This window comes from Polyodon spathula, chromosome 22 (assembly GCF_017654505.1).
Source record: "Polyodon spathula isolate WHYD16114869_AA chromosome 22, ASM1765450v1, whole genome shotgun sequence".
In the NCBI taxonomy this organism is placed as follows: Eukaryota; Metazoa; Chordata; class Actinopteri; order Acipenseriformes; family Polyodontidae; genus Polyodon; species Polyodon spathula.
Window position 1 is genome coordinate 9,961,096 of NC_054555.1, and position 72,089 is coordinate 10,033,184.

The 72,089-nt window shown below is 36.8% G+C and overlaps 1 protein-coding gene across 1 annotated transcript; it reads right to left on the reverse strand.

Annotated features, from left to right (window-relative positions):
• Positions 1 to 2,682: 2,682 nt before the first annotated feature.
• LOC121297516 (protocadherin alpha-C2-like) lies at positions 2,683 to 24,410 on the reverse strand. Its single transcript, XM_041223865.1, has 6 exons — positions 21,219 to 24,410; positions 11,640 to 11,698; positions 9,972 to 10,060; positions 3,745 to 3,848; positions 3,622 to 3,708; positions 2,683 to 2,694 (listed from the first exon to the last, which is right to left on the reverse strand). Exons 1-6 carry the CDS (start codon positions 23,694 to 23,696, stop codon positions 2,683 to 2,685), a joined length of 2,829 nt encoding a protein of 942 aa, XP_041079799.1. The 5' UTR covers positions 23,697 to 24,410.
• Between the last annotated feature and the right edge of the window lie 47,679 nt (positions 24,411 to 72,089).

The following is a 72,089-nucleotide window of genomic DNA, read 5'->3' on the forward strand; positions in this document are numbered from 1 at the left end:
GATCCTGTACAAGACAATTATTACTCTTACTAAAATTAATGTTTAAAGGTTTTGTGTAGCAAATGCAATAATGTTGTGGATTTCTCTACACCTTTCCATTTAGCCATGTGTATGTATTCAAACCTATTTATTTCGAAAAAAATAAAAATAATTACAAAGCAAATGTTTACTGCAAGTATACTTTTCATTTAGTTAAGGTTGAGTGAAATCAATCTTACTTTTACTCTTGCAGAGGGCTGCAAAAATGAGAACAGTCTACCAACTTAACACTGTGACGATGGTTGAGCTTGTTTTGTTATCACAGCTACCAACTAGCTCACTGTGAATCTTAGCAGCAGTCATCTTAAAAAAATAAATAAATAAACTCAATACATCATTGCTCCTGCTGTGATCAGAGAAATCTCACTGCACTAGAAGTGCTTATTAAAAATAAATAAATAAATAAATAACTGTAGCTGGAATGTTTGAATGAACATTTTGAGCAAGACTTGTAAATCTTCAATGCAAGATTGCACTTTTATGTGATTTTATATTATGTTATATATTTGTGAACGAAATCCAGCAGTCTGATAGGGCATGGCAGGCAGGCTGCATTCTTGCATTAAAAACATTTTAAAAAATGATCGTTACCAACCTGCAAACCTCCAATTTGTATTGCTTAGTCGAGCACTAAACAATGAAATTGATCAGATTAAGCAACACTGCTTATTTATTTTCAATCATTCACCTTAACACATACTGTCAGGGTTGATCGATGAATCCAGCTGAAATGCTCAGCTAAATGGGCAAATCAAGGGCAAGGCAGCATACAACTGTGTGTTGATATTTAAGAAAGAAAATTTATTTGTGATTTATAAACAAAACACATTACCAGTTTCAATACAAAAAAAATCACTAAATCACTGTTACACTGATAAGTGTACAAAAAAAGATTATATAATAGCGTTGCACTGTCACAGTCAACAGTTTAGTGCCATCTATGGTTAAATACACCAATAAAGGATGGGCGCATGGGCATTCACATACACTAGCATAGAATACATATATTTCAGGGGTTTATCTTTTCATAGGAACATACATTATTCAATGTCACACAACAGTGTTAGTAAGGTCAGCGTTTACAAGCCTAGCATAAAAAAAGACTGCATTTTAGAGCATACACTATAGATTTACATAGAGCTATAAGGTTAATAGAGTCTGAGAAACACTAACGTTTGTGAATCTTATTAGGGGTATAATTTTGTTAAAGTAGTCCAGCAGAAAAAAAAAAAAAAATGCTTGTATCTCAACTGTGATAATTGAAGGTAAAAGAAACAATATTGAAGTGTACCTATTCTTGTTAATACATGCAACAGCCACTTAGTTATCTGACAGTACTGAGCGGTGATTGGCAAGTGGCTGTGGACTCTGAAAAGCAATCTGCTAGCAGCAATAATACTCTCCCACCAGGTACGGTCATACTGTAGCAGTGGGTTGAAATGGAAAATGATACAAAATAAAAATGTTCTGGGTCCCCTTATTTTCCAGCCATTTCATAAATATAATTTCAAATTTAATAACAACATCTATTACATAACCAAACTCTAGACTAAACTTTTTTCCTGTTTGTTTTTTTGTTTTTTTCTACCTTACGGTTAACAGCCAAAATCTCACCTTAGGAAGATGAAAAAAGCTCATGTTTGTATTTATTTTTTTTTGAGCTGAATATATATTCTCAGCAGATCTATTAACCTATAACTTAGTTACGGGTCTTTTGAGTTAAATCTTTATTACGATAATCATGTACTTAGAATGTAAGGTTTGGAGTTTGGAAAGTGGAAAATAATCTCAATCCTTAAAATGTCAAAGACAGAAATAGGTCCTAACGGTACGGTCATGTTAAAGCTTGGATAAAATTAAGCATTGCAATAATCTGTTTTTGCCAAAATCATATTCCCAAAAACAAATATTGGGATCTTCGAAAAAAATGCTGGGCAATTAAGAAAACCTCATTTAAGCCTACATATTGTACACAGCCAGAAGGCAAAGAGCTGGTAACTCAGGAGATGGATTTATAAAGCCCTATAGGTTGTAGAAACATTCTGAGCAAAGCAAGGGCATCAAGCTTGTCTAGAAAACAGTAAGCAACATTCTTGTATATAACGTGACCCATAGAAAATTATGCATTGAATCATTTTCAACCATGAAAAGCAAATTCATATTTTCTTTCATTTGGGTTCAACTACAAATCTCTTTATATATGTATTTCCATACTTCCCCAAACATTGGTGAAGGGAATGTAGAAACATTAAAGTGGTTACATTAGACACACAAACATTCAAACTGGGTTAGAAATACAATTTATCAGGATTATAGTGTGCTGGAAAAAATAGGTAAAAGCTGTGTTTCCAGGCTTTGCTGTATTCAGTACTGTAGTTTTATACTGCATTTCGCCACATAAAAAAAGTATTCCAAGCATTTGGCCTCTGCAAATATTACAGAAACAGGACATACTTTATGTAAATCATGCACATACATTTACGTCCATCCTGACTACTGCTGTTTTTACTGTCTTAGGCCATCATCAAGCTGAAATAACTGCATAATCTCAGGTTGCAAAATGTATAAGCATTGCACATTTCTTATTGAAATGCAAGCGCACATGAAGTTAAAGCCTGCTCTTTAACTTTTTTTTTTGCCAATCTAATCAGATGCCTTAATGAAACATTGGAACCAATAAGACAGAGATGCCAACCTATTTCTAAGGAGTGCCTCCCTTAAACTCCATGTTCACTGGTAAAACGGGTTGGGTAATGCTGTGTTAACTTCACTCCTCAAGGTTACTATGAACAAATGTAAAAATAAATCTGCAGCCAGTATTTAACTGGGAGTGCAACTGTACTGAAACCAGTATTTCACAGCGATGTTCTTTTCTGAATGTCACTGGCCATGAAAACTGCAATAGTGTGCCAATGTATAATTCTATGCATCATTGTGATATTCTAACATTTGATTTTGGAACTACAGTTCTGTTAATCTAGCCTAAAGACATATCAGCTGACCAAAAAGTAAAATCCACTCCTGTACAGGTCAGTAGAAACCAGTGTTAGGCATTATAAGACTTCAGAAGAAGCACATATTTACAAAGCTTCAGAACATATATATATATATTTTTTTTTTCTCAGAAAATGTTACTGAAACTGAACGCAGTTATACACAAATGTGTTTTGGGAAAGTATCAGGTTAATAAAAGTATATGGCTTTTCCCCAGATGTTAGTAGATTACATAGGTTGACAGTTGCCAAGGGTTATAACATTGGGTTCTGGGGGTTGTGAAAGGTGGGTGGGGTTATGGTTGAATATAATTTCAGTGAAAAGCAGGGAGCTCTCCTTAGATATATATTATATATATATATATATATATATATATATATATATATATCTAGTTATATTATTATATATATATATATATATATATATAAAAATAATAGTATAACCAACTCTTTTAAAGACACCTCTTTTAATGGTCGCTATTGTCATTGTTTCCACTCCCTTTCTCTTTCTTATCAGCTTTCCCCTTCTTCTTCTTCTTTTTAGGGGTCTCCTCCTTCTTTCCAAAGGTGATGAAGAGTCAAGAATTGCCGTCCACAGCCCAGCCTGGTCCTGTCGGATAGAGATAATGGCAGGGGAGCCTGGGATGATGAAGTTTTCTGGGACCTCTCCTGGTTCAGAAGACCTGCTGAGGACCAAAGTCGCGTGCTGCTGCTGCTGCTGCTGCTGCTGCTGGTTTCCGGGTCCATACTTAAAGGTCCAGCTGTTGCTGTTTATTCCGGCTCCAACTGGAGGGGACACCTCTCCAGCATCAGGCTCTAGAAGAATTAACAACAAAACAATGACAAATCATCAAACACAATTTTTTAAAAAAAGACATGAGGTTCTTACCACAACTTCCTAATCACTTTTGATAAAAACCATTTTAACTGTAAAGGGTATCTCAATTATATCCTCAGTGACGATGAAGGTAGTTATCATTGACCAGCAAGAGAGTTGGGAATTGTAACACACATTTGCAGGTAGTGTAAAAAACAAGGTTTTGACTGTTTTTTACTTTTATGTTTCTTTACCCAGACTAGTCAGCTCCTTTACCAGTAGTACTGTGTCATGAACCAGTGCTACAAGTTCTGCTGCCTACTCTAACCAGTGCTGGAGTGTCCAACTGTGATAATATCTAAAAAGGAAGTCTGTGTCTTCAATGGCAATATTCAGTAATAAATAAAGATAACTAGAATGCAATCCTCAGATGACCCTTAACCCAAATCTGTAACCAACTGACTACAATATTATTATATACCTTTTTGACCTATACATAGTCTAACAACACAGCAAAAGCAGCTCTCAGAGTGCAATGTTAACATACTTTAACAGCTCTGACCTACATTTCACTAGACCATGCAAATACAGTAGCCCCAGAAGGAGAAACTGTTATTACAATTATCAGCGTTATTATTGCTATTAATCTATATGACTTTTTGTATCTGTTTGTGGCAGGAAATGGCGTTGTGGTGACCCAGACCAGAAGGAGGAACAACAAAAACAAAGGTATGGTGCAGTGGTGTGTGCGCCGTTTTGTTTAAAACAAAAAAATAAACAAAATATTTAAACAAAAATAAACACTTGCTCGCAGAGCAGAAATAAAACAATTAAACAAAATAAATCTCGAACACAAATAATGAATTAAGGTCCGGATGGGCAGTAGCCTTATATTCTTTTAAATTTAGTTTCTCCCCTCTCACTCCTCGCTCGCTCTCGTTCCTCCACTGAACATTCACCCAGAGTGCAGACAGCTGCAGGTATTTATACAGGTGACCATCTCCCGATTAGCAACAAATTAGTCACTTAACTAATTCGGGAGATGGCCACCTTCTGCACAAGTTTTATAGTGTGGATGGGGCTTCCCATCCACACTGCAAAACAATAACAAAACTAAAGTACAGCTACGCTGTCATACAAAATAATAAACAAACAAAACACATGGCGGTTCGCCGTCATCTATAAACACAAACATAAAACAATAAACAAATACAAAATAACAACACAGGGGCGGAGGGGGAGACCCCGTTCTAAAAATAAACAAACAATACGAATAAACAGCAGGGCTTTCCTACCGCCCTGCTACAGTGTTATACAATTGTAAATCATAGAACAGCTATTTTTGAAAAGTATGTACTACACAGCTATCCTAACTGTAAATTCTTTACAATACCAGGGTTCAACATATTTTCAGAAGCGCGCACCAGTTACATGTCTCCCAGTATACTCTTGCAGTGTCAAGGCAATTGAATTGCAAAGACTGCATAAAGTCTATGATGAAATATGTCTTGAAGTCTATGAGGAAATATAATTGTTTCACTGTGAACTATGTAATTCAGATACACACCAGGGATGTAACTAAGACTCCCATTGCATACCAGTTTGACACATTCCTGATTTCCGTTACAACTAACTACAAACAAATGCCTTTCCAATCGGAGAACTAATTATTTTTGTCTTTAAACATTAATCAATAAATGTTTTCATGACAGTTCAAAATTATATAATTTGGGGTTGTGTAAACTCCCAATATTGATTTCCACTATACTCTTACATCTAATGATATTTTGAGATAACTACTTATTCTGAAGTTCAAAATAATAACCCTATGGAAGACCGAAATCACATTTAAAAATATATACATATACTTACATTTTTCAGCCTGAAAGGCTAAAGGATATGGGAGCAACCACCAGAGGGTGCAGTGTAGGGGTTAAGGGGCTGTATCAAAAATGTAATTTAATAAAAAAGTTATTGTTGATATGTTAGTTAACAGAAAGTTCAAATTGAGATATTTAGCTACATGAGATTGTCCACAGGGAGCAATAACTCCAACGTGGTACATACCACCCTAACAACAGATGCTATCGCTTTAATTGATTATACTGAACATTTGGAATCAAGGTTTTCATAGTTGAAATAAATCCACCATATCATTTAGTGTCTTTTTTATTTTCACTCAAATCATGTTTGGTTAGCTGTTAGATAGCAGTTCAATTTCCCATTTCTCCCTGTTCCACTGTGCAAGAAGAATCTTACATTTAGTGGCATGATTCTAAACCCCTGCTTCTGCTTTCCATGTAAGGAGTGTCCTCTCTCTAGATAATGGAATAGTTCTAAGCAGTGTTTTTCAGTGAAGGGGGATGTGAATACGAGCCCTGTGGTGGGTCTCTTTCTATAAAGACACAGTAATTACATCAAATGCTCTCTGGGGCTTTCCTAGAAGGTCAGACCCACCCCTTTCCTTTTAGCTACCACAGAACTCACATTATCTCAGAAACAAAGGAATCCTTGGACTTCATTTCCTGCCATTTCAGCTTGACGGAAACATGTGTTGAACTTAGCAAATATTCCCTGCAAATGTGCATCATTAACTGATTAATCAATTACTGTATACATTGTATACATCATTAACTGATTAATCAATTCAATGATTAGATTTAATGTTATAATCTATTGATTATTCCTCCAATTTCATTAAACATCATTTCTTGCAAACCACACAAACACATTCATTTTGTGTTCAGCTGCATGATATATGATATAAAGCAGTAGTCAATGATATCTAAATGATAAAGTATTTGATGTCTGAGAGAAGTGTGATTTTAATTTCCTAACATCATTCAGTGATGTGGCTGCATCATTCATGCATTCATTTATTTTTTTTTGTTACTATCTAGTTCAGGCACACCTTGATTTTCAATACAATGGTTTGTTGATGACTAGGAACCAAGCTTAAAGAAAAATAACACTGATGATAGTAATCCTAATAAATATCCAGCACCAATAAGAAATACCAACTTCACAGCACGTGAGTGAGGGGCTCTGTATCTCCCATTAGTGTTCTACTTTTCAAATATGATGCCTGGTTCACAAATGATAGCTGTCTTAATGTGCATTTGTTAAAGCTTACTTTGAATGTAATAATAGGGTAGGTTTCACATGGGAATTTATATGATCCACAGTCCAAAAACAAAAGAAATATAATCTGCTTTCCATGAATCTAAAGAAATTACACACAGAACCCATTTTTAATAATTTTAATTTGTGCCACATACCCATCTGAGGGGGGCATTGTTCCCTGCTACTGTTGATTTAGAAGATGTGAAGTAGGAGCCCAAGACATTGTAAAATAAGAGCAGGATTGTTGCACTGTGATTCTATTTTTATTGTATATTTGAATTACTGTATGTATACTGCTGTTGCAAACAGAAAGTTCTGGTGAAAAGAGATGATGCTTAAAAGGGCTTGCACTGAATATACATGTTGCCCGTTTCTTTGTGCTTCTTCAAAAGAGCTTGGACATCTGGAAACCCCTGTCTGCCTTGAAATTTCTGCCTGGGAGAGACCTTGCTGATGCAGTGTAACTACCTTGTGTCTTGTTGCTGTGCTCAGTCTTGCCATGGTGTATGAGTTTTGACAGTAAACTGTCTTCAGCAACCTCACCTTGTTAACTGAGTTTGGCTGTTCCTTTGTGCAAGTGTACCTAGAAGAATTGATGCTGTTTTGAAGGCAAAGGTTGGTCACACCAAATATGGATTTTATTTAGATTTTTCTTCTGTTCACTCACTTTGCATTTAGTCAATTGATAAATTTAATCTATTCACGTCTATTTTTGAAAGCATTCTTACTTTACAGCATTTTTTCACACCTGCCTAAAACTTTTGCACAGTACTGTGTGTATATATATATATATATATATATATATATATATATATATATATATATATATATATATATATATATAGTATATATATATATATATATATATATAAAAACATATAAATACATATTAACAAGCTATCAGAATACTTGTAGGCTATTCACACTGAATTTAATTAGGCAAATAATTAATTGGATACATAATTTACAATTTGACAGCAATAGACACATAACCTAAAACTGGCAGCATCGGTGCTAAAGCAGCAGAGTGAAGAGAAATATAAATACTATGCTACATGCACTGGTGTTTTTGTGCCTACGTCAGCACAAGATCTGGTGCACCATGCTGTCACGAATATCTACTGGTGGCTGTGTGACAGCTTAATTTTCATTCAGTTCAGAGAGCAAAGCTGCATTGCAGCTATGGTTAGAACTGCAGCCCCATGCATTCATGGACAAGTATTGTTATTTAAAAGGTTTGGCTTGCTATCTTTGAAATGCCAGCAATATCCAGCACTGGTCTATCCTGGTTTGAGTCTGTAGTGTGTACTAGCCATGCAGCTTCACATGTCAAATGACTTAGACTAAAGTGTAATTCAACTAATTGTTGTTAACAGTACTGCTGTAAACATGTACACATAAACAAATGTGTTATTCCATTACAACAACCAGCTATTATAGAAGCCTAACCCTAGTTAGGGTTAAAATAATTCCACTAGGTGATTTACCCTACAAGAGTCCCTGCAACTGCTAAATAAGCTGTTTTTACAAGGCTGTGCCAGAATATTATTTATTTATTTAGCAGGCGCCTTTATCCAAGGTGACTTACAGAGACTAGGGTGTGTGAACTATGCATCAGCTGCAGAGTCACTTATAACAACGTCTCACCCGAAAGACGAAGCACAAGGAGGTAAGTGACTTGCTCAGGGTCACACAACGAGTCAGTGGCTGAGCTGGAATTTGAACCGGGGACCTCCTGGTTACAAGACCTTTTCTTTAACCACTGGACCACACCGCATATGCAGACTACATTAGATTAGCAAATCTAAATGTACTGTATATATGGCTAAAGTATGTATGTATGTTTAATGTCTTAATCAGGTTTAAACAAGGAAACAAAAAAAAAGGAAACAAAAATATTGATGCCTTACACTGTAGGTATTTAGCAGGAAATGTGCTCCAAGATATCTGATCATGGCTTTGTGTTCAGTGACATTTTAATAAAAGATTGCACTTTGGTTGATAGCTGTGCAATAAAGTAACACCACTCATACTTAAAATGTATGGTACTTAAATATTACATTCATATTTAGAAGATACATTTTCTAATTAATGTATGTAATTTGGATTCCCCAATGTCCCAAGACTGAATCTTCTTATGTTTATACTATCAGTATGTGAAGCTACTCACATCTTGCAGTTTAATCAGACGTTAACATTAGCTGTCTTGTTTGACAGGACTGTTTTAAGGATTTAAACATATTCTGTTTGGTTAAGCAGTGCTTCGCAAAACTGAAAATAAATGTATAACCCGCTCTAAAACAACTGAAAAATGTTTCATGATCTCCGTGAGAGAATGTCTTAGTTTCTGTATATCTACATCACTGCAAAATGGATTCTCGTTGGCATATATTTAAATAGCTGGCAGGCTTCCATTTAAAATCTTATGCAATCTAATATGTGCTAAGTAATAATTGTACTCTTTCACTTGCATACAAGGTGTAACCTTCAAGCCAGAATATAAATGACTGTCACCTCTTGCCTTTTACAATAACTAAATCAGTCACTAAAATTATTACATCTCATAATGACCTAAGCACAGGCAATAAACTGACACAGCTTCTCTCAAATGATTATCCCATCTTTAAAACGCCATCAGCGATATTTCAAAAATCATTTGTAAAAACATGTACTTCAGCATCATGAGATTATCTGCTTTAGTTATTCGATTCTGAATAAAACCACAGGCTACACTTCTCAATCCAATTGGTTCAACAATGACACTGTATAAAAGGTACTTCTTGAAACATTTGTTAACTGGGCAGACGTGTTTTAAAGTCTTTTTAAGAGCATTTACCATGATGTTTGTGTCATAAATTCAATTTGACAATTACGGTGAAGGTGTCTTTTTACATCATTTCTCATGCAGTTTTAAACAATGCTTTGTCTTTTAAAGCACAATAGAACATATGAAAAAAATAAGAAAAATTCAATCTATTTTAAAACACAGATAGACTCACCAGGTGTTGCACTGGAGACTGTAGGCCAGTTCTGTACATGTACCACAGGTGCACCTTGCAAAACTGCTGATTCTTCCATAAGCACAGAGCTGAAATAGGAAAACAAAACTATAACACAACTGGTCTTCAGCCCACTATTGTTAAAGCTTACCATGATTTCACTATACTTTTATTGTACTACAAGGATATGTAATTGTAGGGGTGTGAGGATATAAGTGCACTGCAGCAAGGGTGAACAAGAAATTATTACAGACCAATAACAATTAGCTCAGTATTAGAGAAAACCTTAAGATGGATACAGTCCACATTCAACAGAAACCACACTCTTACTAGCTGTCTTGATTAAGATTAATACAAGTTAGGATAAATACAAGTTTATAAATTACAGAGCACTTGAATAAAAGAGGAATTTAGAATTTTGAGTGATGTTTTGCGTATAAGCCTTTAATTAAGTGTTGATATTTGAGTTTTCAGATTTCGTGGTGCAAAGATATTAAAATGTTTTTTTCCTGTCAGTTAAATTCCCATTTAGCTTCTAAAAGACCCACCACTCTACAGGGAGTTCCTGCATGGTTTTTCCTGTGCCCTGATTATATTATAATTGGTTATATAACATTAGTATTAGTTTAGTTTATAGCACAATACCAAAATACATTTAAAAGTAGCTGAGTTGCGTCACATTATGAGTGCAGCTAATCTAAAAATTGGTATTATGCTATCACTGTAGTTACAAGTGAGAAATTGTGGGATAATCCCTCCTTGTTGCCATGGTAACAAACAGGCTCATTATTACATCTGACTTTAGTCAACATATGAAGCCTTTTTTCGTTCAAGTTATGAGGCCACCGAGAAGCAGCATGAGTAATTTAAACTCCAGAAGATATAAAGGACACTGGTGCAAAAGGAAGTTATGTGTCAATTTGGGAGAGATTAGAAAATATCACAGAGAAGTAATTACAGAAAGTACAACGTTCTTTCTGAAATAAGGAAGTCATGTCTGGTGATTGCAGAGCAGTGAGAAACTACACCTCAAAAGTGTTTAAGCTCCTTAGAATTTCCCTTTGTTACAGAGTGGTGTGTAGGAGAACATTGTGAGAGAACACAGGACTTAAGGCTGCGTAATCTGTAAATTTGGGTCATTTACAGCACATACTGCAAAAAACAAATCCATCTGACTTAGTCAACCATGTACATTATCCAAGATCTTTTTCATTTACATTTTCAATCCCTAAAGTCTGTCATTTTTGTCCTCCAAGCTAAGGTCATCAAAGTGCCAACCAGTGACAATGCTGGTTGCAGATTTAATGAGTTTAGACCTTGGTCTATTAGAAGTTGTTTCTGAATATCCCTTGACCTAATTTATATTTACTGATTAATGTGTTTATATCTGTATAATATACATCTTACTTTAGTTCAACTAAATATTTTAGCTCCCTGTAGCTCTGGTTTTTGCAAGCAGCTGACCCAGATTTTAATATCAACACGTTACTGGTAAGAATGATACTGATACACAATGTGCCCTTGAAACAAGCATAACAATACCATAAAGCCCAGGCCTCTCACACAAATCTTCTTGTTCTTAGAGTTATATACTGTGCATGTGCAAGGTGAACAGCAGTACCGCACTACTGTATCTTCTGCTAAAAGCAAAAAATAGAAACTGCTTACCTTTGCATTCCTGCTCTCAAAGATGCAGAATAGCGCCAGTCTGTATTTGGTTGCCTAGGCTGCAAAAGAAACAGAAAACAATTAGCTGTCATGATATAATCTGCCATTATCTCACATATTAACTGACATATTATACAAGTATAATTTAGCATAAAACAAATCATAACACCAGCTACTTCATTATTTGTGATAGCTGATACAATAGTGAAGTAGGCTTTCTGGATCAACTAGATCCTAGATAAACAATGTATACCTGCATGGCCTACCTGGACTAGTGAAAGGCACTGCAAATTGAAAATGTACATTGGACCTGATCAGTAATGATTACTGATATGTGATACCTTGGTGCAATTGTGTGTATACATACATTGTATTTATCATTTAGCTAAAACTAAAGATTTGAAAGCGTTAAATTGAGTTTTACTTGTCAATTGCAATCACTTTATTGGATTCCAATGCAATGCCACTTACCTTTTTTGTGACAACACAAATATAGCCTATCAAATATTACTCTTTATAACAAACAGATTTGTCTCTGAACTGACTGTTGTAGTGTGAATACATGAATATTCTGAACTGAAGCTCCCTTCCAAGCTAACACAACTGAATAGATGATATTGATTTTACATGGTAGACTACAAGGCTAAAGGCATATTGAACTCCTTTATAAACGAACACTAACTTTGCTACTGAATGGTTCTGGATGTGAACAGATGTTTTACATGGCCTTATCTTCAAAACTTTCCTTTTACTTGCTTCAGGGCAATGAACTGACAAGACCTCTAAATGACAGTAAATTACTCCCAAACATCACTTGGCATGACTTCCTCACAAGGGATTTCTTGACACAGAAAATAAACAGTGTATATATAAGGTATTTTTGTTTACTGCTTTTATTACATATTCTGATGTGGAAATAAAATTAGTTTTACCAATAGCCAGTGAGGAAATATTATATAACAAAAAAAAAATAGTCTGTGTCCAATACCACCATTTATAATCTCTTACAAACCTATAAAGATATTGTATAAATATTTTGTAATAATAATCAGCTTTGTCTGAAAACCTGGCATATAGTTTCCTTGTTGCCTCCCTATCAATAGAAACTATTACTGTAGTTGACATAGTTTTAGGAACTTTGTAACCATTCATTCAACAAACTTAACTGAGATACCAAGCCCCATCTTTTCTGGCTATACCAGAAAAGATGGGGCTTGATATCTCAGTTAAGTTTGTTGAATAACATTACTATAACATTTAAATCTGTCAGGCAGCAAGATAAGAAATAAAGCCAAAGTGGTTTATCTCAAGCAATTCCTAAAGTCAGAGACTAACTGTAATATTACACATGGAAAAGATATAAAGCAGTTAGTGATGAAGGAATGGATGGCTAATAAATTCAGATCCATTCCAATACTACAATATATTATTAAAACAAGTTATGCATTGTACAGTTACTGTGGGGTGGGAGATTACTAAATGAAAACAACCAATATTATATATATATATATATATATATATATATATATATATATATATATATATATATATATATATACTGCTGCATGATGTTGATACTGACGGTAACGATGATTATAATACCAAACACGTAAATTTTTAATTTGTTTTTGGTCGAACAAAAAAAAAACTAAAACAAAGTGAACCTCTGCTCTTTAAATAGAATATTTGCACATATATAAATGGACTTTTCATATTTCATAAAGGAGACTGCAACACCTCAGGGATATTGTCATCAAAATGAATAATGTTTCCAATGTACTGCCAAATCCAAAGCACTGTGACTCTTAAATACTGTGAACAGCCTCACCTCCTTTGAAACACTGTTTCGATTTGAAGCAGAACCTGGGCTCTGCCCACTTTGCCCTGTCAGGTATCTGTCAGATGCTGCAGCACTGGGTCCAGCTCTAGCTGGGTATCCAGTATCGTAAAACATAAAAGTGTCACTTCCAGAGCCAGCAGTAAGACATGCCTTGTAGCAGTAAGTCTGAGACAGGGACCCGTTTCCCTTCACTTCTATAAAATGGGGCTGCACCTTCAAGCCCCGCTGAACTACAAGATTATTGTTGGCCTGTTTGTACATTTCAGCACTGTGTCTCTCCCTCGTGCAACCAGGACTTAAACAGCAGGTTCCACTGTACCTGTGGCATCGGATGACAGCCAAAACAATTATGGTCAAAAGAAAAACAAAGCAGACTGCGCTCAGAGCAATGATTAAATAGAGTGTTACATCTGAGTAGATTTTAGAGCTTTTTACATGCCTTCTGGGGTCAGGAATAATTCTTGTAACTCTGTCTACAACAACTACCTGTATGGTAGCTGTGGCTGACAGAGATGGCTGTCCGCTGTCCTTCACTAGGACTGTTAAATTAAATAACGTGGAATTCTCTTCTCCAATTTTGCGAGTGATCCTGATTTCCCCGGTATGCTGGTTAACTTTAAAAAGGGTTGGATCTGTTGCCTGCAGTAAATGGTAAAACAACCATGCATTTTGGCCAGAATCTGCATCAAGAGAAATCACTTTAGTAACCAGGTGGCCTGCATTTGCTGTTCTAGGAACCATCTCTGTTGCATTTCCTGAAGAGGGGTACAAGACCAGAGGTGCATTGTCATTTTGATCCACAACATACACATAAACTGTAGTAATACTGCTAAGTGGTGGAATACCAGCATCTTGTGCTTTAACTTCAAACTGAAACTCCCTCAGCTTTTCATAGTCAAACGAACGCAGAGCATAGATGATACCAGTGTCTGAGCTGATTGAAACATATGAGCTGACAGGTACGTCCTGAATATTAGCACTGAGGATAGAGTACGATACAATAGCATTTTCATTGATGTCTGGATCAATTGCTTTCACAGTACATAAAGGAGACCCTGGGGCATTGTTCTCATCTATATACACTGAAAAGGATGTCTGTTCAAAAAGTGGAGGATTGTCATTGACATCTGAAACTTCCACCAGAACAGTTTTCTGCGATGACAAAGTCGGGGTCCCAGAATCAATAGCTGTGAATGTTATATTGTAGGCAGTTGCCTTCTCTCTGTCTAAAAACCCAGCTGTAACTAAAGTGTAGTAATTCCTGTAAGATTTTATTTTAAATGGAATATCTGCAGGTATTTGAAGGGTGACCTGTTTATTTGCACCAGAATCTTTGTCACTCACACTGACCAGAGCCACCACAGTGTCTGGCCTTACATCCTCAGGAACTGGGGTGGAAAGAGAGGATAACACTATCACAGGGATATTGTCATTAACATCAATAATTTCCACTACTACTTTGCAATGCACTGCTACTGCAGATGCCCCCTTATCCATGGCTTGCACATAAATCTCATAAGAGTTAGTTTCCTCATAATCCACAGTGCCATTAACTCTTATTTCTCCTGTGCTTTGGTCTATGCTGAAAATCTGCCTGACTCTTCCTGGGGTGTAGCTACTGAAAGAATAAAGCAGCTCTCCATTGGTGCCTTCGTCTAAATCGGTCGCATTCAGCTTGATTACCAGCATACCCCTGGGTGCATTTTCTAACAGTTTAACTTTGTAAACAGATTTATCAAATACCGGGACGTTGTCATTTGAGTCTAACACACGAACTGCAATGTTGGTAGTGCCAGTCCTCGCAGGCGTGCCCCCATCAACGGCTGTTAAAATTAACTGGTGAAGAGACTTCTGCTCACGGTCGACTGCTTTCTTAAGTACAAGCTCGATAAGTTTGCTGTTCACCGCAGGGGCGTTTGAGTCCAGGGTGAAATGCTCATTCTGGCTGAGCCTGTACATACGGATTGAATTTGAACCCATGTCTGGATCATGTGCTCCCTCGACTGGGAAACGTGCACCGGGCAAAGCTGATTCAGTGATCTCCAAACGGTATTCGTTTCTGGGGAACAGTGGCGCATTGTCATTCACGTCTAATATTTCCACTTCAACATTGTAAACTTCCAACGGGTTTTCCACGACCACCTCGAAATGTAATAAGCACAGGCTGCGGAGTTCACAGAGAGTTTCTCTGTCTATCCTGTCATTAACAAACAAGTTCCAGTTGCTGAGATTAATGTCCAGATACTGCTTGCTGTTGCTAGAGGTTATCTTAACGCTTCGGGTGAGCAGTCTCCCGAGATCTAGCCCCAGGTCTTTCACAATATCCCCAACATAGGCCCCCTTTTCCAATTCTTCGGGAATAGAATACCTAATCTGCCCCGTCGCTACGCCCCATAAAAACAACAATATAAAAGAAGCTGGCACATGCTTCGGTATGCTGCTACATATCCCTGCAAGAGACATTGCTTCGTAAATCAAGTGCAGACGGATTATAAAAAATAATAAATAAAAATAAAAAAAAGCTTTCCGTCTTTTTATATCTATCCTCGTTCCGGAACATGAAACGTGCTGCAGTACGTTACCACACTACATCCTTGTTGACAAAAATATCCTCCCCGAAATGCCATTATGATGGTATTTAGTGAATCGTCCATGATGTGTTTTCTCTCTCATTCGGGTGTGTTTAAATCCACTGATGCTGCCTATCGTTCTCTAACTCTGAGTTTCAACTAGCCTTCCTGCTACCGAGTCTGTGTGTGTGTGCGGGGGATGGGCGGTGCAGATTGCTGGCTGCTTTTCAGCACCTAAAAGAAAAAAAACAGCGACTGCACAAGACACTGAAGAGAATGAAGATGCAATTCATATTTGCAATAAACGACAGCTGCAAATTACTATTTGTAATCTGAGTTTTAGTTTTACATTTCAAAATCGCATGTTAACAACATTTAATTCAAATATAACAAGTGTTACAATCACGCTTGAATCAATTAAGTTCAAATATCCCACAAGTTTACGAATCACGCTAAATTCTTTGTTGTGTGTGGCCGGGGGGGGGGGGGGGGGGGGGGGGGGGGGTATGTATGTATGTATGTATGTATGTATGTATATGTGTCACAATACTGACATTAAAATGCACAAGTCTACTTTTTTTTTTTTTTTTTTTTTTTCTTTTTCATTAGGATGAGTAATACCTGAATGAATGAAGTATTCCTGGATGCTGACAGCAAGGAAAGTTGTGATAAAGTGCATGGTTCGTTAATGGGTGTGTGCTAACTGTTATAAATCAATAAATGCATTGTAGAAAGCCACTGCATTCTATGTCAAATACTACCTAATACTGGTTTTAAAGGTACGGTATTAAGTATCCATTAAGATCATGGCTCCTTTTGCTGTCTTAAAAGCAGACTAAAAAAAAAAAAAAAAAAAAAAACCCTAGAAAATTAAATATGTACGTATGTAGCCATTCATTCTGTCAAAATGGGAATTGTAGCGTACAGTTCTCAGTGCATCAAGAAACTATTATTATTATTATTATTATTATTATTATTATTATTATTATTATTATTATTATTATTATTATTATTATTATTATTATTATGTATGGGAATCTGAGGTACACTGAAACACATTTGCGCTTTTGAGGTATTCCTATATACTAAACAAACGCTATTGTGTAATGCTGAGCCCCTAAGATGGATGTCTAGCAGGGGCTGAGCTCTGCAGTGCCACAGAGGAATTAACTATAGCTTTGTTGTCTGTTTTCTAGGTGCAACACCTTGAAAAAGATAAAATGGCTTAATGTGCCTCAATATACTCAAAGTTAACTGAAAACAACATCTCTGTGCATGAACTATATATTCACAGTGGTCCAAAGTAATTATTTAATAACTGTAAGTAAGCATAACGTGTTTGTTGAAATGTTCTCTTTTGCAATGTAATTCAAAGTAAAAAACATTGATCTGGTAAACTATATAAGCTTCTTAACACCAGTTAATTCTGTGTCATAAAAGAACCCTCAAAAACCTTAAGTTTTGACTAAGATAACCACAGACTAAAGAAAACATTACAGGGGATTATAAATCTTGTAAAACAGAAATCAAAATACACAGTCATCTGACACATGTAAGAGAGGAATTGTGTTATTTCTTTACATGAAGTTGGGGATTGGCATAACCTAACATTGCTCTGAACAAAACAACCAATGTAATCATTTAACAATCATAAATAAGCTACTGGCAGCAGTTCATCTTAACTATATTCAAATGAGCATGCATGTAGTCCAAGTAATCAAGGATATATTGCCCCCTGTCTGAATTTCTGCATTTTTGCACATTGAATTTGGTCAGATCTTTTTTGGGTTATAGTCATATATAGAGAAAGTCTGAGAGAGGAAAAAAAAATGACTCGTTGAAATGATTCATTTGTTTGGTGTGCAAGGTAATCAAACATGCAATCTTCAGGTGTGAAAAAGTTATTGCCCCCCCTAGTTAACTCAACCCAATTAAAGGGATAATTAGGGTCAGCTGTTTGAATACTTTGGTTAACAATCAGGCCTGATTTGATTTGATTCTGCCCAATATAAATCTGACTAACTTTGGCCCTTACCATCAGAGTGAAGTTGTCAGCACATCATACCACCATCAAAAGAAATTCCTGAAGACCTCTGGAAAAAAAAGTTGTTGATGCCTTCCAGTCTGGAAAGGATTACAAAGCCATTTATAAGGCTCTGGGGCTCCACTAAACCACAGTCAGAGCCATATTGTCCAAATGGAGAATATGGGACAGTAGTAAATCTTCCCAGGAGTGGCCATCCTGCCAAAATGCTCTCCAAGAGTAAGGTGTAAAATCGTCCAAGAAGTCACAAAGAACCCTAGAACAACATCCAGGCATCTGCAGGCCTCTTGCCTTGGCTAAGGTCAGTGTTCATGACTCCACCATCAGAACACACTGAGCAAAAATGGGATTCATGGCAGAGTAGCAAGGCAGAAACCACTGTTCACTAAGAAGAACATGAATGCTCATTTCAAGTTTGCCAAAAAGCATCTGGATGATCCTCAAGTGTTCTGGAACAATGTTCTATGGACAGATTAGTCAAAAGTGGAACTTTTTGGCCAACATGGGCCCCGTTATGTCTGTCGAAAACCAAACAATGCATTCCACAGTAAGAACCTCAGACCAACGGTCAAGCATGGTGGTGGTAGTGTCATGATTTGGGGATGCTCTGCTGCATCAGGACCTGGACAACTTGCCATCATTGAAGGAACCATGAATTCGGCTCCATATCAGAGAATTCTACAGCAGAATGTCAGGCCATCCGTCCGTGAGCTGAAGCTGAAGCGCAGCTGGGTCATGCCACAAGACAATGGTCCGAAACACACAAGCAAGTCTACATCAGAATGGTTGAAGAACAATAAATTTAAAGTTTTGGAATGGCCTAGTCAAAGTCCAGACCTAAACTCCATTGAGATGTTGTGGCAGGACCTGAAATAAACAGTTTATGCTCAAAAACCCACAAATGTCACCGAGCTGAAGCAGTTCTGCATGAAGGAGTGGGCCAAAATTCCTCCACGGCACTGTGAGAGACTGACCAATAACTACAGGAAGCGTTTGGTTGCAGTTATTGCTGCTAAAGGTGGCGTAACCAGTTATTGAGTCTAAGGGGGGCGATTACTTTTTCACATGGGGGCATTGGGTGTAGCATAAATGTATTTAATAAATAAGGGCGGGGGGGGCTGCAGCTTCTTCTCTGGACTCCCAAGAGTCCCGTCTTGAACTCTATCAAACATGACTGGGAACACCTCGATAAACAATTGTGTAAAACTCAAACACTATGTGAATGAACTGCGGTCAAAACTCATCGAACTTTGGCAAAATCTGTACCGGAGTGTAACACAGAATCCCACTGATTCCATGCCTGCAGCATGGTGCAAAAGGTGACGCTCCCAGATACTAATGTGTTTGTTTCTGCTCAGTTTGGTTTATGTTGTGTTGCAGTTTGGTATAATTAATGTCATCTCTGTTTCAAGACCGCTCCTCTTAATACAGCAGGGCAACCAGTAGGTCATATATATATATATACTATTGATTATATTAATTATATTATCTATCTATCGTAGTATATACTAACTATATATATATATATATATATATATAATATATATACATATATATATACACACACACACACACACACACACACTTTGGAGGTTCTTATTTCCCTATATTTTCACCTGCAGTATAAAAACTTGAAAAGCAGTCTGATTAAGTAGTCTAATATCCAGTGTGGTTAACTCTGCAGTGAATGATGACATTCCTTTATAAATACCACTCAAGATAAAAAAAAAAAAAACTACATAAATACGTCCATGGATTAGTATAGCCACCCAGTGGTAAAATAAGTCGGTCTGATGATGTCTTCCATGCACAAGCTGTTCCTCACACAAGGTCACTACACTCGAGCTGAGATGTGTTGCTCTGCTAACTGATACATTTAAGAGCGTCCATGCTCAAACGTGATTTAAATGGAAAGGGTTTCACTATGCTCTGTTCAATTCAATACATTGACCAGAACCTACTTCTACAATTAGACATGTGAAACAGTATAGTCGACAGAAATGTTATTCTGTTATTGCTTAGATTTATTTTACATTTCTAATATATTTTCTTAACTTTAAACATTTATGAAGGTACAGTATTTCACTCTGGAACAACCACCTCCTCCACATATGTGTGACCCCTGTGGAAATATCAGAGAAAAGATTTGGATATTTTCCCTGTGGTTAAATTACTATAACCTTTACTGACATACAAAGACAGACCTTCACCTATCAGAAAAGGAGAAGATACACGTTTGGGGAAGGTTGAGGGCTGTGTTTGGATTCAGAATGTTGGCCCCCGGGTTACTTTATTTGGTAACCCCATTTCTGGATCACTACAGTATCCATGTATCTCAAATCAAAGAAACCCACAAAAACAAAATAAAAAAATAAAAACAAATTTAAAAAAAAAAAAATGTAAAAATGGCAAAAACCAAACAAATAAATAAATAATAATGTTAAAAAAAGGGAAAGGGGTCCGAGCGCATTGTGCGACCCCCAAGATCAGTAACTTAAAGAAAACAATTAGGCCACCATTCCCCAATTTGTCATGCATTAAATATTGAAATATTGAATTTCCCCAGGCAACGGTGGATACTTCAGTTAGTATTTAATAAATGCACTGCTTAGTTTCAACTTTCTGACTAGTAACTACAAAGTAAGCATGAGCAATTGCATTTAAATCACTTTTTGTATACACGCTGGCTTCATTAAATTAAGATTTTATAGGATGCACACACAAATCTATCCTGTAAGTTCATTCAGATCAGACGTGCACACCATATCAAAGGGAAATGAAACACCTATCAACAACTTAAGTATGTAAAGACTTGCTAAAGATTAGATTAAAAGGATCCATTATTAAAGAAGGTACTGAGTGATGCAGGTACAGTAGTTATGAGGTTGCTGTTGTTTTGTAGTTACAGCATCAACAACACTAATTGCTGGTGCATGCATTTAAATTCCTTTTAATATTGATAATACAGTGTAAATAAAAATTTTAGTTTGCAGATATATATAGATATATATATATATATATATATATATATATATATATATATATATATATATATGCTCAATGCACAATTTTACTTTCAGACACAGACAGATTCACATCTTTGGCATGCATAACATTCCACATACCTCAGCAGTGGCATTCATTGTATTGCCATTGGTATTCTGTACTTGTACCAGCCAGTCTGGCTCTTTTGCAGTAGCAGTTCTTGTAATACTCCCATGTCCTGGAGGGCTGCACCCTCTCAAAACCAGCAAGGTGCCATTTCTGGAATGAGCAACCATAGGAGTCCTACATTGGTAAATCTGGGAACGTGTGCCTGTGCCAGTAAAGTCTATAAAGTCTGGAGGTAAGGCACAATTTGAAGGAAGCTGGTAGTTCAACTTGTAATCCCCAAAGTCATTGTCACAACAAGTTCCAAAACAACAACTGTAACTGTAGTGATTTCTATATCTGTAACATCTGTAAGCAATGAGGAGAACGAGGAGTCCAAAAAACACAAAGCAAAGGGAACCTAAAGTAATGATTAAATACAAGTTTAAATCGGTAAGTGTCTCCTGATTCTCCAGCTTGTCACTGAAGTCAGGCAGCACTTGCGGAAGAGAGTCTGTTAGCAGCAAACCGATAGTAACTGTAGCACTGAGTGATGGCTTCCCATCGTCTCTCACTTGGACGACCAGTTTCTGTTTGGCAGAGTCTGTGTTTTTAATAGGCCTTGCTGTCCTGATTTCACCTGTGTGTGGTGACAAACTGATAAGACTGGGATCTGTAGCCTGAATTAACTGGTAGGATAACCAAGCATTTTGTCCAGTGTCTGCATCAGCAGTAATAACCTTTGTCACTAAGTATCCAGCAGCTGCAGAGCGAGGGATCATTTCTACAGCTAAAGAGCCTCCCTTTGTCTGAGGATGCAAAAACACAGGGGAGTTATCATTCTGATCCACAATGACAATGTTCACAGTGACATTTGCAGTCAGTGATGGAAAACCTCTGTCTTCGGCTTGTACATAAACCTTAAAGTCTTTCAGCTCTTCAAAATCAAATGCAGTTTGGGAAAAAATAACTCCACTGTCCCTGTCAATGGATACATACATGGAAACAGGCTGGTCCTTAACCTGAGACTCCAGAACAGAATAGGAGACTTCCCCATTTAAACCTACATCATTATCAGATGCCGCCACCTGGTAGATTGGATCTCCTGGGTTATTATTTTCAGACACAAAGACTGTATACACTTCCTGTGTGAACTGTGGGGGATTGTCATTTACATCGGATATCTGAACACTAATAGTCTTCTCACTGGAAAGGGCAGGGGATCCTAAATCAGTGGCAGTAATGGTAATATTATATTCAGATACAGTTTCCCTGTTTAGAACGCCATCAGTTACTATGGTGTAGTAGTTTCCTAAAGATCTGATTCTGAAGGGTATATTTCTGGTGATCTCACACTGAACCTGCCCATTCACTCCGGAGTCACGGTCTGTTACAGTTACCAAGGCAACCACTGTTCCTGGCACTACATCCTCCTGTATTGGACTATTTAAGGAACTTATTATTACCTCAGGCACATTGTTGTTAACATCTATTACATCAACAAGCACCTTACAGTGGCTTGTTAATGGAATGACACCTCCATCTTTTGCTTGAACAACAATTTCATAAATAGTGTTTTCCTTGAATTCTAACTGTTTCTTTACACTTATCTCTCCGGTTCTAGAATCAATATTAAACATGCTTAATACTTTGCTGGGAGTGCGGCTACTAAACGAATATAAAATCTCACCGTTTGGGCCTTCATCGAGATCAGTAGCATTGAGCTTAATTACTAATGTGCCAACTGGTGTGTCTTCGAGAAAACGTACTTTGTAGACAGACTGTTCAAAGTTTGGAGCATTGTCGTTTGCATCCAAAACTGTGATAATAATAGCGGCAGTGTCAGATTTCTCTGGCACGCCCCCATCAAAAGCAGTGACTAGTAGATTTATTAAAGACAGCTTTTCTCTATCCAGCTGCTTTTCTAGTACTAATTCTGCCACCTTACTCCCGTCACTGTGAGTCTGTGTAGCAAGACTAAAATAATCATTGGCACTTAAAGAGTACGACTTTAAAGAATTGATTCCTACATCTATATCCTGAGCACTCTCTAATTGATAACGGGACCCTAACAATGCTGTCTCGATTACATTAAAACGAATCTCTTTAACAGAAAAAAGAGGTGAATTGTCATTTATATCTTGAATTTCTACCTTTATATTGTGCAACTCGAGCGGATTTTCCATAATTGCCTCCAGATTCAAATAACAGGTGGGTTGTTCGCCGCACAGTTCTTCCCTGTCTATCCGTTTGTTAACGAGTAAATCCCCATTTTGTACATTTGCAAAAAAATACTGTTCACTGTCGGTTGACGCTATTCTTAATTTGCGAGAGGACATTTTTCCAGCGCCCAGCCCTAAATCCTTAGCGATGTTTCCAACAAAGGCCCCATACTGCAGCTCCTCGGGAATAGCATAAAACATTTCCCCGGAAACCAGATTCCAAAAGCAAGCAGAAAATACAGAGCAGAGCAGTTGTTTTATAAATCCCCGAGTCCTCTGCACACAGATCATGATGACACAACGCAGATAGTTTCTGATATGAAAGGGGATACTTTATTCTTTCTTTTTTTTTTTTTTTCCTTTACAAACATATACTTGATTCTACAGTACTCCTGGCGTGTCGTTTTTGTAGTGCGAAATCCAATATCCCGTTTACTAAAAGCTTCAGTGCTAGAAAGCAAAAAAATGACGACTAGTTCTATATAAGGGAAAGTGGGTGGAGTGACAGAGCTCCGATTTCACAGTGAGAAGCTTATTGGTCGACAACGACACTTGACGTCTCAACCAATAATGCACCAGAGGCTCTGGCTGAAAGTTTTGCCGAGCTGAATTAATCGCTTTTGCTTCATAAAATCAAAAGAAACCTGCTGAATAATGTTACGTTAACATATTGAATTACGTACTGCTTTGTAGTGTTCCATATACTTAACGAAAAACAAAAATGTGACGTTTCGAAATCAAGCATGAACTACTGCAATACCATTATGGCTTCCGGTAGACTTCTCTTTTAACTATGTGTCAATCCTAAAATTATACTTGATGCAAAACGTTTGGCCATAGCTGTAGATCCTATAAAATCCCACCCGATATTCTTATTGTAGTACTCATAAACCAAGTTTCTAAACACGCATGCATGTTATCCAAAAATATAGCATGATACAAAATAAATGTTAAAGCTAAGGAGCAGACTGCTTAAAAATTAAACACAATCAATCATGTGCAAGATTGAAGTAGTTTTTTTTTTTTTTTTCCAAAATTAATAAGAAAGCCCAACTCCAATGCATGTAGAGATCCTATAAATGACTGACTGACTGACTGACTGACTGACAGATAGATAGATAGATAGATAGATAGATAGATAGATAGATAGATAGATAGATTTAAAAAAATAATAATAATTAAGCCTTTTATTTATTTTTCACAGATAATGGATTAGTACCATATAAATAGCCCAATATTTTAAAATATGTTAAACCATGTGTATTGAGAGCAAGAATACTTTGTTTTTCAGCTTTTGCACCAAGTATATTATAAATATAATCATTCCAGAATGAAAGTTATTGATAAATAAAAAAAAAAAACTCTAACATAGTGATTATTTCTTTATCTCACTTTCAATATAGTTATGTTTCTGTGTTTTTTTTTTTCGATAGCTAAATCGATCGATATATATAGATTGATAGATTAGCTATAAATGCATTGTAATGCTAGCAATATTGTTTAAAGCCTGTCATTTTTATTAGGATTCTGGACATACCAGCTGGGCATGTAATGGCACTGGACATACTTCCAGTTCCTTCTGAGTTACATCTAGGAACAGTGGCTTGCAAAAGTATTCAGACCCCTGACCAATTCTCTCATATTACCGAATTACAAATGGTACATTGAAATTTCATTCTGTTTGATATTTTATTTTTAAACACTGAAACTCAGAATCAATTATTGTAAGGTGACATTGGTTTTATGTTGGGAAATATTTTTAAGAAAAATTAAAAAAATGAAATATCTTGCTTGCATAAGTATTGAACCGTTGTGCTGTGGAGGCTCCCAGTTTGCACCGATGAAAGAAATTGCCGAAACGAGGACACAATTATCTTACCATTGGCCTCCACCTGTGAACCATTAAAGTTGCTGTCACATTTTCTGGATAAAAAAAAAACCCACTGTTGAAGAATCATTGGTAAGGCTGTGAATCTGAAGGAAAATGAAGACCAAAGACCATTCTACAGAAGTTAGAAATAAAGTAATACAAATGCATAGATTATGGAAAGGGTACAAATTAATATCCAAGTGTTTGGATATCCCAGTGAGCACAGTTGGATCAATAATTAGGAAGTGGAAGCTGCATCACACCACCCAGGCACTGCCAAGAAAAGGCCGTCCCTCAAAACTCAGCGCTCAAACAAGGAGACTTGTGAGAGAAGCCACAGAGAGGCCAACAATCACTTTGAAGGAGCTACAGAGTTCAGTGGCTGGGAGTGGAGTAATGGTGCACCAGTCAATCATATCGGGAGCTCTGCATAACACTGGCCTGTATGGGAGGGTGGCAAGAAAGAAGCCGTTACTCAAAAAGTACCATCTGAAAGCACATCTGGTGTTTGACAGGAAGCATGAGAGTGACCCAGCTGCGATGTGGGAAAAGGTTTTGTGGTCAGATGAGACCAAGATAGAGCTTTTTGGCCAAAACTCAAAGCGCTATGTGTGGCACAAACCTAACACTGCCCATGCCTCAAGACACACCATCCCTACAGTGAAGTATGGTGGTGGCAGCATCATGCTGTGGGGATGCTTCTCATCAGCAGGGACTGGGCATCTTGTTACAACTGAAGGAAGAATGGATGGAGCAAAATACAGGAAAATACTGCAAGAGAATCTGCTTCAGTCCGCTAAAAAACTGAAGCTTGGGAGGAAATTTACCTTTCAGCAGGACAATGATCCCAAGCACAAGGCCAAAGCAACATTGGAATGGCTCAAGAACAAAAAGGTGAATGTCCTACAGTGGCCCAGTCAAAGTCCTGATCTCAATCCCATTGAGAATCTGTGGCACTATTTGAAAATTGCGGTCCACAAGCGTTGTCCAACCAATCTGAACAACCTGGAGCAAATCTGCCAAGAATGGGCCAAAATCACTCCGACACTGTGTGCAAAGCTGGTACATACTTACCCCAAAAGACTTAAAGCTGTTATTGCAGCGAAAGGTGGCTCTACCAAATATTAATGTGTGGGGGTTGAATACTTATGCAAGCAAGATATTTCAGTTTTTTATTTTTCTTAAAAATATTTCCCAACATAAAACCAATGTCACCTTACAATAATTGATTTTGAGTTTAAGTGTTTTAAAATAAAATATCGAACAGAATGAAATTTCAATGTACCATTTGTAATTCAGTAATATGAGAGAATTGGTCAGGGGTCTGAATACTTTTGCAAGCCACTGTGTATGTGTGTGTATATATATATATATATATATATATATATATATATATATATATATATATATATATATATATATATATATATATATATATATATACACACAGCAGTAGATCCAGTCCTTAAGGAGGCTGCGTATTCATATGTCTGCATGAACTGAGGGGATATATTAACTTCAAATGTGAAACTTAACATGTAGTTTTCAAATTAATTAAAACAGTAACTGTGTTGGTACAGCTTCATGGCACTAAGAAAGATAACAAACCCCAGAAAGAAATATGGAAACTGAACCTAAACAAATTATCAAATATATTTAAACATTTAAACACAAATTTTCCTGATTGTCACATTCAGCAGCCTCGTCTGCAAAATCTGGAAGAACTTAACCACTGGCTACCTATCTCTGCTCGCATTCAAGACCCTTGTTCTTGCCTACTTTTCTCTTCACCACATCGCCCCCTCCTACCTTCAATCCCTTATGGCTCCCTTCTCCTTCTCTCAACCTTTCTGCTCCTCTACTGGCCTAATGATCATGCCTTCCCTCCATTCTCCATCCTCCCATGCCTTCTCTTCCCTAGTCCCTCTGTAGTGGAACCACCTATCAGAGAAATTCTGGACTGCTCCATCTCTCACTTGTTTAGACTGCTCTTGCAGATCTATCGATCCACCCATCCTACTATATAATATATTCTCCTGACCTAAGCATCAGATTACTGGATCCTCAGCTGATGTATTATCCTTGCACTAATGCACTACTACTATGTCATTGTAGATATAAATTCTTATAATCTTAACTTGTTGCATCTTATTTAATGTTGTACCTTAATACTGTTGTATAATTTTCACTTTAAACTATTATTTAAATATTGATCTTGCACTGTAACCCTGTAATGCCCTGTAACACTTGTAAAATGCCTTGGATAAAGTAGTTTGCCAAATAAATAAATAACAATAATATATAACAATAACAACAAACCAATTGTTACATAGATGAGAGTGAAGGCAGCCCATTATCCTTTACCAAAATGAACAACTTTTTTTGGTGACATCACTGCTTTTAACAGAATGCAATGTCCTGTTTTCACCAGTATGCATCGCAACGCTCACGAGACTCAATCTGTACCCTGTAGTAGTTAACCACACATTCTGTCTATCATCAGCTATAACCTTGGTTAACAGGAAACAGAATTCCCCAAGAAGCTCACTAGTAAGGAGAAAGCGGCTTGGAACAGCTTTGTCACAGTGGTTCGGGGCTTCCTGGGCAATCACAAGGCCGAAAACTATGTGGAGCTGGTTGAGACTCTGGTGAAGAACTACTGCACAATGGGCTGTAGGATGTCCCTCAAAGTTCATATCCTTAATGCTCATCTTGATAAATTCAAGGAGAACATGGGAGCGTACTCGGAGGAGCAAGGCGAGCGCTTCCACTAGGATATACTGGACTTTGAACGTCGCTACCAAGGACAGTATAAAGAGAACATGATGGGAGACTACATTTGGGGGCTGATTCATGAAAGTGATTTACAGTATAATCATAAATCCCGAAAAACTACTCACTTCTAAATCTTTTGTAGTCATTTTTTTATTACTTTAGTATGAATACATGTTCATTTGGATTCATATGTTGTTTTTTTCTGACTTTATGTGAACGAAAAGACCGTTTTCTCATTGGAAATAGGTACATTTCAAAATTTCACTGAACTGGTCACAAAAGCAAAGTTTGTGGGGAATAATAGCCATTTTCTTTACTTTTGAGGCATAAGCAATTAGGAAATATCACTTACTACCCAGGAACAAAAATTGCGTTACATAGTGTAATCTGCAATACGATTTTTGCATTACCAAATACACCAGAAACATTTCTTATTGACAGCTTCCACATACATTTCTACACCACTTTCTTCAAAGTCAAATGCATCCTTTAACCTGATTTCAGGTTTCCCTTCACTGCAGTATTGCTACTGAAAGAGTAAACTATGCCACCATTTTACCTTGGTATAAATCAGTGGCATCTATCTTAACAATCAACATCCCCTTGGGCGCGTTTTCCACAAGTGAAACCCTGTATACAACTTGCTCAAACACTATAGTACTGTCGTTGGCACCTAAAACATGTGATCTTAACTGTGCCAGTCTTTTCTAGAACTCCACCATCAGCTGCTATAATGAATATGAGTTTGCTGGAAATTTGCGGTCTCATTTTACATCTAATTTCAAGTGTGCACAGTCTATATAGCTTTGTTGAGTTTCTTTCCCACATCTGGATCCTCATGAGCCGGGGGTTTAAATCATGCTCCGGGTACTGCTAACTGGTTGTAGTCCACATATTTGTCTATTCTTTCATTTACATACATATTTCCATTATTCAAATGAATATTGAAAAAAAAGAGCTTACTTAAGCCAGAGACCATCTTGAAATTCTTGGATGATAATGATGCAACATCTAAACCCAGATCAACAGGAACATTCCCAATAATTGTGCCTTTGTCCACTTTCTCTGGAAAGACACAGCTTATCTCTCCACCAAAAGCATAACCAGAGAAAAGTTCAAACAAAAGTATTATCTCCAATCTCCACTTTTGAATTATATTGATCATAATAAATCAGATTCAAAGGCACACAACAATCATTAACCAGACATCCTTTTATAACTATGGTCCAAGATAACAATTACAAAATTCAACCCAAGTTCCAAAAAGCCTTAAAGGTTAAAAGCACACCAGTGTCCAAGCGTTGTGTAGTGAGCCTGTGAGTTCAGTCGACTGCAAGAGGTTGCACAATACAAGGAAGTGTAGGTGGAGTACTGGATCCTTGTTAAGATTAACCATCATTATTGAAGAACAGCGACACTCACAGTCTCAAACACAGCTTGTATTTACCTTGCCTTTTTGCTAATAAATATAGTGAAGCAATTAACCAAACTCTACCATAACAAAGTAGTATTTTATTCAATTGATATTTATATATGATATTGTAGTATTGAATACCTTATTGACAATGAAACATTATTATTATTATATATTATTATTATTATTATTATTATTATTATTATTATTATTATTATTTATTGACAATTTAATTTGAAACGTAAATAATGAACTCATTTTTAAACAGTATGGTGATACAATGTATTATTCTATATACCTAAATAAGTGTAACACATAAGCCATATGGTATAATAAAATTGTTTTATCAAAAAGAAGCATAAAATATTTTACTTATAAAGATTTTTTAAGATTATTTTCATATCTTCCCCTCACGTTTAGGCTGTCGCTCCCTTCTGGCTGGCTGTCTGGCTTGCACTCTTTGTGTAGCACTATGTGGTCTGCCACCTGTTAAAGGGTTAAGGATAACTTCCATTCATCACTGCAAGTATATATAGGCCTGCTCAATCCTAAATTCTCAAAGAAAGAAAGAAATACATAAGTGAAGCTATGCAGTTATATTTCCATTTGTAATATATGGACATAAACACACATGATCATAATTAGTCTTCAAGGGCAATGAACAACCAATGAAAGGAGAAAGCAGAAGAAAGAAACTAGCCTTGTGTGTTTCAGCACCACAGTGCCGGACAGCAACCTCCAGCATAACAAGGACCTAAGAATACTTAAACTGGGCTATTTAGAATCTTTGTTTTAGTTATTATTTATATCTGATTTATATATACACTTTTGCTTTGATTGTTATTTTCTAAATTAAACCTAAGTTGTTTTAAAAAATAATCACAGATATACCAGCGATTTGTAAGCATGAAATTTTAGTAACGCCGGTTTACAATATTACAAGAAATGTGTGTGCACATTTGTATGCAGTTGGAATACATCTCCTATTTGTATAATGCAATGGAGACATACTGATAATCATACAAGGAGAAACAAATACATTTTTTGGTGCTCTAAAACTGCAGATGACTTATAAACTGATAACTAATAATGAGATTAAATCCAAGGTTCATGTCACTGTTTCCCCTGAACGTGTAAATGATCAGAAATCTTCTGTTTCCAGGACATTCATTACTTGTACTACTTCAGGACCCCACTGACATGTATCATCAGCTCAAGCAAATCAAATCGCTGTTGTTACATGTGTTGCCCAGTAGCAAACCGACAGTAACTGTAGTTGATCTCTGTAGGGGTTGACCATTATCCTTCACTACCTCAACGAGTTTTTGCTTACTTGCATCCTTGATTGCATGCAAAGTTCTGATTTCACCCTTAGAGACACAAAACTGAAGAGACTTGGTTTGGTCCATTGTTTCAAACTGTATATTAATCAAGAATTCTGCCCAGAGTCTACATTATCAGAAACAACTTCAGTCATTAGGTATCCTACTCCTGATGAGCAAAGCACCATCTCCACAGGGATTGGCCCTTCACTGTTTGAAAGACAGAGTATAGCAGGGAACATTATCAATCTCATCAACAATAAACACATTAACAATCACGCTATTAAAGAGGAGGTGACCCGTTATCTGTAGCTTGCACGAGGAAGTGAAACTGCTTAAGGGTCTCATAGTCCAATGTAGACTGTGCGTAAAGGCTGTAGCTGAATATATATTGAAAATCAGTCATTATGACTAAGTAGGTAAGTGCATATAGAATTATTACCAACATCGGAATCTTGCATGCTCTCCAAAGGGAAATGAGATCCTGGGGTGGCAAATTCTGTAACTTTGAATTGGTATTCTGTTTCCGGAAATGCAGGAGAGTTGTCATTGATATCTAGTATTTCTATTTTTAGTTTAAACAGTTACAACTTCTACACCTATAAAGCAGGATATTTGGAATTCAAATATCCCTTATCTGTGTATTCCATCATTCACCACTAGAAACCTATTGCCTGTATCAACATTGAAACATTTCTTACTGCTGTCAGCGATGATTCTGACTCTGTGGTTTACAAATCTAGATGTGCTTGTACAACTTTAACAATTGTTACATCTCCCAGTAAGCAACATAGATACTGAAGGTAGAGTGAGATCCTGGGTCCAAGAATGAGCACTGCTTCCACATATGAATATCTGTTCTTTGAAAGACCAATTCTCACAGGGCTGAATGTTATGTTCTGCTGTCTGCTCATGGTGGATGTTTGTATTTCAACTTACATTCAAATGCAGAGTGGTGAACAGTGACATTCACAGTAATTCTAATGTCTCTGAACAAAATTCCATCAAAAATCTAAAATAAAGTACCAAAGCTGTGTTAACACTTTGAATGGGTGAATAAAGGTATCAAAGTGTAGGATACATAAAGTCATAGGCAAACAGGCATTGTGCATAATTATATTAAATACTGTACATATATAGGCATGCATATACTGATTGTCCACAATGTTGCCACACAAATCAACCAGTGGATAGAGGGAATAACCCACTGTAACCTAAATCTAGCACTCAGGAAAAACTTTAGATTTATACACTGATACAGATAATTACAGACAACATTCCAGTTTCCTCATTGTTGTTTAATGCTTTTTTAAAGTATGATTTAAATGTTTAGGACACTCTTGTCTAATTTTAATTATTTCTACTGTTAAATGCAAATAAAATCAAGAAAGAAAACTTTACATGCTATACTCTGGTTGTTCAGTCTAACGTGCCTTAAAGTTATATTATTATTATTATTATTATTATTATTATTATTATTATTATTATTATTATTATTATTATTATTATTATTATTATTATTATACAGTGCAAAATGTGAGTCCTCTGAAGGTTAGACTTTTTTTTTTGTTGTTTGGGTTGAAAGGCACAAGCAAAATGTTAATGTGTAGAAAGTAAACACATGTTACATTGATCAAATTGAGAGGAATATTATTATTTCTTATTCTTTACAATACTGCCACCAGCAGACTGTTTGACACATTCTAAATTTCCATTCTAGAGCTCCCTCTAAGATTAAACAATACTATTTTTCATAAACTGCAGAGTGTCGAAAGTGCACATCTAAATGTCCTATTAAAATTTTAAAAAGGCACCGTAATGTAGTTATTATACTGTAGCTATTGATACTGAGTAATGAAATAAGAACTATAATTATAACAGTAAACCCATATTTGCTTACCTCTATATTTGAAATGATTGCTTGGTTTCCAATGAGCTCAGCCCGTTTAGTTGAATTTGTCCCGTTGATATATATAATCTCCCCCTTTTGATTCCCAAACTGGGTGTTACAGACCATGAACTCGCTCTTTGATGTCTCTGAGCTTAGACGCACGTCACAACGCTGGGTTTTACAATAACCCCAGGTGCCATCAGGGTAAGAGGAAATCATAGGTGTGCTATACCTGTTCAAACTGTTCTGTGTCCTCTGGCATTTAATGAATATGAAAGTAAGAAGAGTCAATAAAAAAATAATTGATATAGAGACAATTGATATCAGTAAATATGTATTTAAATCCGAGAAATCATTGTCCTTTGTTGGCATTTGTTTGAATTCTGAATGCTGTTCTTGAGTGCTGTCGCTAATCAATATAGTCAGGGTCACAGTGGCTGATAACGGTGGCTCTCCATTGTCCTGAACCAAAATGACTAAATTATGCTCTTTGGGGTCATTATCCCTCAAAATTTGTCTTGTTCTAATTTCCCCAGAGTAAAGACTTACACTGAAAAGATTGGTTCTTTTGGGTTCCACAATGTGATAAGAAAGCCATGCATTGTATCCAGAATCTGCATCAAAAGCCCGTATCTTGGCAACAAAATATCCAGCATTAGCAGAGTAAGGGATATTTTCAGTATTAGTGAGGCCGAGGTTAGAATATGGCGGGAGAATCTCAGGGGTATTGTCATTGTCATCAAGAATAAACAGGTTCACAGTCATGTTGCTGCTTTGTGAAGGGGTTCCAGAATCCTTAGCTTCAATATGAAACTGGAACATTTTACATTCCTCATAATCAAAAGATTTCATTCCATAGATTTCCCCACTCACAGAGTTCACCTTAATTAAAGTAGAAACTGGTACTCCCTGGATTACAGATTCTAATAAAGAGTATGTCACTTGAGCATTCTCATTTACATCAGTGTCAGTCGCAGACACAGTAAATATAAGAGATCCAATTGGACGGTTTTCCTTTAAATAAACCACAAGAGGAGACTGTGGGAAAAGTGGTGCATTGTCGTTTACATCTGAAACATGGACCCTGATAACCTTGGAGCTGGAAAGTGGAGGAGTTCCTTCATCTGTTGCTGTAATAGTGATATTGTAGTCAGATACACTTTCTCGATCCAGAGCTCCCTCTAGGGTTAAAGAATAATCATTTTCATAAGAGGATTGTAGTTTAAATGGAGGAGTTCCAGAGAGGTGACATTTAACCTTCCCGTTGTTGCCACCATCTTTGTCTGAAACCGTAATGAGAGCAATCACTGTGCCCCTCTTAGAGTCCTCCTCAATGGTACTCACAAGAGATGTTACAGTTATATCAGGAGCGTTATCATTGAGATCAATCACTTCAACCAAAACTTTACAATGTGTGCCCATTGGGTTCTGTCCTTTGTCCTGAGCTAACACGCGAATTTCATAAAGATGACTTTGTTCAAAATCCAGGTCCCCTTTAACTGTAATTTCACCCATTCTAGAATCAATGTCAAACATATTTGAAATGTTTTTTAACCCAAGGTTACTGAAAGAATAAACAATTTCTCCATTTAAACCTTCATCCAGGTCAGTTGCATTAAGCTTGATTATTGCACTTCCATATGGTATATTTTCAAACACAATAACCTTGTAGACTGAGCTGTTGAAAACAGGAGCATTGTCATTGGCATCCAACACTTTCACAATAACCAGTGAGGTTCCAGATTTAGGTGGGTTTCCTCCATCAATAGCTGTCAGCACAAGCTGAATCAGAGGCTGTGTTTCTCGATCTAAAGCTTTCTGTAGAATCAACTCAGCAGATCTACTTTGATCACTATCAGTATGTAAATCTAGAATAAAGTATTCATTAGGACTGAGTTCATATGTATTTACAGAGTTAGTGCCTACATCTGGATCATGAGCAATCTCCAGTGGAAATCGTGCTCCTGGAAATGTTAACTCAGCCATGTTTAAATATAATGATTTAACAGGGAAAGTGGGTGAATTGTCATTGATATCTAAAATATTTATTTTTACCCGGTATAAAATCAATGGATTGTCAGCAATAACTTCTACGTTTACAGAGCAGGTGGGAGTATTGGGGCACAGATCCTCTCTGTCAATTCTTTCATTAACAAACAGAATGCCAGTATTTAAATTTACCTCAAAATACCGCTGCTTGGATCCAGAAACAATCCGAAACATTCGAGATTCTAATTCTTGGACACTGAGATGCAAATCCTTAGCTATATTTCCCACAAAGGTCCCCTGTTCTGATTCTTCTGCAATAGAGTAGATGATTTGTCCAGAAACTAGATTCCAAAGGCAAGGCAGCAGCAGAAAAATACAATAAATCCCCATTGATTATCTTTGGTGTGACAAAGTTATATTTGCAGAAGTATTCACAGATATTTACAATCCAGTGTATTCCTATGCCAGGGACAGCTCACCTCAGAATAACTACACGAAGAAAAAAAAAGCATGTCAATCGTCTCTCCCACACATCAATGTTCTGTTTCAGCAAAGTCTCAATGATGTTGCATTTTTATTCAGTAGGGAGGAGGAGCTCTAAACAGCTTGTTTTAGTTTTTCAAGTTGGTGAACAGCAGCACCATGTGGCTCAATGGATAACTTCTCTGAAGGTCTTAAAAAGATATATTTATCAGAATTGGGTTTCTTTGAAAAATAAAGTGTTGCTGTAAACACTGTCAGACTTATAATGCTTCTTGAGGAGTGGGCCTAACAGATGTATTATTATTATTATTATTATTATTATTATTATTATTATTATTATTATTATTATTATTATTATTATTATTAATTACTGTATACCAATTGGGACCATTGCATGTGTGTATTATATAACAGTAGTTTCCATTCTTAGGTATTCGTAGGCATATTTGATTTCAAGGTGTGCATTTTATAAAAAGAGATCAGCATGATACTGACCATTTTCATATTTTTTCAGTTTTACAGATTTAACAAAACTCTCCACACATTGTTTCCCACAAATGTTATCAAAATCCAGACCGACCTGTAGACTTCGTATAGTGTACGAAGTAAATCAGCACATGCTGGTGTGGAAATAGGAATATAATCATATTTTCATTGAACAAATCATGTCATTTAGAATTGAAAATGCTTCTTCTCATTGTATCAGACCACAAGTATAGGCAGAGTGGTGATATGTTGAACCAAATGTGCTTGCATGTCTTTTTCTAAACAATTATTATTATTATTATTATTATTATTATTATTATTATTATTATTATTATTATTATTATTATTATTATTATTATGACAGTGTCATGATTGGTGTTAATAAACCCATATTTTTCATACATAATAACAGTCAGAGCCCATATTTATCAGATGTTGGTAGTAATGATTTGTAACTGACGCTGTTTAAAGAATACTGATGTTACAATGTAAAAGCAAGGCAGAATTGCTTTAAGAAAATCAAACATAATGTTAAAACAACCAGCTAAAAAATCGACTCCTTATAACCCAGGTATTAGAATCCATCATGCAATAGAATCTACCAATTACATGATAACTACTGCTACAGAATAAATGTGGGCATATAGCATGAAATAGAAAATTATCTTTATAAGTTCCCTCCTTACTTAGCAATACCAAAAGAAAAAACGTAGTCATCAATGCATTGCTAAAAGTATCAAATAAGACAAGTAATAATTAACTAGCAGTTACTAATTACTAAATCTATTTTCTTATTTCCATGTTTGAAATGATTGCTTGCTATCCAATCATCTCAGTCCATTTAATCACGTTTCCCCCATTGCCATATATAACCTCCCAATTTTGATTTGCAAACTGTGCATTACAAACCTTGAATTCGCTCTTTCATGTCCATGAACCGGGATGCACATCAGAGCACTAGGCTTTAAGTATCTAAATTAATAAATCTTCTGTTATTACCTTTATCCTTGTATAGTAACAATAAATAGTAAGCAGTCAACCTATGTAATACTATAATAGGTTAAACAATTCCATACAGTTACTAATTATTATCTATTAGCTTACCTCCATGTTAGACATGATGACTTGGTTTCCAATTAGATCAGCCCGTTTAATTGAGTTTGTCCCATTATAACATATAATCTCCCCACTTTGATTCCCAAACTGGGTGTTACAAACGATGAACTCGCTTTTTGAAGTCTCTGAGCTTAGACGCACATCACAGCGCTGGGTTTTACAATAACCCCAGGTGCCATCAGGGTAAGAGGAAATCATAGGTGTGCTATACCTGTTCAGACTGTTCTGTGTCCTCTGGCATTTAATCACAATGAAAGTAAGAAGAGTCAATAAAAATATAATTGATATAGAGACAATTGAGACGAGTAAATATGAATTTAAATCGGAGAAATCGTTGTCCTTTGTTGACATTTGTTTGAATTCTGAATGCTGTTCTTGAGTGCTGTCGCTAATCAATATAGTCAGGGTCACAGTGGCTGATAACGGTGGTTCTCCGTTGTCCTGAACCACAATTACCAAATTCTCTTCTTTTGGGTCATTATCTCCCAAAATTCGTTTTGTTCTAATTTCCCCAGAGTAAAGACTTACACTGAAAAGATCGGTTCTTTTGGGTTCCACAATGTGATAAGAAAGCCATGCATTGTATCCAGAATCTGCATCAAAAGCCCGTATCTTGGCAACAAAATATCCAGCATTAGCAGAGTAAGGGATATTTTCAGTATTAGTGAGGCCGAGGTTAGAATATGGCGGGAGAATCTCGGGAGTATTGTCATTGTCATCAAGAATAAACAGGTTCACAGTCATGTTGCTGCTTTGTGAAGGGGTTCCAGAATCCTTAGCTTCAATATGAAACTGGAACGTTTTACATTCCTCATAATCAAAAGATTTCATTCCATAGATTTCCCCACTCACAGAGTTCAGCTTAATTAAAGTAGAAACTGGTACTCCCTGGATTACAGATTCTAATAAAGAGTATGTCACTTGAGCATTCTCATTTACATCAGTGTCAGACGCAGACGCGGTAAATATAAGAGAGCCAATTGGACGGTTTTCCTTTAAATAAACCGCAAGAGGAGACTGTGGGAAAAGTGGTGCATTGTCGTTTACATCTGAAACATGGACCCTGATAACCTTGGAGCTGGAAAGTGGAGGAGTTCCTTCATCTGTTGCTGTAATAGTGATATTGTAGTCAGATACACTTTCTCGATCCAGAGCTCCCTCTAGGGTTAAAGAATAATAATTTTGATAGGAGGCTTGGAGCTTAAAGGGGGTGGTTCCAGAGAGGTGACATTTAACCTTTCCGTTGTTGCTACCATCTTTGTCTGAAACAGTAATGAGAGCAATCACTGTGCCCCTCTTAGCGTCCTCCTCAATGGATCTCGGAACAGAGGTTATTGTTATATCTGGGGCATTGTCATTGAGATCAATCACTTCAACCAAAACTTTACAGTGTGTGGCTAACGGCAGTGTACCTTTGTCCTGGGCTAACACACGAATTTCATAAAGCTGATTTTCTTCAAAATCCAGGTCACCTTTAACTGTAATTTCACCCGTGTTGGAATCTATGTCAAACACATTTGAAATGTTTTTAAACCCACGGTTACTAAAAGAATAAACAATTTCTCCATTTAAACCTTCATCCAGGTCAGTTGCATTAAGCTTGATTATTGCACTTCCACATGGTACATTTTCAAACACACTAACCTTGTAGACTGAGTTACTGAAAATGGGAGCATTGTCATTGGCATCCAACACTTTTACAATAACCAGTGAGGTTCCGGATTTAGGCGGGTTTCCTCCATCAATAGCTGTCAGCACAAGTTGAATCAGAGGCTGTGTCTCTCGATCTAAAGCTTTCTGTAAAATTAACTCAGCAGATATACTTTGATCACTATCAGTCTGTAAATCTAGAATAAAGTATTCATTAGGACTGAGTTCATATGTATTTACAGAGTTTGTGCCTACATCTGGATCATGAGCAATCTCCAGTGGAAATCGTGCTCCTGGCAATGTGGACTCAGCAATGTTTAAATATAGTGATTTAACAGGGAAAGATGGTGAATTGTCATTGATATCTAAAACATGAATTTCAACACGGTATAAATTTAATGGCTTGTCAGCAATAGCTTCTAAATTTACAGAGCATGTGGGAGTATTAGAGCACAGTTCCTCTCTGTCGATTCTTTCATTAACAAACAGAATGCCAGTGTTTAAATTTACCTCAAAATGCCGCTGCTTGGATCCAGAAACAATTCGAAACATACGAGATTCTAGTTCTTGGACACTGAGATGCAAATCCTTAGCTATATTTCCAACAAAGGTCCCCTGTTCTGATTCTTCTGCAATAGAGTAGATGATTTGTCCAGAAGCAGGATTCCAAAGGCAACGCAGCAGCAGAAAAATACAATAAATCCCCATTGATTCTCTTTGGTGTGTCAATGTCATATTTGCAGAAATATTCACAGATCTATACAATCCAGTGTATTCCTATGCCAAAGACAGACCACCTCAGAATTACTATTATTATGAAAAAAAAATATCCTGTCACAGATAAGAACCATCTCTCTCACACACCCAGTGTTCTTTTCAACAAAGTCTCAGTGATGTTGCATTTTGATTCAGTAGGGAGGAGGAGCTCTAGACAGCTTGTCTTAGTTTTTCAAGTTGGTGAACAGCAACACCATGTGGCTAAATGGATAACTTCACTTATCAGAATCTATTTTTTTTTTAAAATAAAGTGTTGAGTGGTTGTCTTACAGGACAGGATGTGTATTCATTCGTAAATTAATTCGTAATCTTTCAAATAAGTTCTTATTATTATTATTACTGTTATTATTATTACTAGTATGACAGCATCATGCTTGTTTTTAACAAATTCATATTTTTTCCTACAAAATAACAAGCACGATCCATATTTATCAGTTATTGGTATAATTGATTTGTAACAGCCACCAATTAAAGAGTTTGCAATGTAAAATCAATGTAGAATTGCTTTATGAAAACCAAACATATATTAAAACAAACCAGCTGAAAAGCGGCTCCTTCTAAACTGGCTATTAGTGACTGCTATAGAATCTAGCAATGACATGATAAAGACTGCTACATAATAAAGCGTGGGCATGTACCAAGTGATTGAATATTATCTTTATAAGCTCCCTCCTTACCTACCAACACCAACAATTATGTAGCCACCCATGCAAAGCTAAAATTAACAAAGAAGTCAACTAAAAATTAACTAGCATTTACTAATTACTATATACAGTGTACATACATATATGATATATATATATATATATCATATGAGGGTTGGAACTATAATATAACTAGATCCCATATACTATATTCATACTAATTACTAGATATAAATAGATTTATATCTATATAAAATTTATCTCCAGATATTTAAAATCATTATTTGCTTTTTCTATCAAAATTAGTATTTTATATGAGCTTGAAAATTGATATTTTTATAGATATAAATGGGGGCTTCTAATGTTTTGGTGTTTTTTTGTTTAAAAAAAATGGAAAAATGACAAACAACAAAAAAAAAAATAATTAAATTGTGTATAGACAGCAAAAAAGGAAAAACACTGGAAATGGTTACTCAATTCATGTTGACCACCATTCTCCCATAAAAAAACAAAAACAAACTATATCTCCCAGTGCAGTTGGACAATGTCCCTCCTTCCTGACTTGTTTCTATCATTGATTCATTCTGAATACTTTAAACCTGCCCCAACCACTGAGCGGCAGTAAATTCCTACATTTCTGTTGGAGACTCCGAATGCGAGACTTAAGATGACATTACAATTAGAAATGGAGATTTTCTCATGGCATTTAAGCTATATTATAGTTAGATAGGGAATATTTAAACAGAACTGCAAATTGTGGTGACGTATGAAAAAATGCCTAGACCACAAACCCCAAGAGAAATGTGCCCATGACCAGAAGGATTTCACTGTGAAAGACAGCAAAGGAAAGAACGTGTAACTTTAGTGTGCAACTACTGTTGAGTCACTATACATATTGTGACAGAAAAAAAAATAAAAATACCCAAGCATTTTGAAAAGTAAATGAAAACAATAATTTTAACCAGTATATAAAAAGCAAAAGCCCCCCCCCCCCAAAAAAAAGAAAAAAAATAGGGTATCTACATAAAATTTGAAAAAAGATACAAAAAAAGCACAGAAAAATGTAATTAATAAAAACAGAAAAAAACAGAAAAGCCCTATATATAATCTCATCATTGTAATACACAAACTACGGTTTACAAACCACAAAATCTCTCTTTGAGGTCCTCATACTTAAATGCACATCAGAGCATTGGCCTTTAAATAACTAAATTGCTAAATAGTATGTTGTAACATCTTTCCTTTCATAGTAGCAATAAATAGTAAGCATTCAACCCAGTAATACTAAAATAGGTCAAATAATTACATAGGGTTAGTAATTCATATCTATTAGCTTACCTCCATGTTTGAAATGATGACTTGGTTTCCAATGAGCTCAGCCCGTTTAATTGAGTTTGTCCCATTGTTATATATAATCTCCCCATTTTGATTCCCAAACTGTGCGTTACAAACCGTGAAATCGCTCTTTGAAGTCTCTGAGCTTAGACGCACATCACAGCGCTGGGTTTTACAATAACCCCAGGTGCCACCAGGGTAAGAGGAAATCATAGGTGTGCTATACCTGTTCAAACTGTTCTGTGTCCTCTGGCATTTAATCACAATGAAAGTAAGAAGAGTCAATAAAAATATAATTGATATAGAGACAATTGAGATGAGTAAATATGAATTTAAATCGGAGAAATCGTTGTCCTTTGTTGGCATTTGTTTGAATTCTGAATGCTGTTCTTGAGTGCTGTCGCTAATCAATATAGTCAGGGTCACAGTGGCTGATAACGGTGGTTCTCCATTGTCCTGAACCACAATTACCAAATTATGTTCTTTCAGGTCATTATCTCCCAAAATTCGTTTTGTTCTAATTTCCCCAGAGTAAAGACTTACACTGAAAAGATCGGTTCTTTTGGGTTCCACAATGTGATAAGAAAGCCATGCATTGTATCCAGAATCTGCATCAAAAGCCCGTATCTTGGCAACAAAATATCCAGCATTAGCAGAGTAAGGGATATTTTCAGTATTAGTGAGGCCGAGGTTAGAATATGGCGGGAGAATCTCGGGAGTATTGTCATTGTCATCAAGAATAAACAGGTTCACAGTCATGTTGCTGCTTTGTGAAGGGGTTCCAGAATCCTTAGCTTCAATATGAAACTGGAACGTTTTACATTCCTCATAATCAAAAGATTTCATTCCATAGATTTCCCCACTCACAGAGTTCAGCTTAATTAAAGTAGAAACTGGTACTCCCTGGATTACAGATTCTAATAAAGAGTATGTCACTTGAGCATTCTCATTTACATCAGTGTCAGTCGCAGACGCAGTAAATATAAGAGAGCCAATTGGACGGTTTTCCTTTAAATAAACCTCAAGAGGAGACTGTGGGAAAAGTGGTGCATTGTCGTTTACATCTGAAACATGGACCCTGATAACCTTGGAGCTGGAAAGTGGAGGAGTTCCTTCATCTGTTGCTGTAATAGTGATATTGTAGTCAGATACACTTTCTCGATCCAGAGCTCCCTCTAGGGTTAAAGAATAATAATTTTGATAGGAGGATTGTAGTTTAAAGGGGGTGGTTCCAGAGAGGTGACATTTAACCTTCCCGTTGTCGCCACCATCTTTGTCTGAAACAGTAATGAGAGCAATCACTGTGCCCCTCTTAGCGTCCTCCTCAATGGATCTCAGAAGAGATGTCACAGTTATATCAGGAGCGTTATCATTGAGATCAATCACTTCAACCAACACTTTACAATGTGTGCCCATTGGGGTCTGTCCTTTGTCCTGAGCTAACACGCGAATTTCATAAACATTGTTTTCTTCAAAATCCAAGTCCCCTTTAACTGTAATTTCACCGGTGCTTGAATCTATCTCAAATGTGTCTAAAATGTTTTTAAGTCCACGATTACTAAATGAATAAACAATTTCTCCATTTAAACCTTCATCGGCGTCAGTTGCATTAAGTTTCATTATTGTAGTTCCATAAGATACATTTTCAAAAACACTGACTTTATACACTGAGCTACTGAAAATAGGAGTGTTGTCATTATTATCCAACACTTTCACAATAACCAGTGAGGTTCCAGATTTAGGTGGGTTTCCTCCATCAATAGCTGTCAGCACAAGCTGAATCAGAGGCTGTGTCTCTCGATCTAAAGCTTTCTGTAGAATCAACTCAGCAGATCTACTTTGATCACTATCAGTCTGTAAATCTAGAATAAAGTATTCATTAGAACTGATTTCGTATGTATTTACAGAGTTGATACCTACATCTGGATCATGAGCAATCTCCATTGGAAATCGTGCTCCTGGCAATGTGGACTCAGCAATGTTTAAATATAGTGATTTAACAGGGAAAGATGGTGAATTATCATTGACATCTAAAACATGAATTTCAACACGGTATAAATTTAATGGCTTGTCAACGGTAGCTTCTAAATTCACAATGCAAATGGCAGTGTTACGGCACAGCTCCTCTCTGTCAATTCTTTCATTAACAAACAGAATGCCAGTGTTTAAATTTACCTCAAAATACCGCTGCTTGGATCCAGAAACAATTCGAAACATACGAGATTCTAGTTCTTGGACACTGAGATGCAAATCCTTAGCTATATTTCCAACAAAGGTCCCCTGTTCTGATTCTTCTGCAATAGAGTAGATGATTTGTCCAGAAGCAGGATTCCAAAGGCAACGCAGCAGCAGAAAAATACAATAAATCCCCATTGATTCTCTTTGGTGTGTCAATGTCATATTTGCAGAAATATTCACAGATCTATACAATCCAGTGTATTCCTATGCCAAAGACAGATCACCTCAGAATAACTATTATTATGAAAAAAAAATATCCTGTCACAGATAAGAACCATCTCTCTCACACACCCAGTGTTCTGTTTCAGCAAAGTCTCAGTGATGTTGTGTTTTGATTCAGTAGGGAGGAGGAGCTCTAGACAGCTTGTCTTAGTTTTTCAAGTTGGTGAACAGCAACACCATGTGGCAAAATGGATAACTTCACTTATCAGAATCTATTTTTTTTTTTTAAATAAAGTGTTGAGTTTCAAGGAGTGGGTCTGTTCAATGTATTATTATTATTATTATTATTATTATTATTATTATTATTATTATTTATTATTATTATTATTATTATTATTACTGGATACTGATTGGGTCCATTGCCTGTGTGTACTATATGTCAGTAGTTTCCATTATTAGGTATTCAAAGGCACATTTGATTTCAAGGTGTGCATTTTATCAACAGCGATCAGCATGATACAGAATATGTATATATTTTTTCAAAGTTTTACCGATTTCACAAAATTCTCTACACACTGTTTTCACAGAAATGTTTTTAAAATCCAGATCGACGTGTAAACTTCACATAGTGTAGGAAGTAAATCAGCACATGCTGGTGTGGAAATAGGAACATAATCATATTCCCATTGAACAAATCATTATTACTACTATGAAAGCATCATGGTTGTTTTTAAAAAATTCATATTTTTCCTACAAAATAACAAGCACAATCCATATTTATCAGTTGTTGGTATAATTGATTTGTACCCGCCATCATTTAAAGAGTTTGCAATGTAAAATCAATGTAGAATTGCTTTATGAAAACCAAACATATATTAAAACAAACCAGCTGAAAAGCAGCTCCTTCTAAACCACTATTATTGACTGCTATAGAATCTAGCAATGACATGATAAACACTGCTATATAATGAAGTGTGGGCATGTGTGGGAAAATATGTAGCCACCCATGCAAAGCTAAAAGTAACAAAGAAGTCAACTAAAAATTAACTAGCATTTACTAATTACTATATAACATATATAACTAAATATATATATATATATATATATATATATATATATATATATATATATATATATATATATAATATTGCCTTGGGAGGTACAAACTTTACTCATGAGGTACTTGCTTTCCAATCACCTTAGTCCATATAATTGAGTTTGTCACATTGTTATATATATATATTTAGGGATTCTAATTTGCATTTTTAACTGATAAAAAAATCGATAAAACACCCCTGATCTAAAAAATAAAAAAAATAAAAAATGATATGGTGTATAGCCAATAAACACATGAAAAACACTGGAAATGGTTACTCAATTCATGTGGACTTCACCCCTTTCCCATAAAAAAAAAAAATACTAGTACTACATAAAACAAACTAAAAAAAACTATCCTTCCCAGTGCAGTTGGGCAATGTCTATCAAATCAATATCTATCATTGATTCATTCTGAATACTTTAAACCCACCCCAACTACTGAGTGGCAACAAATTCCTATATTTCTATTGGAGACTCAGATTATGAGATTTAAAACGAGAGTACAAATAGAAATGGAGGCTTGCTCATGGGATGTAAAGCTATATTAGATCGGGAGAATTTAAAACAGAATTGCAAATTGTGGTGAAATGTGAAAAAATGCCTAGACACACAAAAAACGCAAAAGAATGTGCCCATGAACCAGAAAGATTTCACTGTGTAAGACAGCAAAGGAAAGAATGTACAACTTAAGTGTGCACGTACGTCCCTAAACTTAAATGCACATCAGAGCATTGGCCTTTAAATAACTAAATTGCTAAACAGTCTGTTGTTACCTCTTTCCTGCACAGCAATAATAAATAATAAGCAGTCAACCTATGAAATACTAAAATAGGTCAAATAATTCCATAAAGTTACTAATTATTATATATTAACTTACCTCTGTGTTTGAAATGATTGCTTGGTTTCCAATGAGCTCAGCCCGTTTAATTGAGTTTGTCCCGTTGTTATATATAATCGCCCCATCTTGATTCCCTAACTGGGCATTACAGACCATGAACTCGCTCTTTGATGTCTCTGAGCTTAGACGCACATCACAGCGCTGGGTTTTACAATAACCCCAGGTGCCATCAGGGTAAGAGGAAATCATAGGTGTGCTATACCTGTTCAAACTGTTCTGTGTCCTCTGGCATTTAATGATAGTGAAAGTAAGAAGAGTCAATAAAAATATAATTGATATAGAGACAACTGAGATGAGTAAATATGAATTTAAATCGGAGAAATCATTGTCCTTTGTTGGCAATTGTTTGAATTCTGAATGCTGTTCTTGAGTGCTGTCGCTAACCAATAGAGTCAGGGTCACAGTGGCTGATAACGGTGGTTCTCCATTGTCCTGAACCACAATTACCAAATTATGTTCTTTCAGGTCATTATCTCCCAAAATTCGTTTTGTTCTAATTTCCCCAGAGTAAAGACTTACACTGAAAAGATTGGTTCTTTTGGGTTCCACAATGTGATAAGAAAGCCATGCATTGTATCCAGAATCTGCATCAAAAGCCCGTATCTTGGCAACAAAATATCCAGCATTAGCAGAGTAAGGGATATTTTCAGTATTAGTGAGGCCGAGGTTAGAATATGGCGGGAGAATCTCGGGAGTATTGTCATTGTCATCAAGAATAAACAGGTTCACAGTCATGTTGCTGCTTTGTGAAGGGGTTCCAGAATCCTTAGCTTCAATATGAAACTGGAACGTTTTACATTCCTCATAATCAAAAGATTTCATTCCATAGATTTCCCCACTCACAGAGTTCACCTTAATTAAAGTAGAAACTGGTACTCCCTGGATTACAGATTCTAATAAAGAGTACGTCACTTGAGCATTCTCATTTACATCAGTGTCAGTCGCAGACGCAGTAAATATAAGAGAGCCAATTGGACGGTTTTCCTTTAAATAAACCGCAAGAGGAGACTGTGGGAAAAGTGGTGCATTGTCGTTTACATCTGAAACATGGACCCTGATAACCTTGGAGCTGGAAAGTGGAGGAGTTCCTTCATCTGTTGCTGTAATAGTGATATTGTAGTCAGATACACTTTCTCGATCCAGAGCTCCCTCTAGGGTTAAAGAATAATCATTTTCATAGGAGGATTGTAGTTTAAAGGGGGTTGTTCCAGTGAGGTGACATTTAACCTTCCCGTTGTCTCCACCATCTCTGTCTGAAACAGTAATGAGAGCAATCACTGTGCCCATCTTAGAGTCCTCCTTGACGGTGCTCACAAGAGATGTTACAGTTATATCAGGAGCATTATCATTGAGATCAATCACTTCAACCAACACTTTACAGTGTCCAGCCATTTGGCTATGACCTTTGTCCTGAGCTTTAACACGAATTTCATAAACACTATTTTCCTCAAAATCCAGTTTATCTATAACTGTAATTTCACCGGTATTAGAATTTATGTCAAATGTATCTAAAATGTTTTTCAGAACTCGGTTACTGAAAGAATAAGCAATATCTCCATTTATGCCTTCATCCATATCTGTTGCATTGAGTTTCATTATTGTAGAGCCATGTGTTACATTTTCAAATACACTGACCTTATAGACTGAATTTGTAAAAACGGGTGCATTGTCATTGATATCCAACACTTTCACAATAACCAGTGAGGTTCCGGATTTAGGTGGGTTTCCTCCATCAACAGCTGTCATCATAAGCTGAATCAGAGGCTCTGTCTCTCGATCTAAAGCTTTCTGTAGAATCAACTCAGCAGATCTACTTTGATCACTGTCTGTGTGTAAATCTAGAATAAAGTATTCATTAGGACTGAGTTCATATGTATTTACAGAGTTTGTGCCTACATCTGGATCATGAGCAATCTCCAGTGGGAATCGTGCTCCTGGCAATGTGGACTCAGCAATGTCTAACTGCAGTGATTTAACAGGGAACACAGGTGAATTGTCATTGATATCCAAAATACTTATTTTAACACGGTATAAATTTAATGGATTGTCAGCGATAGCTTCTAAATTCACAGAGCAAATGGCAATGTTAAGACACAGCTCCTCTCTGTCGATTCTTTCATTAACAAACAGAATACCAGTGTTTAAATTTACCTCAAAATACCGCTGCTTGGATCCAGAAACAATTCGAAACATACGAGATTCTAGTTCTTGGACACTGAGATGCAAATCCTTAGCTATATTTCCAACAGAGGTCCCCTGTTCTGATTCTTCTGCAATAGAGTAGATGATTTGTCCAGAAACAGGATTCCAAAGGCAAGACAGCAGCAGAAAAACAAAATAAATCCCCATTGATTCTCTCTGGTCTGACATTTTGCAGAAGTATTTAGAGATGTGTACAATCCAGAGTATTCCTATGCCAGGGACAGATACCCTCAGACTCACCATTACTATTAAACAAAATGCCTGTCACAGTTATACATCGTCTCTCCTATGTTCTATTTCAACAAAGACTCAGTGAGGTTGCGTTTTTTGTTCAGTAGGGAGGTGGGGCACTAGATAGCTTGTTCTAGTGTTCTCAGGTTGGTGAACAGTGACACCATGTGGCTTAAGTGAAAATTCCCTTAGAAATGTATGAAAAATAGATTATTTTAAAAATGTATTTTAAGTATAGAACCAGAATAGACCTGTTAGAACAGAATAATGCCAAATTGTTCTCTATGAATTTGACTGTGTGTTTGTTCCCAAAAAGAGGATGCATGTCTTTATTATTATTACTATTATTATTAGTAGTAGTAGTAGTAGTAGTAGTAGTAGTAGTAGTAGTAGTAGTAATAGTAGTATACTGTATAATTTAAAATGTTTATTGATTTTTAGTAGATAAAAATATACATGAAAGGCCAGTTTGAAAACACGACTTTTAAAAGAAAAAAAAACACTTTAGCTTGGTAAAACATTCAGGGTGTAAACAGTACTCAGGCATAATAATATTATATGATATGTTACAGAGAGAATGATTGCATTAACTTACATTTACCACACAATAACAAAAAGATAGTTAAACCAACACCACCACATGTTGAATCACAGCAGAATAAAGAGCACAATAAAATACCACACAGGTTACCAATATAGTGAGAAAGCCTGTTTGAGACCCTGCTCCCTATCGGTTTTGCTGTAATACCTTTTACCAACATCAACATTATGTCTGGTAAAAAAATTTGGAGAAAATTAACTAAACCTGGGTAATTGCATCCCTAAGTACTATCTTACAAAGGACTGCAATCTAGCTTTATTGTTTAATTACTCACTTGCTTACTAGACATTTTCCACTGGCAAGGAATAATTTTCCACGTTTTGTAGTGTATGCTTAATTTAAAGTGTATGTTTATCGACATCCATAAATATTAAGGGAACACTATATCAATTATATTAATTGAACACAATTTTACAGTTACCAGCAATAAAAAGTATTAACTCTGTAATGACCTACACTGCTTATCATAGCATAGACATTTACATTTCTAGCTTGCATTTGAATTGAACCTAACACATAAAATGGACAGCAAAGAAACCTGTGGAAGATGCTAAGGCTGCCCTTCGAATCAGAGATATTATGGGGCAAGTTCAGCATGGAAAAGGAGGTTTTGGTTTCAGTTCAGTTCCTCCTACATGGCACAAGGCAACCCCAGCTCACCGGAGGAAGCTGGTAGTCAATGAGGTACAAAAGCAGAGGAAAGGATCAGGTGTGTAAAGGCCATTTCCCAGGCCAAGCAGGAAGAATGGATGAGATGGAAGAGTGGAAAAACACAAGATTGGCTGGCAAGCCCTGTGGACAATAGAATAGAACAGGATCAGTTTCCTCATCAGATCTGTAGATGATGTTCTCCCATCACCACAGAACCTAAAACTCTGGGTGAGCGAGGATCCCTCGTGTCCTTTGTGTTCATCACCTGCAACACAAAGGCACATTTTGACAGGATGTAAGGCGGGTCTTAGCCAAGGACGGTTTACTTGCTGCCATGACCAGGTGCTGCGATGTTTGGCCTTAACATTGGAAGACAAGCATAACCTGACCAATAAGTTGCCACCAGTTCCATCAAAGCATTACACACAAGAGACAATATTCCTCCACCCAGGAGAGCAAAATTCACGAAAAGGTATTAAAACCAGGCCTCACCAAGCACAACTGGAAACTGCTAGAGACTGGAAGATGCTGGCAGATGTTGGTCAACGGCTTATTTTTCCACCTGAGATTCCCACCACTAACCTTCAACCAGACATTGTCTTGTGGTCTGGATCAGCATGCTTTGTTCATCTGGTAGAGTTAACAGTGCCATGGGAAGATGTTGTGGATGAGGAGTATAAGAGGAAGAAACTTCGGTATGCTCAACTAGCTGCTGAAGCGGAACAGCGAGGATAGAGAGTCCGAGTTTACCCAGTGGAGGTGGGTTCTCTAGGATTTGTGGCACACTCTACAACCCAGTTTCTCAGAGACGTCGGGTTCAGTGGCAAAGAATTGCGTCGCACAGGGAAGAACTTGTCTGAAGCAGAAGAAAGGAGCAGCAACTGGCTGTGGTTGAGAAGGAAGGATTCTGGATGGGAATCTCAGGCACAACAGAAAGAAAGCAAAGCTGATGTAGAGGTAAGTAAGCTGGGCTGAGCTGAGTAGGGGGTGGAGGGGAGTGATGCTGGGATGCCAGAATCACTGTTGAGCCCTCTTGAGGTGTCGTGGGCTAGTCAACGAAACACCGAGGATGGAAGGTGCCCACTTAAAGACCCCAAAGATGTACCCTACTTAGCTCAATCCAGACGGTTCTCATGCTGATGCACTGGGGAGATCGCACTGGGTTGATCCCTGGAGCCAGCATCGCAGCTGTTGTGTGTGCTGATGTGCTGGGGAGGCAAAATGAGCTGATCCCTGGAGCCAGCATTACACTTCAGCAATCAACACCAGACAGAAGGATATCTACATCATCAGATGTAAAACAATGGAAATGGATGGAGATACAGATGGATCAGATTAGTTTACTGCAAAGCTACGTCTTAGTTGGTGCTTATCTTGGCGAGAGCCGAGTTCAAATCACCATGAAGTTCAACAATTACTCTCATGTAATGGAAATCACTAAACCTGGGTCATTACACCCGTAAGTACTATCTTAAAAAAAAGTACAATCTAACTTTATTGTTTAATTACTCACTTGCTTACTAGACATTTTCCACTGGCAAAGAATAATTTTCCACTTTTTGTAGTGTATGCTTAATTTAAATTGTATGTTTATCGACATCCATAAATATTAAGGTAACACTACATCAATTATATTAATTGAACACAATTTTACAGTGACCAGCAATAAAAAAGTAATAACTCTGTAATGATCTACGCTGCTTATCATAGCATAGACATTTACATTTCTAGCTTGCATCTGAATTGTACCTAACATATGTTAAATATAAAACATAAGAGCCAATCAATGCATGCAGAAAAGGTATCACTCCCAGCTCACCTAAATACATACATGTTAAACATACTCATATTTGTTCCATAATAGTGCACACACTCCCCTTTAGAATTCAGAATATTTGATGGATAAACCAAAATGTTATTTTTGGACCTCTCCAATTTAACTGCACATTGGAACACTAGTTCCTTAGGTATGACCATGTGCCATCAGGATTCGAACAAAGTGTAGGTTTTGTATAGCCATTGATATTGCGCCGGTCTCCATGGCATTTTAAGGCAATGAAAGCAATTATGGTAAGTTGAAATACTATCGATACGTAAACTATGGAGATAGTTAAATACAGATTGAGGTCTGTGATGTAATCATCCTTTTTGGCATTTGTCTGTAATCCAGCAGGTGCTCTGGATCACCCTGTGCTACAGATGTGACAGTGTCATACCTGATGACAACTGAGGTTCTCAATGACCTGTCATCTGCTAAAATATGCTTCATTCTAATTTCCTCTGTATAGGCCCCATTGGTGAAAAGATGTCTGTTGACTGCTGGCTGTTGTGACCAGAATCAGTATCAACAGCCCTTATCTTCACCACAAAGAACCCAATACCAGCAGAATGTAGGATGGTTTCCATGTTGGTGGCACCAGTACTAGAATATGGAGGGAGAATGTCAGGAGCATTGTCGTTCTCATCAAGAATAAACATGTTGACAGTCACCGTACTTCTTTGGGATAGGGTGCCTGAACAGTAATCTGGAAAAAAACTAAGTTCTTCATAGTTTAACAATTGCAGTGAATATATGTTACCATTCTCAGAGTTCAAAGAAATGTAACTGGCAACAGGAATACCCTGAATGTTTGATTCCACCAAATGATACGTTATGAATGCATTTTGATTCAAATCTTGGTCAAAAGCAGAAACTGACACAATCGGAGAAGTGGGTTTGTTATATTCTTTTATATATGTAGGGAGGCTGTGTATGGAGACTGTTAAAATATTGGGGGGGTTATCATTGACAATTAACATTTCCATTGCCCCCTTGTCTCTATTGGTTACAGTAATTGGGGCTGCCACAGTCCCAGGTTGAGTATTCGCCTTTATAGGGCTAGACAGAGGTCACGGTAATTTCATATACATTTGTCATTTAGTGCCAATCTGGACTATCACAGTGTCCTTTCATTGGTAAAGGACATTTGTCCTCAGCAAGTACTCAAATTTCATATTTGGGGGTTTCCTCAAAATCCAAGTCTCCTTGAACCCTAATCTCTCCAGTGTTCTGATTGATGCTGTTCCAATGTGTAACATTTGCAGGGAAAATAGGGGAATTGCCACTCACATCTAAAACAAACAGGTTTCCTGTAACATAACTCCTCTCTGTCTATCTTCTCATTAACAAACAGAATGCCATTGTCTACATCTCCCTCAAAATATTGCCTCCTTGATCCAGTAACAACAGGAGGCTTTCAAGAGACCCACTCTCTGATGTGTATTCCCATATCCGATGCTATAGCTCCTACAAAGCTCCATGGTTCAATTCTTCAGGAACAGAGTAGTGGATTTGTCCAAAGCTGAGATACCAAGCATAGGACAGTAGTATAAGAGAAAGCAGCTCACTTTTTAAAGAGCAGATTTGGTGCAAAATATCCATAGCTCCAATAAATGCTTTAGATCTGTATTTCCTCTTGGTTATACTGCAATCCAAGCCCCCAAAGTAGCCATTCTACTTGTATATTAAACTCAGGAATGAAACACTGCAAATACTCTGCTACAATATAACTGGCAAATTGACTTTTCATAAGACGCTGAAAAGTGTCTTAAGAAACAACATACTGAAAGACTATAAGACTGAGTTTTGTCTTTACGCCTAAAAGACATTATTATGCAGCAACACATACTTGCTACCAAAACGTTACATTCCAATCATATGTTGAACTTCATTACTGTAAATATTTCACAAGTCATTGTAAATATAAAAGGTAACATTTACGACAATGCAGTTTTCAAAGAGATGCACCACAAACCTGTTATTAGTTGAATAATTACAGCCCATATTTAATTACATGTTTACCTATAAAAATACAAAAAAATAGTAACTACCTAGTAAAGGAAAATTTACAGTAAAATACAAACCCACCAACAGCCTGCTGTCCATCATAGTTTAGACAGTTGATCCGTAAATCAAGTACATGATGCGATAAATAAACTCTGTTTTTGTATGAATTGAATGAAACTGTTCATAGACTTAAAGAATATTCATAAAATATTCATAAGAACAGACTTTGAATACTTTTGAGTGAGAGCTTTCTGAATTATGTCCAAAAGCAGAAACCGTGAATTATAAACCGTGACAAGGTTTTTAAGTTAAAAGTGTAATTCTATATAGAGGAAACAATAATAATACGCTAAATCGTATACAGCCTTAAAATCGTAGTAGAAATAATACATTATCACAGATAACAATCTGCTTACCTCTATGTTTTGAGATGTTACTTGGTTTCCTGTCCACTGTGTCCGTTTACAGGAATCGGTTCCATTAATAATTAGTTCTCCGTTTGCATGTGGAAAGGGCGCGTTAAAAACCAAGAAGTCACCATTAGATGTATCCGAAGTTAAACACACGTCGTAGTGCTGGGTTTTAGAGTAGGACCAGCTTCCATCGGGGTTCGATGTAATCATAGGCGTGCTATACCTATTGAAATTATTGTCATCAGTTCGGTGGCATTTAATGACAATGAAAACAAGAAGCATCAATAAAAATATAATTGATATAGAGGCAATGGAGATAACTAAATACAGATTTAAATTGGTGAAAACGTCCTCCTTTTGGGGTAATTCCCTCAATTGTGAATGTTCTTCTTGAGCGCTCTCCATAATCAATATGTTGAGCGTCACAGTGGCTGACAACGGTGGTTCTCCATGGTCCTGAACTAAAACGATCACAATTTGGTGTTTGGAATCAGTCTCCTCCACGATTCGCTTTGTCCTAATTTCTCCAGAGTTAGGACTAATCTGAAAAAGATCTGATCCTTTGGGTTCAATTATTTGAAAAGAAAGCCAGGCATTGTAACCAGAATCTGCATCAACTGCCCTTACTTTGGCCACAAAGTATCCCACGACTGCACCATGTGGAATCCTGTCTACGTCGGTTGAGCCGGTATTAGAATATGGCGGAAGGATTAAAGGACTGTTGTCATTTACATCAACTATAAATACGTTCACTGTCACGTTACTGCTGAGCGGCGGGACCCCAGAATCTTTAGCTTGAACATGAAAATGAAATACTTTCAATATTTCATAATTAAAAGATTGCATAGCATAAATTTCACCACTTGAAGAGTCAACAGAAATAAATGTAGAAACACGATCACCCTGGATCATCGAATCTAATAAAGAATAAGATATCTTAGCATTTTCGTTTAAATCAGGGTCAAACGCATTTACAGTAAGTATAGGAGACCCGCGTGCTTTGTTTTCATTGAAGTATGTAGTCAAAGTAGACTCTCGGAAAAATGGCGCATTGTCATTCACGTCAGAAACTTGTATATGGATAGCTTTGGTGCTGGAGAGCGGTGGTGACCCTTCATCTGTCGCTGTAATTGTGATATTGTACTGTGATATTACTTCTCGATCAAGTGGCTCCTCAAGGATTAAAGAATAATAATTCTGAAAAGAAGTATACAGTTTAAAAGGAACAGTTTCAGTGATGTGACAATTTATCTTTCCATTTTTGTCTCCATCCTTATCTGAGACAGTAATAAGAGCGATAGCAGTGCCTGTTTTAGCGTCCTCCTGAACTGGGCTTAGCAGAGATGTCACTGTTATTTCAGGAGCGTTGTCATTGAGATCAGTCACTTCAACCAGTACTGTACAGTGTCCAGCCATCGAAGGCGCACCTTTGTCCTTAGCTTGAGCGTGGATTTCATAAACACTAGCTTCTTCAAAATTGAGGCCTCCTTTAATAGTTATTTTACCTGTGATGGAATCTATTTCAAAAGTTTCTAAAATATTCGTTGGTACACGGTTAGTAAAACTATAAACAATTTCGCCATTTAAGCCAATATCCACGTCTGTTGCATTAAGTTGAATTATTGTGGAACCTCGAGGCTCATTTTCCAAAACACTGACCTTATACATTGAACTATTAAAAACGGGAGCGTTGTCATTGACATCCTGCACTTTAATAATAACCAAGGAGGTTCCGGATTTTGGTGGATTGCCCCCATCAAAAGCTTTAAGAACAAGATTAATTACAGATTGCTCCTCCCGGTCTAAAGATTTCCGTAGTATTAATGCAGGAGTTTTACTTTGAACATTAGTCTGTAGTTCAAGAAGAAAATAATCACTTGCGCTGAGTTCATATGTATTTACAGAGTTTGTACCAACGTCTGGATCATAAGCGCTCTCTAGTGGAAATCGAGCCCCTGCCAATGTTGACTCAGCAATGTCTAAGTGCAGTGATTTGCCAGGAAAAACGGGTGAATTGTCATTAATATCCAGTACATTTATTTTAACACGGTATAATTTTAATGGATTGTTCACAATGGCTTCTAGATTTAATGAGCAAGTGAGAGTGTTTGGACACAGTTCCTCCCTGTCAATTTTCTCATTAACAAACAGAATTCCAGAATCTAAACTTACTTTAAAATAAGGCTTCTGGGGTCCCGAGACAATCTGAAACCTCCGAGCTGCTAGTTCTTGGACACTGAGATTCAGATCTTTGGCTATATTTCCAACATATGTCCCTTGATCTAATTCTTCAAAAACAGAGTAAATAATTTGCCCCCAAACAATATTCCAAAGACAGGATAGCAGCAGGAAACGAAAATAAATCCCCACAGGGTGTCTCCGGTTTAACAAAATCATAATTGCTTAATTAAAAGCTTACAATCCAAATGCACTGTACTGTCAAAAACCAATCACTCCTGAATCACAATTCTTGTACAGGAAGAACGTATGATGTCACAGGTCCTACAAAAGAAGCATGACTCATTTCTTTATAAAGGCTGTAGAGAGTTGGTCCAAAATGGAGATCCCAAGCATAGAACAACAAACCAGAAAGCAGTGTCCTCAAATACTGCAGCATACTCGACATGGAATCCCAATAACTCCTACATCGCTTTTTGATATACTAATGCCAACCACAGTGAAGTAAAGTAGCGAATGTCATTATCCTTGTAGAGCAAGAGCTGTGTTTACAGATATATTCCTTGACGATACATTTACCATATACATATACCTCGTCTTGCAGACTAAAATGAAGATAGAATAGGGGGATACATCAGATTCAACCTGAAAGTAGGAGGGACAATAGCGAGTGTGTGCTGTGTTTCATTCAGTAGGTGAACAGTGACACACAGTGGCCAAACTTAAAATGATCTAAATAAATAAATAAATAAATAAATAAATAAATAAATAAGACAAGAATTAACACGAAAAAAGTATTTCCCTATCAAAATTAATTTTTTAAAAAATCCAGTATGCTTGTATAGTAACTGTCACTACTGTCATAGTATTGGAAAAGTAAGAATAATCCAGACGATTTACAGCAAGAAGTGAAGTAAAATTAAATATGAAACGATATTTATGTATGGTAACATGCGTAACCAAAAATGAAGTTTATTCTATCATGAAAGACAGTTACAACGAGAACCTGGTCACAATTAGTATCGAATAAGATTATTATTATTATTATTATTATTATTATTATTATTATTATTATTATTATTATTATTATTATTATTATTATTATTATTATTATCACGAATCATTTCAAATTGCTTAGCTATTCATTTCTAAACTAGACTGACAATCACACCCACCCCATCCAATCAACTTTTGTATATTGAAATCTTAGTGGCCTAAGTGAAAACCTACATAAGACAGAGGCATATAATACAACTATTCAATGTTATTACTTGGTAGATAGCTTGTGATAAGGTGCTCCTTCTAATTACTTTTAAAATAAAGAAAAAATATATCAAACAGAAAAACAACCACGACATTTTTCAGTTATATTCTCTCTGGCCCCGTGTGGTTCTTCTTGTACTGTAGTTGTCTGTGGCTGATTTGGCAGCAGCAATACTCTGTAAACGGGTTCACTGTAGTTGATTTTGCAGGACAGCAAAAGGTGGCGGTGTTACTTTCATCACACAACAAACGTAAATGACAAGCTATGGCGCCTACTGTATAACAAGAAAAAAATAAAAAAACTTTAAAGTCCATCATAAAAATATATATTAAAATAAGCCAAAATACACAACAACGTGGTATTGCAACGTTATTCATTACACTGCACATATGTGGCTGATCAATAATACCACTGTCAGTAACATTTCATTGTCAACGATCTTCTATTTTAAATGTATGTATACACTACTGCTGTACTTGTAATAGACACGCTATCACTATCTGTGTGACTTTTAGACTTTTCTGCCGAATACTTTGCAGTGTGTGAGTCTGGGAACATGACTACTACAGAATTGAGTTGCTGAATTAGTCATAAAATGTAAAGCTCATATAACGTTGCTTAGGATAATGTGAGAATATGTTGTTTGCATGAAATTTGCATATATATATATATATATATATATATATATATATATATATATATATATATATGTGTGTGTGTGTGTGTGTGTGTGTGTATACACACACACACACACACACACACACACATATATATATATGCAAATTTCATGCAAACAACATTCTCACATTATGCATTTCCCTGCATCCTAAACTCTGCTAGTAAAGATGGAATTGCAGTAACCACAGACCGTACACGACTTTTGCAGAACTGAATGGTTTGCTGACATAAAGGGGTTTAATAGTAGAGTTTTTCGCTAAATACGGGATTTTTTGTCCGGGAGAAGTGTCCAAAAACAGGAGGGTCCCTGCAAACGAAGGTTAGTTGACAGGTCTGGTCCTATCCAGTGCTCTTAACCAGTTTTCTTATTTACACCAAAAGCTACACCTTGTATATATATATATATATATATATATATATATATATATATATATATATATATATATATATATATATATATATATATATATATATATATATATATATATATATATATATATATCATGTGTTGTCGTATAATTGTACCGGTTGCACCAATTATAACGTCAACCTCTAACTTCCCGTAACTGATGGATTATCGTAGGGTATACTTGGTTTTAGAATTGAAGATAAGTAAAATTTCATTGATTAGCGCATGCATGCAAAACCGTGTTTGTAACACCGATGTGTGGCAACTGTGTCTAAAGGGCATTCATTTATTTATTTATTTGTTTATTTTATATTAATGCAGTGGATTTAGTCTGCTAGACAAGGCACATTTAGAGAAAAAGGCAACATACGTTGGAACTCCACTTTAGTTTAAAAAAAAGAAAGAGTGTTAATTTTCAAAAAACAAATGCGTAATAATGACCTATACCACACAATCTGCCTGCCAATTATGATTCCATTATAACTACGCAGAGATCTGGGGAACGTGCATGACTCCATCTGGTAAAACAAAAATCTACTTTTAAAAAAGGACAAATTCCAGCAACCATCCAAGTTGGCACAGCATGCTGGGTAAAACGTGACAACAAATTAATTAATTAATTAATGAAAGTTGTTGTTTTTTTTTGTTTGTTTTTTTAAAATCCCAAACGGCTATCAATGTCCAGGTTGACGACATGGTTGACTTCATCAACTTTCTTACCTCAATTTGGTTCCCAGTCCACTGTGTCCGTTTACAGGAATCGGTTCCATTAATAACGAGTTCTCCGTTTGCATGTGGAAAGGGCGCGTTAAAAACCAAGAAGTCATTCTTAGGTGTCTCCGAAGTTAAACACACGTCGTAGTGCTGGGTTTTAGAGCAGGCCCAGCTTCCATCGGGGTTCGATGTAATCATAGGGGTGCTATACCTATTGAATTGATTGCCATCAGTCGGGTGGCATTTAATAACAATGAAAACAAGAAGAGCCAATACAAATATAATTGATATAGAGGCAATGGAAATAACTAAATACATATTTAAATTTGAAAAAGTATCTTCGTTTTTTTGCATTTGCCTAAATTCCGATTGCACTGCTTGTGTGCTGTCGATAATCAATATTGTAAGGGTGACCGTGGCTGATAACGGTTCTTCTCCGTTGTCTTTAACCAGAATTACCAAACGTTGTTCTTTGGGGTCATCTTCCGCTATCATTCGTTTAGTTCTAATGTCCCCACTATTGTGATTAATACTAAAGAGATCCGTTCTCTTGGGCTCAATTGTGTCGTATGAAAGCCAGGCATTGTATCCAGAATCGTGATCAACTGCTCGTACCTTGGCAACAAAATATCCAATATGAGCAGAATATGGAATCCTTTCAGTGCCCGTGAAGCCATTTTTAGAATATGGCGGGAGAATTAAAGGACTGTTGTCATTTACATCCAGAATAAATACGTTCACAGTCACGTTGCTGCTATGTGGTGGGACCCCGGAATCTGTAGCTTGAACACGGATCTGAAATACTTTCTGATCTTCGTAATCAAAAGATTGTAGACTATAGATATCGCCACTAGCAGAGTTAACAGAAATAAACTTAGAAACAGGTTCTCCCTGCATAACAGAATCTAACAAAGTGTAGGTCACCTGAGCATTTTCGTTTAAATCGGGATCAGAGGCAGATACAGAAAGAATAGGAGACCCAGGTGGTGTGTTTTCCTTCACGTAAACTGAGATTGAAGACTCTGGGAAAACCGGAGCATTGTCATTTACATCAGAAACTGCTACAGAGATTTGCTTGGAGCTGGAGAGCGGTGGGGACCCTTCATCTGTTGCTGTAATGGTTATATTATACTGTGATATTATTTCCCTATCCAGCGGTCCATCCAGTATTAGAGAATAATAATTCCTATAGGACGTTTGCAGTTTAAAGGGGACTGATCCAGCTATATGGCAATTTACTTTTCCGTTGTTTCCTCCATCCTTGTCTGAAACCGTAATAATGGCAACGACTGAGCCTGCTTTAGCGTCCTCTTTAACGGGGCTCAACAGAGATGTCACTGTTATTTCAGGAGCGTTGTCATTGAGATCAATCACTTCAACCAGTACTGTACAGTGTCCAGCCATTGGCAGTGGGCCTTTGTCCTCAGCTTGTACATGGATTTCATAAGCAGCTGTTTCTTCAAAATCTAGTTGCCTTTTAACACTTATTTCACCGGTATTCGAATCTATATCAAAAGTATCTAAAACATTTTTGGGATCACGGTCACTTAATGAATATACAATCTCTCCGTTTAAGCCTTCATCCAAATCGGTTGCATTAAGCTTGATAACAGCAGTTCCAAGCGGTGCGTCTTCAACAATATTGACTTTATATAGTGAGCTACTAAACACTGGAGCGTTGTCGTTGGCATCCAACACTTTCACAATAATCTGTGACGTTCCGAATTTCTGGGGGTTTCCACCATCCACAGCTGTCAGCAATAGTTTAATTACAGACTCTTTCTCCCGGTCTAAAGCTTTCTGTAGTACTAATGCTGTATATCTACTCTGCTCCCCTTTAGTCTGTAAATCCAGAATAAAATACTCATTGGAACTGAGTCTATATGTATCTACAGAGTTTTTGCCCACATCTGGATCAAAGGCGCTCTCAAGAGGAAAACGTGCTCCTGGCAATGTAGACTCGGCAATGTTTAAATATAATGAATTAACCGGGAAAATGGGAGGGTTGTCATTAATATCTAAAATGTTTACTTCAACGTGGTATAAATTTAACGGATTGTTAACAATAGCTTCTAAATTCACAGAGCAAATGGCAGTGTTAGGACACAGCTCCTCTCTGTCGATCTTTTCATTAACAAATAGAATACCAGTGTTTAAATTTACCTGAAAATACTGCTGCTTAGATCCAGAGACAACGCGAAACATACGAGCTTTTAATTCTTGGACATTGAGATGTAAATCCTTAGCTATATTTCCCACAAAGGTCCCCTGTTCTGATTCTTCTGCAATAGAGTAGATGATTTGTCCAGAAACTGGTTTCCAAAGGCAAGGCAGCAGCAGAAAAACACAATAAATCACCACTGATTCTCTTTGGTGTGACAAAACCATCGTTGAAGAAATATTTACAGATGTATAAAATCCAGTGTGATGTATTTCCAAGAAAAGGTCTCCAGTAACAAAGAGCAATGTTACATGAAATCGTGGTTTGTGTTCAGATCCGTCTCTCCTACACAATCACTCTGTGCTTTATGTCAGCAAAGGCTCAGCGGCGTTGCGTCTTTACTCAGAACAGAGGAGGGGCCCTAAGAGACTGTTTTATTTTTTCACCGTGTTGGTGAGCAGCGACACCTTGTGACATATCAGAAAAATGCACCAAATAAAAAACAAAAAGACAGAGCAAGCTGGTGCTTTAATCACAGATATACTGTATAAAATATGAATTCACATATTTATATATAAAATATTTTCAGCTATTCACAACAACAGTCTGCATATTCTGCAGGAACGTAATCTATCATGCAGTACAAAACCTCTTGTACATAAAAATTTAATCCTGAGACGTTGTGCAAACAGAACACACTGTGTATCATTCTGCTGATATTGCTCAAGTGCGTTAGTATATGTTATCGCCCTACAAACCACGATTAAACAATGATGAATCAAACCAAGACACCACCAGTATAATCATTATTGGCTGGCTCTAGATATGTTATATACTACTGATCACTCTGTTATATAGGTGCACTCCACTTGTAACGGATCTTGTTAGAAGGGAATTGCGTTTACAAGGTATTGAGAAGGCATATCCCCGCCAAACAACATGAGCTTTAACGGGAATTACCCTGCTTAAAACGAGCTCTTAATACATACAATTCTAGTGCTCTACATGCAAATCTTTTGCGTTTAATACGTAGTTTAATATACACTGTGCCGTTTTATTAGGTACTGTTTTCCTGTTCCACAGGCAGATGTTTTGCGCAAATACGATACATCCCCGCACAGTAACTGACAGTCCCAGCGGCCATGTTTTTTTATGTGTTTTTTTTTTTGTTTGTTTGTTTGTTTGTTTGTTTTTTTTATGGCACAGCAATTGTACAGTTTCAAACTTATAACGTACACAATTTTATTCACATATAGCGAAAATATAGGCCTACATTCGTAAAATGGTACTACTTAATACACTGTACAGCCCACAGGGGCGTGTTTAGTACAAATAATAAACTATTGTTCTTTGGCAGTTAAGCTTTCTTGTACTGTTGATATTTAAGGTACTTCTGTTCGCAGTTAAATAGAGCATTTTGAATTCTGTTTACAAAGCAATTCGTTTATAAAGCACTGATTTCCACTGTCCCTTGGAATCCATTATAAGTGGAGGACATACGTATAGGTAAGCTAATTACTTCCAGATTGTTAAAAAAAAAGACCCACCCTTCCATCCATCTAAAAATAATTAAATAAATAAGTCGCTTTCCATGTATTTACAAATCGAAATTATACACTCACCACCTACACATTACCAATGGCATATATTCGCAAATACAATATTCACAGAGCCTGAAACTGGCAGTTCATCTTTGTGTTTTATCTAAGCGAACCTGGGCTCCACGTGACTAAGCCTAAGCATTACAAACAAACACCTGAGTTCAGCACCCTGGACTCCTAACTGTGTATATACATTTATAACTTCTTTAAATGTGCTTACCTCGATGTCTTTTCGAGTCGAAAGAGTCCTGTTACACGAGTCTGTTCGGTTATCCATAATAAATTCCCCAATTGTACGTGGAAAAGATGCGTTAAAAACCAAGAAGTCATTCTTAGGTGTCTCCGAAGTTAAACACACGTCGTAGTGCTGGGTTTTAGAGTAGGCCCAGCTTCCATCGGGGTTCGATGTAATCATAGGCGTGTTATACCTATTGAATTGATTGTCATCAGTCCGGTGGCAATTAATGACAATGAAAACAAGAAGAGCCAATACAAATATAATTGATATAGAGGCAATGGAGATAACTAGATACATATTCAAATTAGTGAAATGATCTTTTTTGGGGGGTATTTGCTTCAATTGTGAATGTTCTTCTTGAGTGCTGTCGCTAATCAATATAGTCAGGGTCACAGTGGATGTTAAGGGTGGCTCTCCGTGGTCCTGAACTAAAATGACCACATCTTGTTGATTGGAGTCATTATCCTCGAAGTGTCTTTTTGTTCTAATTTCACCTGTGTTAGGACTAATGCTGAATAGATCGGTTCCTTTTGGTTCCACAATGTGATAAGAAATCCATGCATTGTATCCAGAATCGGTATCGAACGCCCGTACCTTGGCCACAAAATATCCAACATCGGCAGAGTGTGGAATGCCCTCAGTTCTCGTGAGACCGAGATTGAAATGTGGCGTAAGAATGACCGGGCTGTTGTCATTCTCATCAAGAATGAATACGTTCACAGTGACGTTGCTTGTAAGCTGAGGTTCCCCAGAATCATCAGCTTGGACCTGGAACTGGAATACTTTTAGTTCTTCATAATTAAACGATTGCATGATATAGACATTACCACTGACAGAGTCCACGTTAATAAACGTAGAAACGGGTACGCCCTGGATCGCACCTTCTAATAGAGAGTATGTTACTGCAGCGTTTCTGTCTAAATCGGGATCTGATGCATTTACAGTAAGCAGAATAGATCCAATTGGGCTATTTTCCTTTTGGTAGACCGTCACAACAGACTGTGGGAAAAATGGTGCGTTGTCGTTGACATCTGAAACGTGAACAGTGATAATCTGGGTGAGGGAAAGTGGTGGTGACCCTTCATCTGTCGCTGTAATCGTCACATTGTACTCAGATACAATTTCACGGTCCAGAACTCCCTCTAGGATTAAAGAATAATAATTCTGGAACGATTTAAGTAATTTAAAAGGGACTGTCTCAATAATCTGGCAATTTACATTTCCATTTTTGCCACTATCTTTGTCTGAAACACTGATTAGCGCGATCACAGTGCCAATTTTAGCGTCCTCCTGGACTGGGTTTAGCAGAGATGTCATTGTTATTTCAGGAGGGTTGTCATTAAGATCCATAACCTCAACCAAAACTTTACAATGACCGGTCATTGCCACCTGACCTTTGTCCTGCGCTTGTACACGAATTTCAAAAACATTCGTTGCTTCAAAATCTAGGTCACCCTTAATACGAATCTCACCAGTGTTAGAATCTATTTCGAACATATCCGCAATGGTTTTAAGACCACGGTTACCAAACGAATAATGAATGTCGCCATTTACGCCTTCATCCGTGTCTGTTGCATTAAGCTGTATTATTGCAGTCCCATGTGGCACATTTTCAAACACCCTCACTTTATACACTGAGCTGCTGAAAACGGGAGCGTTGTCATTAGCATCTAGCACTTTGACAAAAATCATTGCGGTTCCAGATTTCGGTGGGTTTCCACCATCGACAGCTGTCAGCACGAGTTCGATCAAAGGCTTCGTCTCTCGATCTAAAGCTTTCTGCAGCACTAACTCGACAGATATACTCTGATCATCGTTTGTTTGTACATCTAAAATAAAATAATTGTTAGAACTCAGTTCATATTTATTTAGCGAATTCGTGCCCACATCTGCGTCATAAGCGCTTTCCAAAGGAAACCGAGCCCCTGGAACAGTAAGCTGCTCGACAACATTTAAGTACATAGAACTGAAAGGGAACACCGCCGAATTGTCATTAACATCAAATATATTAATTCCGATATGGTATAATTTTAATGGATTGTTCAGAATAGCTTCTACGTTTACAGAACAAGTGAGAGCGTTAGGACAAAGTTCCTCTCGGTTTATTCGTTCATTAACAAACAGAATTCCATTATTTAAATTTACCTCAAAATACTGTTTCTGGGATCCAGAGACAATCCGAAACCTGCGAGCTGCCAGTTCTGGGACACCGAGGTTCAGATCCTTAGCTAAATTTCCAACAAAGCTCCCCTGTTCTGATTCCTCTGCAATAGAGTAAATAAGTTGCCCCAAAACAGGATTCCAAAGGCAAGACAGCAGTACAAAGGGAAAACAGACTCCCACAGGGTGTCTTCGGTTTGAACAAATCATAGCTGCAGAAGTACCAGGTATGAATGTAATCCAATGCACTGTAGTATCAGCAACCATTCATTCCAGCATTACCATTGCAATTAAAAAACAGCTACATCTCATGTCATTCCTACATCGGTGCCATTATTCCGGTCTTCGCGAAAACGTGTCCAAAATGGAGATCGCAATCCAAGGACAATAGATGAATCTTACACAGGAGGTCCAATCTAAAATCCCGACATATTAGATAAACGCCTTAGATATATTTAATTATTTCTACATGTCTTCTTGTATACGAAACTCTGTATTCAAATGCACACCACATATCTCTTCTATATAATATACCACGTAGAGCTTGCTCGGCTTGCAGGCTGAAGTAAAGGTTTCTACATGGATACATCGGGTTTCATTCCGAATAGAGGAGGAGCAACTGCAAGCCTTGGTTGTGCTTTAACTAGAAGGTCTACAGCGACAAAAAGCGGCTGAATTTTAGAAATGCTACAAGCAAGACCAGAATGCATTTTATTTCCAGAGGGAAAAAAAGAAAATACTGTGTGTGTGTGTGTGTGTGTGTATATATATATATATATATATATATATATATATATATATATATATATATATATATATATATATATATATATATATATATAATTGCAAACATCAAGTTATGTTGGTATAACTAATATATTATTAAAGCATGATCATACATACATACATGCATATGGTTTTATTACATTTATTTATGTATGTACGCATTTATTTATTATATTACAATTTGTATTTAGCTAATTCTGACAAACAATAACAGAGTGTATGTCTCTAGGCGGCCCTCTGTTCAAACTGTGAGCTACATAAGAACTTAGAGGTCCTCAGCTGATCACCAGCATGACGACAATGCGACTTAAAGTATTGGGTACGTATACTATATGAAAGGGAATACTTCTGAATGTAAATATTTTCCTACAATTACCTTGTGTGGTTTACCAACATGACATCACCAGAAATAACTACAATGCAGCTGATGTACTGTATGACTCTGGAAACAATGACATTTACTATGTATTACGCGTCGTGTGATACAGCTGAATACTGCCGCAATAAAGACAATACGTTGCATAAGAATATCAAATAATGACATTGTTAAATATATTTAGTGACTCACCACAGCATAAAATTTCTTTCCGTTTTTGTCAACAATGATTGCCTGCTCGTTGAATCCCGATTCCGTGTGCATGTTTCTGTTGCTTCTCAAAGTATCCCCATGAATCTGTTGAGTGCCAGTCATCGAGTTGTTTCTGGAGCATTCCTGAGACAAATGCATTTGGTAGCGATAAGTGCGAAAGAGTGATCCACTGCCACTGCCATTGCTATAGTTGAGATATGAAGCAAAAGTCTGGTTAGACTTTTGGCATCTGGCTTTGTAACAGTGAACAGTTACAAGGGCGATAACACTGACTAAAAATAGGAAGGAAATAGACCCCAGCGTTATGATTAAATACAGAGTTAGTTGGGAAGCGTCATCTGGACTTCTGAACTGGTCATTGAAAGAAGTTGAAAACAAAGGAACGTTTTCTTCTGTGTTTTCCACAACTTCGATGTCCATGTTTACGGTTGCTGAGAGTGAAGGACTGCCTCCGTCTTTAATTGTAATTGTGAGTTTATGAAGGGCATCATCTGTGTCTACAAAAAGTCTTCGTGTTCTAATTTCTCCTGTGTAAAGCCCCACAGCAAACAAGCTTGGGTCTGTAATGTCACTTAGCTTGAATGAGATCCAGGCATTGTAACCGATGTCAGCATCATTTGCTCTGATCTTGGTTACCAGAAAACCTGTTTTTACAGATCTTGAAACTTTCTCTACAGCCACCAGCGACCCGTTGTTCTCTAAAGGAGACAGTATGACCGGCGCATTGTCATTTTGGTCAAGAATATACACGTGGACGGTAACATTCGAAGTAAGTGGATTGAGTCCGTTATCTTTAGCTTGTACTTCAAAATGAAAATTCTTTAGTTCCTCGCAGTTAAAACTATTCAACGCGTAAAGGTTTCCATTGTTAGAGTTAATGGACAAAATAGCAGACACCGGTCGACCCTCAATCTGTTTTTCGAAAACAAAGTAAGAAACCATTCCATTTTCCATGCTATCTGGATCCAGGGCAGTAATTTGGAAAATTGAAGCTCCTGGTGCATTATTTTCTTGAATATACACGCTGTAAGATGACTGTTCAAAACGGGGCGGATTGTCATTTACATCAGAAATCATAAGTCTAACTGTTTTAATGCCAGAAAGAGGTGGAGAACCAAAATCTGTAGCAGTAATTGTAACATTATACTCTGGTATTGTTTCCCTGTCTAGAAAACCATCAATGACTACAGAATAAAAGTTTGTTTTAAACGAGGGCTTCAATTTAAATGGCACGTTTTGAGACAATGAACAATGAACTTTCGCGTTGTCTCCTGAGTCAGCATCAGTTACACTAATTAGAGCTACTACTGTGTCTATAGGAGTATCTTCCTTTAACGGATTAGAAAGGGAGCTGACTAACCAACGGTGCGTTATCGTTAACATCTATTATTTTAACAATGACACTACATTGAGCTGCCATTGAGGGTTGTCCCTCGTCCTCAGCCACAATTTCTAAATCATAATTATTTGTTTGTTCAAAATCCAACAACCCTTTAACCTCTATCACCCCAGAATTAGAATCTATGCTAAATGTTTCACGAACCTTTTCCTTTGTGTTACCGCTAAGCACAAATCTAATTTTCCCATTGCTACCTTCGTCTGCATCACTGGCGTTAAGTTTAATTACCGGGGTGCCTATGCTTGCGTTTTCCAATACATTAACAGAAAATATTTGTTGGGTAAAGATGGGTGGATTGTCATTAGTGTCCAGAACTGTGATCGATATATCCACCGTCCCTGACCTCACTGGTGAGCCACCATCAATTGCAGTCAAAATTAAATTGTGAACGGACTGAAACTCTCTGTCCAGTTGCTTTCTTAAAACTAGAAATGGTACTTTCTTGTGTTCGTTTCGTGTTTCAATATGCAGTTCAAAATATTCACTTGGACTTAGCTTGTACGAAGCAAGGGAGTTGGTCCCAGCGTCTGGATCGTATGCATTCTCTAGAAGAAAACGCGTTCCTGCTAATAGCTGTTCTGCAATTTCTAGATTCATTTTAGACTTCGGAAAAATAGGCGAATTGTCATTGATATCTAATATTTCTATTTCAGCATAATGCATCTGAAGAGGATTTTCTAAAACTATTTCAAGGTTAAGAAAGCATGTTAACATCTGTTCACAAATCTCCTCTCTGTCAATTCTATCACTAATGAATACAATCCCATTCTTTAGATTTACCTCTGTGTATTTTTTCTTAGCTCCGGTCGACATTCGAAACCTGCGAGCAGACAGGGCATTAACATCTAGTCCCAAATCCTCAGCAATGTTTCCAATAAAGGTCCCCACTTCCAATTCTTCTTGAATGTTGTACCTAATCTGCCCCGTTGTTGCTTCCCAAACGCAGGATAGAAAAATAAAGCAAACGCATTTCCATGCTGGAGTCCTGTGAAAATGCAAACGATCTGTGTTCATCTTCTTGGGGGAAAAAAAACAAACCAACCCCAAACGATGCGCTTTTCCTGAAGCGATCTAAAGAGGAGACACTGCTGTCGATTTGCTATAACAGTGGAGAATATTTATCCAAAAATTATTGAACGACCCTTGAAAAAAACAAAGATAGAGGTATTAATCATTTCCTCTGTACGTGCGCTAATACTGACTGTCTTGTTTTGTCTGTCTGATTATACAGCGTCAGTACTGGGGGGTGGTCCAGGAGCTTAATTTAAGTTTGCATGAGATTCTGTTGGACAACAGCGACGCCGTGAGTATTATTTAATAATTGTCAGTAGGTACTGAGTTATACTGAACTAAAACAGTGAGTAGTGTTGGCACTATTCCTACTACTACTACTACTACTACTACTAATAATAATAATAATAAATAAATAATAATAATAATAATAATAATAATAATAATAATAATAATATGTTCCTTCCTGCAATTAACCAGTGTGTTATTGTTACAATTGTTATTCATCTCAGACAATGAGCCATTTCCTTTTTCTCTTGCTTTAAAATAGAGTCGTTTGTTTCCATAATGCTAAATGTTCTACTATACTTTAGTGCAATTTATATGCTTTAGTCGTTTCAGATAGATAATTTTTGACTCAATGGATCAATGGTAGTTTATATTTTCATGCCTGGTGGAGCATAATGTTTAGCTTTATATCTTAATCGAACATATGTGCATACATACATACATACATACATACATACATACATACATACATACATACATACATACATACATCAGCAACATAGGAAAATATAAGTAGAATAAATGAACTAAAATATGTAGTATTTGCTTTAGAGTTCATTCAAATGTAATTATAGATTGGTACTGATTGCAAACTGTTGTGAAAATACTCCTAAACTATATTTTATATAAGTACTGTAAGTACTAAAAAAGTCGGGTTTTTTTACTACCATTTTGTTAATTGTGTATGTTTTCTATTATTTATCTTTTTGTTTTGGAGGCCCTAATTCCGAGGGACTATAATATACAGTGCCTTGCAAAAGTATTCAGACCCCTGACCAATTCTCTCATATTACCAAATTACAAATGGTACATTGAAATTTCGTTCTGTTTGATATTTTATTTAAAACACTTAAACTCAGAATCAAATATTGTAAGGTGACATTGGTTTTATGTTGGGAAATATTTTTAAGAAAAATAAAAAAACTGAAATATCTTGCTTGCATAAGTATTCAACCCCTGTGCTATGGAAGCTCCCAGTTTGCACCGATGAAAGAAATTGCCCAAATGAGGACACATTTACCTTACCATTGGCCTCCGACCTGTGAACCATTAAAGTTGCTGTCACATTTTCTGGATAAAAACACCACTGTTGAAGGATTATTGGTAAGGCTGTGAATCTGAAGGAAAATGAAGACCAAAGAGCATTCTACAGAAGTTAGAGATGAAGTAATACAAATGTATAGATTAGGGAAAGCGTACAAAATATATCCAAGTGTTTGGATATCCCAGTAAGCACAGTTGGATCAATAATCAGGAAGTGGAAGCTGCAACACACTCCCCAGGCACTGCCAAGAAAAGGCTGTCCCTCAAACCTCAGCGCTCAAACAAGAAGGAGACTTGTGAGAGAAGCCACAGAGAGGCCAACAATCACTTTGAAGGAGCTAAAGAGTTCAGTGGCTGGGTGTGGAGTAATGGTGCACCAGTCAACCATATCAAGAGCTCTGCATAACACTGGCCTGTATGGGAGTGTTGCAAGAAAGAAGCTGTTACTCAAAAAGTACCATCTGAAAGCATGTCTGGAGTTTGCCAGAAAGCATGAGAGTGACTCAGTTGCAATGTGGGAAAAGGTTTTGTGGTCAGATGAGACCAAGATAGAGCGTTTTGGCCAAAACTCAAATCGCTATTTGTGGCACAAGCCTAACACTGCCCATGCCTCAAGACACACCATTGTTACAGTGAAATATGGTGGTGGCAGCATCATGCTGTGGGGATGCATCTGATCAGCAGGGACTTGGCATATATATATATATATATATATATATATATATATATATATATATATATATATATATATATATATATATATATATATATAGAAGATCTCTGCTCTGTCTGCCTAAGCTATTCAAATAATGAATGAGGTACTGTGCGCTGTCCAATGGTACTGAAGCTCTGAACCAGGGATCCACACAGCGCTTACCTGCTGATGGCCTCAACTCGGGAGAGCGATGCACTTCATATCACTCTCACTCTCTATCCTCAGTGTGGGCATTGCAATCTCAAGAATTGCTCTCTTCTACTCTAAAACACTAAGGATACCATCCACTCTGCCAAAGGTCTACTGTGAAAGACGCTGTATCGACTCTGTACCTTGTTGTAACCAGATGTTAACAGGATTATATAATTTATGGAACAAATTGTTGCAACAAATTGTAACGTGTGCAAAGAATAACTTCTGACCACACGAAATCAATTGCCTTTAATGGTATATAATAAGGAAATTGCAACATATGCAAGTTTATTTTTTATATCAAAAAATATAGATAGCAACAAAAAGATCAGAAAGAAAAGGAAATACAAAAATATTTGCCATTGTGGAAGCATACCCAAAACTGACTATTTTATGCACAGTTTCAAAATGTGGTGGAGAGGGTATCCAAAATGTAAGTCTTTCATTGTGACTCCGTGTAGAGAGGTAAATGATTTATGAATATCGACCAGAAAACAAATTCTTCTAATGATCCCCTTTTAAAACATGTTGTGAAGGTCTTAAAAAGTATATTTATCCTCTTAAAAGGTATGTTTTGTGTTGACACTTCCAAAACCTGAACTTTTCACAACAAATGCATTAAAAGCCTTATATGTTTAATGTTACTGAAGTGAAAACCTACTTCACAACATGAGCAATAGTAACAATACAACAGGGACCCTATTATGAAAAAAAAAGTGCAAAAGCACGTTTTCTGAGAAAAAATAAAACATCCTTAAAAGTGAAAACAAGCAAGAAATAAATTAGTTTTAACTCAATTTCGTCTCAAGCATTGAACATGTTTTCTCAGAAAATGTGACTTTTCCATTGCACTTGCTTCGAAATACCTCTTGATTTCTGAGACAAAAATGAACATTATCAGAATATAAGGGCCACTTACCTCTCCGGTGTCTGCGATAACCAGAGTATTCCTGTTACTTCCAACGCCTGATGCAGATCCTATATTCATTGCAGGTCCAACAAACATAAAGTGTTTCTCTGCAGCTCTGTACTGGTAGCTATGGCACAGTGATCCATTCCCACTAACTTCGGCGTAGTTTGTATCGCGGGCATACTTGGTGCTTATATAATCCCTTGGTCTGTGACACTGAATAGCAATCAGGGTGATTATGCTCACCACAAACAGTGATGAAATTGAACCCAAAG

Excerpts from the sequence above, each read along its gene's own strand:
- LOC121297516 (XM_041223865.1), bottom strand. The coding sequence starts at position 23,696 with ATGATCTGTGTGCAGAGGACTCGGGGATTTATAAAACAACTGCTCTGC. Across the intron at positions 10,061-11,639 it reads TTGAGAGCAGGAATGCAAAG|CTCTGTGCTTATGGAAGAAT; the intron begins GTAAGCAGTTTC and ends TTCCTATTTCAG. Across the intron at positions 3,709-3,744 it reads AGCAGCAGCAGCAGCAGCAG|GAACCAGGAGAGGTCCCAGA; the intron begins CAGCAGCACGCG and ends AGCAGGTCTTCT.